The following is a 72,089-nucleotide window of genomic DNA, read 5'->3' as shown; positions in this document are numbered from 1 at the left end:
ACCACTGTATACTTGAATAAAGTTATTTTCAATTCAATTCAATTCTCTGAAATCCTTGGGGCTGAGGAGAATATGCCCCTAGGCTCTTTTCCTAAAATCTTTATCTTAACCCTTTTGTAAACGGGTATAGGCCTAGCCTGTAACCTAAATCAACTTTTACAATTAATAATAAATTCGAGAATAATATAATACAATAAATAATATTTTTCTATTAATAATAAATCTAAATGAATAGGAATCCAAACCGACAATTTTAATTGCCTTTAGTTAGAGATGTTTATGAGAGAGCGAGCGCATTCTCATATTTGAGAATAAATCAAATTTCTATCCTCTCAATTTATTATGAAGGTTAGTATTGTGCAATGGTGACATAGTCCGTCCAACTGACAGTTTTGTAAACCCTCAAACATATAATCTCGAATTAGTAAAGCGGAATTCATTATTTCGATCCAGAAAAACGGAAAATTTCCCGTTTTGAAGGGTAAATCACTTTTCCACATCGAGCAGAGTCTGCGCTAGAGCTGACTCGCGTCGGAGTTTGGGAAAGAGAGAGTCCCTTCTTTTTCCTCGACCGTCATTGATGATGTTAGCACGTTTGTGATTAACAGTTTTCAACATTTTTTCAATTATTAATCAGTCTTTTTTGGGTCAATGTGATCCAAATTTAAATTTTTCAATTTATCTGTGAGGACCCCCGCCGTGTTCGCCATCATTGGGATTTGGTGAATATGTTTAAGAGTATTTAAACCTTTTTCAGAATCAACCTTTTAACTAATCAGACGTCCTCGAAATTTGTAACTGCTATGGGAGTAGGGTATTTTCTAGGATTAATTATTTTAAGCTAAATTGGGATTTTGTGGGGTTTGGGTGGGGGTAGGATGTTATTTTAAGCATGCGAGTGCCATAATTTCATTTCATCAGAGAATCAATGTTTTCATTAGTATTAATTTTTTATTCAAGTAAATCTAAAATTTTGTTTCTATCAAAAATTTTTATTTTATGCATTGTTAACCACACATGAGCTGCCCATACGCCGTAACCCGAACCCATTGTAAAACGACCGCAGTAAAGACAAAGAGTCTAAAGCTAATATATTTTTCACAAAACCTATCTTTTTACTTATTTATTTTAATGTAACGATAACCGTATACAAATGGCATACCACAAAAAGCAACGTGGGGCAGCTAAAAGTGGTGTAGCTTAAATAATTGTGTAGGGTTTTCTTAAATTTGAAATAAGACTAAATCAAAATTTAAAAATGATGGATCAAAACTTAGAGAATAATTGACAATTCGGACAGTAGTAGTGAGATGACGCTTTGCGGAACTAGCTAATAGGCCTAGATTCAGACAGCTCTTTGCTAATGCGAATAATGTTGAAGGGACGGGTGGGTGGAAGGCGCTAGATAGAACTGATTTGCAGTTATCAGCAATTGTTGTTTTTGATGACACGGCGCGCGTACTTTATGACAAATTATGATGGATAAAATAACAAGATGGATGAGATAAAAACCGATATTTATAAACAAGAATGGATGATATTGCAAAAAACGATATTTTATAGCAAGAATGGATGACGTTCAAACGGCGCCATTGACACAAATTGAACAAAAATATCTAAACACAAAAAAATTTTTGAGAACGTTCAAAGTGAATTGAAGAGAGAGTTAAAGTTGAGGGAGAAGAAGTTTGAACACTAAAATTGCTAAAGTTCAATCAACAAATTCTCATCAAGAGGTTTCACAGATTAGTTCTTCGGTTGATGAGATAGTAAATAAAATCTAGAATTAACACATGCAACGGAGATACTGAGAATAAAAGATTAATGTAGGAGATGAGTGGAAAGTACTAAGGTAAAGCCTTAAACGAGGAAGAAATCTAAATCAATTTAGTGAAGAGGAATCAGAAGACACACCCTACTAGTTGAGTCGAAACAAAGTTCAGACCACTGTGAAAAGCGTGAAAAAAATGGAGGGTAGCGTCTTAATCAACAACCGGCTTTGTAAGTATTATGGCGGAACATCTATTTGACCGAGTTGATGAGTGGTAATGAATAGGACTCACCCATATGACAATTGTTTTGAAATTTGGCTGAAAAATTGTGCTACTAATAGTAATCAAGTAACACTGGGAAACAAAACTTTTGTGAGATATTGTAAAATACTTGAAGGGGGAAACATTCTGAGTGGGCTCGGAGAAACATTGACACAAATGGGAGATGTTTGTGAACAATTTAAATAAATGATTTCAAAATAGAGATTCTGGGGCATTTACTAAACAATAAAGATTTTGAAAATTCAAATTGATGGGTAATGTGAGCGATCTTTTTGTGAAGGTAAAACGTTTTTGTCTTTTTTTTTTCGATTTGACAAACTATGTGCTTGGGTAATTTTGACAGTATAGCAACGAAATTGGACAACCAGATGGATACTACCTCTCTCTATCGTTGCGCTGAGAATAGAGAGGGCTTTATTTTGTACCGACATTTGCACAACTAGCCACACATAAGTGCCCTAGTCTGGCAATTCTACAATCCCTTGCTGGTAGGGAAGAACTAGAATCTCTAGTATAAAATCTCTCTCCAGCTGCAGTCGGTGCGATGAAGGGGATAGTGAAATCGCTTTTTAAAAAAGAAAAGTTCATCACAGGATACATACAACACTAATCATGAAAAAGGAAATAGACAAAAAACATTACACAGGGCGGACGAGTTGGAAGTGTGGGGGCCAACACAAAACTTTCATGACAGTAAACCCCAAAGGACAGCCTAGTATAGGCCAAATCATGAGAACAGGGCAGTAAAATACCACAACAATTTTCTCATACCAACAATGGTTAAGGCCCAATCACACTAATGGGAATCATTTTGAAATGGGAAGTCTGGGAAAATTTAATAGGGGATACAACAGACCCCGAGGGTTTCAGATGCACATTGAAGGGGCGGTGGTAGGGGATAGGAAATACAGGGGTGGACCAAATTACCGGGGGACTGACACAACTATAGCGTGAGAAGCAAGGTGTTGCGATGAGAAAAGAGTCTTTAGATGGGCCCAGGGAAATTGAAAATGGTCAAGCATTGACAAACCAACAATGTGTGGTGCGCGAGTGTTGAAATAACTCGAAGCTTAACAGTATATTTTGACGATAAAGAACCAAAAATAAACAACATTGAATTGATAGGCGATAGTCAGTTTTTTGTAGACTATCAAACAAAATTTTTTTTGCAAAATGGATACAGTTAAAAACCCCTGGTGGTAGAACATCAATAGGACTTTGTGTGGGGGTGCAAACGAATTAAACAATTATATGAGCAGGTAAAAATACATTCCATCAACTTTAGTATCTGAAAACCTATATGTAGAGATTTTTCTTGTGTACAAAATGACATTCCTAAAAAATAATTCACGTTGAGCAAATGAAAACTAACATGAAAGATTTAGGTTGAATACCTAATAAAATTGTAATAAGAAATTAACACCATTTTGACTCTACCTCCAATTCCGAAAGTTGCTAAAGACATTGATATCAGAGGAAAGGTTAAAGATTTTAACAGGTTTCATACGTTGACATTAGACAATGGGGATACAATCAAGATTAATCATGTCACTAGAGCGACCACACTTTGTTGATCACAATGAGTATTAGGGGGTGTAATTTAAAATATTTTTGAACAAAACAATCAACTATGGGGTAAAAACATTTGCTGATTTGGTTCATTGGGGGGTGGGGGGGGGGGGGGGTGGGGGGGGGGGGGGGTGGGGGGGGGGGGGGGTGGGGGGGGGGGGGGGTGGGGGGGGGGGGGGGTGGGGGGGGGGGGGAAGGACCTTTAGAGACAAAAATGCCTTTCATGACAGTTGTAGGGTTAAAATGGGGTAGGGTCCAATAAGCGGACCCGGTTTTTTATATTGAATATAATCATCGATACCTAATATTCGATACCTAATATTCGCATATCGTCATAGACTATCAATCGATATAAAAGTAATAACAATCATATGTTATATTAAAATGTGAATTTAATGATGTAACAAATAACCTTTACCATTACCTTCTTTTTTGCATCTGAAGACGACCATGTTAGCTCCTCTGACAGTTACATTTGTTACCTTTCCACAAATATCATATAATGGATTCTTAGGTACTAACCCAACATTCTGAAGCCATAAAAAACATGTTTTATCGTCTTTTAAAGCAATTTCGTGAAGCTTCCTAAGATTGACAGCCATTTTTAATACACAATGTTAACTTACTTATGTGAAAATTTAAAATATTACCTTAATTGTATTATTTGAAAGTGTTTACCGCTGTTCATATAGATTATTTAAGTTAATAGTTCAAAATAATTAATCAGTATCGATTGATTATATCGATGGTTATGATTAAGTAATATCGTTTGCCAATTTCGATATAAAAAACCGGGTCCGCTTATTGGACCGTACCCTTAAAATGCTCTATAGGCCTAACTTCGTCATTTCCACCCCTTGAAATATTAGCCTATATAGTTTTGTTCAGGGCGATAGCAATATGTTAATAATACAAAACTCTTTTTGTCAATCCCACAAATTTCAGATTGACCATAGCCTAAATTTTCAACCTGTTATTTGTGTGCTACTTATACTGTGACCACATAAAAATTCATTTTAAGATTGAAATAATAATTAAAGAAACAGTTAAAAGTTGTTTTAAATCGTTTTAGGTAATGTAGCTAAGTACACTACATATTTTTATAGGATAGGATACTGAATGAAAAAAGCTGAGGCTCAAGTTGAGCTTGTTGGCTGTAATAAAATTGTGATCTTGTTGCATACCTCTCTCTCCAAAGTGATCTACTCGAAATGGGGTCTAAACCTTGGAAATAAACCAACATAACAAAAATCGCCACTCTCAAAAAGACAAACGTAACATATAAATAATCAAACACTGAAGAGGTGTACTACGATGACGATGCCATGTGGAGAACGAGTGCAAGACGCCGCCATGATGTTGGCCGTTATGGATGGACTAATCGACTAGTCGACTACTTGTTTATTCGACTAGTGCCTCAAGTAGTCGACTAGTCGGTTGGTTTGACTAGTCGTAGTTGGACCACTAGGTTGTTAGTAATATGAGTTACATTGTATTTTCAATGTACTGTAGCGTTTTGCTAGAGCTTATACTTGAAACATTGATGAATAGTAATTTAAGTCGACTGACGACTAGTTATTTATATATTAGAGTAAAGATGTAAACTTCAGATACCACAACAGTAGAACGTAAATTAATCTAATAGTTTAATTCAGTATAAATTTAGTCGTTAGTTTTTCCACCTAGCTTAGTTTATAATTCTCCTAATTAAAAGCATAAATTAAGTATGTTAAAGAAAATGCTCAAGTATTGTAACACGGTACTTGTATTTGTCAATTTTAAGTTACAAAATTCCGTCGTACTCACTTTACAGTACGCTACATCATTGGTGTGAATTATATTTTTTTATTTCGTATTAGAATGTAAAACCCATATTTTATTACATTTTTTGGGACAAGTCTACTCCTTCTATCATTTGGTACTTGTTGGGCACTTCAAATATTTGTTTAGATGGGACTGGCGTTTCTAGCAAACAAACGTACTTTTTTGCAAGTAATAAATATCTGAAATTACATTTTTTTAATGTCTTATAGTAAGGGAGAGGGTTTTCGATCCATCAGCTAAAGGTAGTTGTTACAAATAGTGTTGAACTACAAGAGCAAATTACTACTGACGACTAGAAATTAGTAACAGTCGACTTCTTTTCATGTCAAGACAAGAAAAACTAATCAACTAGTTTTCACAAGTCTAGTCGGTGTTTGAATGTACTCGAAGTCGACTAGTCACTATACAAGAATTGGACAGTGGGTTTTTTCTGCATCCACCGCCATTGTGATTTGTAATATAGTTTGTGATTTTCATTTGTATATAGTTTTTGTAAAATGACGCAGTCAATCCGGTTTTACCGGTCATCGACGGAGCTACCAAGTATCAAGTAAGTCGAATTGTCCCTCCTAGTAGGATTAATAAAACATCAGTCGATGAAGCATTAATAGAGTTGATAGCTTTTGACCACTAGTTCCTGCAGATAGTAGAAAATACTGGGTTTAAAATTTTTGTAAAGAAACAACCCAGGCTATCCACTGCCCTCCCGCAAAAACACTCTTGCATAAAATGATCGATGACAAGTATGCCTATGTCTTGTGCTCACTCACTAAACTAAATTGTGAGTGAGGTTGATGTATCTCTGACCACAGGCCACAGACATTAAAGACCGCGGATAGGACAAGAGCTAAGTTGACCGTGATAGTGCATTTTTTTATAAGGCACAATTAGTCATTTGTTATATCCACTGCTGTTGATCATACAGCTGAGAATATTCTTTACTATTATTTGTGTAACTGGCTTTCTATTAAATTTTTGGGCCTCCAAGCCATTTTACTTCGATTGGGGTTAATTTCATTCATTTCGGATAGTTCAGGAGAGACATATTTGGTACGCACTGGAATGACGTTTATTTGGCACATAATTAGGACGTTAATTATGAAAATTTGGTTTTTTGTAATCATTCATTAGTTTGTAATAACATAATTAATAATAACTATAAAAGTAACCTAAATATAATGTAATAAACTGCCCCAGCATTAAATGTTTTTTTTCTGTAGAGCTTTTACCTTTATACCCACCGATTATAATGCAAATCAGCGTTTAGTTTGGAGTGTTAAACACTACAACACTGTGAAAACGTTCTGTATTGGCCACCGCAAGCCATGCCGGGCGGCTGTTATATTTAATCAAACGTAATGCTAAAAGTAACTACTACTAGTTTCTAACAGCACAAAAACTAAAAGTGAAAATGTTATAAAAAATGGAAAGCTATGGCTTTAACTGCTTAAAATTGTTTTTACAATTAAAAAAAATTGTAGGCTCGACCTATTTTTATAACTATATTTTCATTAACTTATCTATAACCTATCAAAACAGGACTTTCGTTTGAAAACACATACACCTAAAATGTTATATTGATAACCCTCCTTATACTTATAATACACTAAAATGCATGAATACATCTTTATGTTTTTTTTATTTATTAACCTCTCTCCTCAATATTATTTATCACCATGATTCAAAATTTGCTTGCTTGTCATGGCAGGCACCACACACGCCTGTCTGTACATGTCGCCAGACATATGCCCCACACTACCTGTTTCTTACTATGGCAGACCTCTGAGTCATTCTACTTTGGATACAATGTTTACCTGCAATGCAGTTTGCTCCATTCCGGAAGCTCATCAGAGGAAGAAAACAAGAAATGAAGAAGGGCAACAGGGTTCACAAAAAGAGCAATCTGCACGTCCCCACAAACCGTCATACAAATAAGCTACAGAGGGTTTAAGGGTGGGAATACTTCACTCCGATTTTCCGGAAACCCTACTCACATCTAACCAAATGGAAACCATTCAGAACTTCATCCTGGAAGCGATCATAGAATAGCAGAAGGGTCCAAATTCTCCAGGTTTCTATGAGATCAACAGTAGACAGAGTCATGGTTTGTGAAAACCAAAATACTATGGAATGGCTGAATGACAGATAATCTAAAGCCTTGGGACGGATTATTAAGTCTGAGAATATTACCAGAGGGAGAAATTCCTCGTGCAAGAATCACGACTGCCTACTTTCCAAGCAGCAGGAACGACTCAACTGAAAAGATCATCAAGTTCTTAAAAGTACAAAATAAAGATCTAACGGTTGGAAAATGCTGCTTACCCTGGCAATCGACTGTGCCACAGCAAACATGCTTGAAAAGGGGTGGGGGCCAGGGATTAGCATGGGAAAATTCAGCTAAAACTGAAGAAGAAGAAGCATCAGGGGAACACTCAGGACCCTAAGAAGATGGGGGAACCTCAGGAAAGTCTGAGACCGTCATCAAAGAACAGTCCACCACTGAAGATATGTGAGAGACCGCAAAGGTATCAGATGAATCTGTAAATACCTTACCAGAGAGGTCTACTCCTAAGTTGGTACGATGCAAAACGAAACATTAACTTGCTCTTTTTTCCTGAAGAAGGGACCCACCTTTGAAGGACCATCGGTAACAGCCAGGGGGAGAGATTACGCTTGAGGCTGCTCTGATCAAAATCAGGCTTAAACAATCAGTTATCCACATTCTTGGTACATACAGATCTCCTAACGGAGATTTTGATTTAGCGCTAGAAACAGTGTCTAATATAATCACTAGTACAAGAATAGACTACTGTCCTCTGGTCATAATGGGGGACATAAACGTTGACATTTTAAATCCTGACAGAAGAAGTACTTTATTAGATGAGACTCTGGCCTCTCATAACAGCAAGAGGGTACAACTTCCAGCGACCAGAATTACCCCAACTACACAATCCTCTATCGACTGGATTTGTTCTAATATTGACACTGAGAAGCTTGACACAAAGGTTATCCATGCTGGCATCTCAGACCATACTGCCCAAAGCTGTGAGGTCAACTTCGCAGTAATACAGGATAATCCACTCAGAATGAGTCGCTGCCTCAGAAGAAAAAATCTTCAAGAGCTCAAATGCATACTTGGGGAAGAGAACTGGTCAAACATTCTGCAAACTGAAGATGCTGACGAAGCTTTTGAAAGATTGAGCTCTACTCTACGACTTGCCATGGATGCAGCATGCCCTCAGAGGAAATTTAAAACACGCCATAAACTAAAACCTAAATATTTTGCTGATCAAGAAGCCAAGACTAAAGGACAGATACCTGATAGCCCTTAGTAAATATGAAATGACAGGATCTATTGATGACAAGGAAGAGTCAATAAGATGTAAAAAAAACTATGACCTACGACTGAAACTCCTCAGAAAACAAGCGGCATCAGACCACATTGCCCGTGCCGACAATAAATCCAAGGCTATGTGGGAAGTTATAAACACAACATGGTCCAAGAAAGGAAAGTCAGTGAACGAAATAAAGCTAGAAGTTAATGGAAAAATCATTGACAACTCTGTAGAAGTAGCAGACCATCTAAACTCTCACTTTTTACACATAGCTGAAAAAACGTTAGAAAAAAATAATGGAATAATAAGAACTTTTTTACCACCTGTACAGCCAACACTTCAACAGCTCATAAACCTTCGAGAAACAAATGAAAATGAAGTCAGAACAATCATTAACAACCTCAAATCAAAAAACTCATCAGGTTTAGATGAGATTTCTTCAAAAATACTCAAATTTTGCCCTGAAGAACTTGCACTGCCCCTCGTCGACATATTCAATAAGTCTTTCAGAAGTGGTAAATTTCCTTCAGCTCTATAACTATCAAAAGTGTATCCAAAATATAAAAATGGAAGCTACTTAGATCCCAGTAATTATAGACCTATCTCTCTTGTATCCACTTTCTCAAAACTGTGCGAAAGAATTGTTCTCAGAAGGCTACTGGACCACTGCGAAAAACATAATCTACTGACAAACTGTCAACATGGCTTTACTAAAGGCAGGTCTACCACCACTGCAATAATAAAAATGGTAGAGTCTCTTATAGATAGTATTGAAGAAGGGAATTTTAACTACTGGAATTTTCCTAGACTTTAGTAAAGCGTTTGACTGTCTTAGCCATGATCTCATCATCCGGAAACTGGAAAACTTAGGAGTAGCAGGAACAGCTAAAAATTGGTTCCAAAGTTACCTTGGAGGACGAAAACAACTGGTTGAGCTAAGCAAAACAGAAAATGGAATATCCAATTATGTAAGATCTAGTCTCCTACCTGTAAACCGAGGTGTCCCCCAAGGATCTGTTCTTGGACCAGTACTCTTCATCCTTTTCACTAACGACTTACCTCAATACATTGGTGATGCATGCTTAACCTTGATGTATGCTGACGACACAACCTTGATGTTTAGTGAAACCTCAACTGAAAATATGGCAATCACATCCTACCTATCCCTCAACATGACCTATCAGTACTGTCATAACAATGACTTAGCAGTAAACACTACCAAAACTGCCCAAATAGCTTTTGGAAGGAGATCTGAATGTGTGCCATGTATACCAGATGTTGCAATGAATGACGAAGTCAAATTTTTGGGCATAACTCTGGATAAAAACTTATCCTGGACTTCTCATGTAGACAAACTCTGTGGGAAGTTAAGTTCCAGCCTCTATGCAATTAAAAACATCAAAGCTTCTACTGATGAAACAACTACAAGAGCTGCTTATTTCGCTTTGTTTGAGGCTCACATAAGATATGGTTTAGTAGCATGGGGAGGAACATCAGCTGGTCAGATTCAAAGGGTTCTCAAAAAACAAAAAACCGCAGTCAGAACACTTGCAGGACTGCAACCACCAAACAGCTGTAGAGAAGCCTTTAGAACCCATAAGATCCTCACTATCGTATCACTATACATTCAAGAAACTGTGATGCACGCAGTAAGAGAGGGCCTACCAAAGCGGGGTGAAGTTCATCAGTACAACCTCAGAGACACTACTTTGTATGACCTTCCAGCCCACCGACTGTCACAGTTCGAAAAGAAGCCTACATACATCGGGAGGAAGCTTCACAACCACCTGCCATCAGAGCTGAGAGACAAAGGAGAGAATGAACTCAAACCAGCACTACACAAATGGCTTGCTGACCGCCCCTTCTACTCCAGAGAAGAATTTTTTCAAAGAGTATTTGACATTTAAATTTTACAATGTAATCTTTTATATCATTACAAAACTTTATAGCCTTTTGTAAAAAAAACACTTGTAGTGTTTACTATGACGCTAATACTGTTCTCAATGAGCATGTTAATAAAGAATTTTTGTCTATTGTCTATTGTCTATTTGTCTATTGTCTATTGTCAATACTAAATAATCAACCTGACAGTTGTTAGTTTTAGTGTATTTTAAATTACAATTCTAGAAGTTTCAAGTTGGATTCTAACTAAGACTTTGATACACAAATAACACTCCAGTTACTTTGTTTCATATTTTAATAAACATTTCAAGTAACAAAAGTTAGAATATATTTACAAAATATTAAATATTATTTATCAACTAGATCTACGTACAGTAAATTCTATATACAGCATTAATAAGTTAAACAGTCTTGAAACCACTCTGAAGGCTACCTCCTAACTTGACATTGAAAAATAATCATCACGATTCATTTTTTATAAAACAATATTTAACAAATTCCTTAAAAATTATACTTTAAAAACATAAATTTTTAAAGGAATTTTATATTCAATTGACTTCAAATATTCTTCACGTACCATTACAAAAGAGGTGCTACATTGATCACATTTATTGATGAGCAGATGATTGTATTAAATTAAATTGTATGTGATGTATTAAGTAGAGTGAATAGTGGTGTCTTAATGCCTAGACCTGCTCCTGTTCTTGAGAAAAGAGCACAGATACAGGCACAGATCGCAATGTTCATAAAGCCAAGAGGACAATTTTACAGCTGAAACTTTTCTACAGGCTGACCAATAAATGAGAGGAGAAGAAAGCAGTGCATCAGGCAGTTGGCGGAGTAACCCTGATTATACCAGTGTACTTTGTGCATCTTTCCTTCTTTATTGGTCAGCCTCTGTAAGTGTTTCAGCTGAAAAAATCACACTGTGTGATGGTCATGTTGCAGCCAAGGCACCAGAACATTGTCCTCTTACCTCTGTACACTGCTGATCTTCAAGTTCGAATAATAATAACATTCTAATAATATAGTAAAATAATCGCCAAATGAGAAGTTAAATGTTGTAGAAATGTGTTTAAAATATGAAAGAAATACCAGGATTTCAAACGATTGCCTCATTGTACGTTATTATTTATGTTATATTATGTTATTAATAGAAAAATATGTTTTAAGAATTGGAATATATTTCTCTTTAAGTTTCAAAATAATCTTAACCCTTTGACTGCTGTACATTGTGCAGCCAGTCGAGCCAGTTGCAATTTTTTCTTAGCCGAACTCGCTCAGAGGGCATAGCACTGGCCAAGGCGCCGCGATAATTTCATTCACGTTTGGTAACCATATATGTTGTATATAATTATTTTGTTGCCTTTGTTAATTATTTTCTAGTGTATTTAGATTTCAGCACTATATAAAAAAATCTTTGAAAATGTATTGCCCTATTTTGGCCAGGATATATATAAGAGTTTATTACACAGTTGTTCTACTATAGGACAATTTTAGAATAGGGTTGTTTTCTAGTTTCTGGTATTCTGAAAAACATGGAACAACACATAAAGCGATGTCGCAACTCCAACACTTGTAGTGGGTTTCATGTCTTGTTTTTGCCCACCAACTCCCCTTTATGACTGTAGTACTTTTTATAGATAGCATGCAACTTATACTGTATTGACTTTCCTACTTATTTTGTTAGATAAGATCCTCCTTATACAGGCCAGTGACCCATGACGATGGACAGAATAAGGCAAGGAAGGATCAGTTTCTCCTTAGAATACTTTTAATTCAAGTTTTAAATTTTTTGTTCTTGCTTCAATTTATGCTTGAAGAAGAGGATAGATTCCAATCCTCGAAATGTGTTTATACCTTTAGTAACATATAGCTATAGCAAATGTCCGAAATCCTGTTATCCTTTCAAATTATCCACCGTCAGTAATAAATTGAAACAAAGAAGTAATGTTGTTGTTTGTATGGTACACGCTCCAAAAGTAAATATTGGTAAGTGCTGTGTTAAAAATGTTATTGTTATAGATTTGTCACTGTGTTGAAACCCAATCTCGTACACCATACAAGGCAGATACTCTCTGTTTCAGTTTAACGCCTCATGGCTGAAGGCGGCTCTCATAATGAGGTGGAAATATCTCAGAACTTTAATTGTGTTTTCGATGTAGAGTGAGCTGGAAAACTTAAAAGTATTATAATTCACTAGCGATTTTATTTATAAGTTGTAATCCTAAATAGATATTAATTAGTATTCATATAGTTTATTGTACATTACGTTGGCTTAATTTTCGATTTTTTTACTGATGAAAATAACTCTTAGCACTCGGATGAAAATAACAGATAGTCCAGCAGATCAGATGGTCACATCATTGCACATGTGCAGGTCGGACACTTAGTTCTGAACCCTTTTGTATGACCACATGTTTTTACTGCTAGTGACATACCAGTTACGTTTATTATTTAAAAAATGTTATTTTCCTATAGAAAAATGTTATTTTCAGCCTAATCTAAACAAAAAATGTTCAAACTGAGAAAAATTATCCAAATTTAACGCAAGACCTAGAAGACTTTACAAGTTGTCAGGAACTTTCTCGAGTTCCCTCCTGCTCCAATGTTATTCCAAGCAGAAACGTTACTTCCCAATAGATTTGAGATTTTAGACTTGGTATACCATCATTATATGGTATTTATAAACAACACATACTGGCCTGATACCATTACTGTCATCTATCCATTTTAAGTTTATTATTTCCAGTTTTTTCGGACAAAAACATTTACATAAAACAAGTAGAGTCTGTTTTAATAGAGGATATTGTCCAATTTTACAAAAAGTTTTACTGATGTAGCTGGCATTCAGTAAAAATTCATGACTTTATGAAACCACTGTTATCTTCATGTTGAATTTTTATTTCCAGTATTTTGAGCAAAAATGAAAAATTGCTTGAGGTGTCAATTCCATCCGATGATATTGTCTGATTGGTAGAAATGCTTCAGATCAGTGAGATTCTGAGGAAGTTCCACCGATCAGAGTTGTCTGAAGAAAAAATGAGAGAGGACAACTATGGCAAGTAAAATCAATTATAAAAATATTACAGAACAATAAACTACACTATTGTACTCAGTACTCACTCGTACATCCCAACAAACAATTCCCTTTGGTGTTGATCAACAATCATATACATATTGGAAAATGGATAGTAGTACACAAAATAAAGAAACACGAACAGTGAAATTGTCAGCGAGTGGGGTGCCTCTGAGAAGTGGGAAGTTAGTCGACTCAGCAGATCTAATACGAGTATGGCAAGTGTGGCGGTCAGCAGACGTCAATGGGGTCAGTGGGGCATGTGGAAGGTGGACAACTGAGTGCCCGCCAGCTTGTCTCTGCCCACCTTCTTACAGTTGACCACCATCACCAATGGATTGTCCACTCGGATACTGGTGAAGCTGTACTTCTGTAACATTAAACAATTTATAGGTAGTTTAAGATTACTTTTATTCTGACATTGAACGCTAATGCTCTAAATTTAATCTAATACTGTGGCAGGAATTTAAAAAATTATTTTTGACAAACTACCTAAAAATGCTATATACATTTTCAAAAATTCCCAAAATGAGTTTTTTGAACTTTCTCCAGGAATAATGTTTTACAAATTATTAATTCAGTAAATGTAGGTAACGAGAGAATTTTCTCATTGATCATTATATGAAACTAGAGATTTGAGCAATCTACAGCAAATGTCGATATGTTTAAGATATATCAATATTACTAATGAAACCAAAGTATGAAATAATTTTAGGATTTGTTGAGCTAAAACAGTTGTATGTAGAATTTCTTTTCTCCAAAACTAGAGATTTTGGTGTCGGAATGATTTATCGTTCAGGCTTATTATGGTGCATCAGTAATGAATGTTTATACCGGGTCTCCCACGAAGAGGTTTAAACCTTTGATTTTATATTACTTGCCCATTTATGCACCCAAGATTTTCAAACTCTACACAATTCATTAAATAGGTTTTAAAATATTCTGAGAAAATTTCAGCTCTCTAGCAATTTTTGAAACAAAATGGTGACATTTTGAAAAACTACTCGCATACTGTAGCAACAATAAAAGAGAACAGTATTTTTTGTTTTGTAAAATTATTTATTGTCTGTTACATTCTAGAGAAATAAAGCATTTCAACCAGAAACTTAGAACAAAGCGTATTAAAAAACCTACAATTTATTACAACAGTCCACAATTATTCGAACTGTAATCCATCCACAGCGACACACTGATAATAGCGCTTAAAAAATGAATCATAAGCTCTTACAAAGACACTCTACGTATCCAGAGAAGTTTCTCTTAAATTGATTGTTTTAATTCCTCATCATTACAGTAGCTACAAGTGTAAACTTGTTCCTTTAAGTAACCCCATAGAAAGAAATCACACACAGTTAAATCTGGGGATCGGGGTGGCCAATCTAAAAAATCATTTCCACGACCAATCCAATGGCCATGAAGGTTGTAATTCAATCAATCGCTTGACAGGATTTGCAAAATGAGGAGCACCATCTTGTTGGAAGGTTGCTTGATCCATTTCTGGAACCGTAAAATGAAGCAAGTCTTGTTCATTTAAAACCTGTTCATACTGATGTGGCCATTCATCAATGGCCTCCAAGATCACAAGAATTGACTATTTGTAAATTGGTTTGTACTTGATTCCTTTTATGTGCCTCTCTATCTAGATAAAAATATATAATTTTTGGTGTGCTTGATCCATATTAGAGATGTAGCCTCGAAAAGTGTTTGATACAAAATATAATTTTAGTTGTTAAACTGCAGATAAGAGCTCTAAGGAGAATGCAGGCAACGTATTTATCTGTAAGACTGACTCACTTTGTCGTTGTAAGTAAAGGAGACATGAGTGACGAACGGCTCTGGTATGGCCACAGAGTCACCGATGATGACTCCCTTGCCAGATGCTATGTTGTACACTGTCACCGCACACACGCTCTTGTCTTTGTCCATGACACAGAACGTGCTGGAACACACAGACAACACACTGATTTATATTTTAAATTCATTGTCTTTTTGAATTGATTTAAATCTAGTAGGCAACTTATTCTAAAATTTTCTTCCAAAATATTGTGGTGAACGCTCAAAGAAAGTCTATGAATTGGAAAGTGCAACATATCTCTATTCTTGTATTGTAATTATGGTTATAGTGATTTGCAAAAAAGAGCTAGAAATTCTGCCTTACAAACAATAAGCATCTCAGCACATAAACTGATGGACAGGTTAACAGATTTAAGTCTTGAAAAATTCCTTTGCATGAAGTTCTTCTTTTGGAAAATGTCATAATCCTTAAATATTTCTGTTGGATTTTGAAAATGTCTGTCAGCCTACCTGAACTTCCCCAAACTTCAATGCCATACCTACATGACTGAAGCAAACACAGTATGATAAATCATGTTTTGTTTTTAATCAACAACATTTCTTAAGATTGACATCTGGAAACAAGCAGAGTTAAGCTTTCTTCTCCAAATTTGAAAATATTCAGTCCATTTTAGATTTGAGTCTATGTGGATTCCAAAAAAACTTTCCAATTTCAAAACTTTAATGCGTTGACCCTGAATTTTGTAGCGGGGAAGATGCACGATTGGCGTGAGATCGGAGGTTCAAAATTAAATGACCCTTGTGAAGCACCCACAAAAGTTCAAAACGTAATGCGTATCATCCGGTATCGGAGGCTGGGACTAGCTAAACGCTAAGCGTACGAATCAGTACAGGAGGCCAAAACAATGAACACTGCTATTAATGAAGTGACAGCCCAAGATCAACTGAAGGTTAGAAATAACTATTGGGCGGGAGAAGGCAGTTGAACAATTAGGTGTACCAATTTCGTAGAGCCAAAGTTCCCATCCGGTCTCGCAGACTGGTGTTGATGTTACAATCGGAATATCTCATATTTTCTTCTTATAGTGTTAATGTCTAATAATACCTACATACTTAACTGTACCAAGCCTAATAATTTTCAAAACACTATTAACAGTGCAGTCTAATTACGACAATCTTTTTAATAAAAACCATAAACACAATCATAATACAAGGTATAAAACTAATTTTCAATATCCCAAACATCATCTGAAAGTGGTGGAAAAGACACCATCCTACATGGGGAAAAATGTTCAATAAATTACCTTTAAGGCTTAAGGAATTAATGTATTCAGGCGCATTCCAAGATAACATTAAGAAGTTGTTACTTAAAATAACATATTATAATTTGAGTTTTTTAAGTTTTTTTTTAATATTAAGCACTGTATTACTGTTTGTTAATCTTGATTTTTCTATTTTTAAGTAGGTCTACAAGTTGGCACATTGCTTTCCTATGATAAGTTAATTAATGTTAGGTTGAATATGTTAACTTACAAAGGCACAGAGTCGTCGTTCCTGACGCTGCAGATGACCTTGCCAAGGACAACAACCTCACAGTTGATGCCGGTCTGGAGAGAAGACAGAGGTTGCAGTCTCAGATTCACAGAGAGTCCATTCGGAGCTGTATACTGGCCTCCCTCGTACGGTCCGAGCTGCTTGGTTTCTATGCTCTGTAAGTGAAACACGCTCCGTCTTCTTTATTTAATAAACAATATTTGCTGGTGATTAGATCGAAATATTCACTAACCCATATCGTAACACACTTTACACAATAAGAGATTTGTTAGTCATAAAACTGTCATGTACTGCTAGATAACAATGTACACAAGTGATGCAGTTGCTTTAGTGAGATTTACTGACGACTGTATCAGGACGTAACAAAGGTACTTTAAAAAATTTACTGTTTTTGAATAATACAGAAATAGTAACAACTTGTGGAATTCACAATTTATTTCATCATTGCTGAGCTTGCTCTGGAAGTCATAGGAAAAAATTCTCAAAATAAAAACTGGTTGATTGCTTAAGCTGCAATTCCATTTTGACACAAAATAAATATGGATTAATGGGTAATATAATGTATGAGTTATTAACTTATAAATAATCATAATGGTGACAATTACTAACCTAGACAAGCGATTTACAGTAATTAAACTTCTAAATTGAGCTTCTTCAATAAATCAATTTGTCTAGTTGTATATTAAACACTTTTTCTAATTAAAAATAAATATTTAAAGACAATTCTAAGTAACTGTAGGTTTGTTCGAAAACTATCTGAACTTACTTTGCTGACTAATTATTTATTGTGTAATTGACTCTCTCAGAACAGTTACGGGGGCTACCAGGAATTCACTACGCTCTGCTCAGCCAATGACTCACAGCGGTCTGTAATACATGTTATTACATGCGCTTGTGTCGCATTTCACTATGACCAGTCCTACATTGACTAGGTTTCATACACTGACAGAATTAACAAAGTTCAAAGGGAAAATTCTTACTACAATAACACTAAAATTGTTCTTGTAGGATACTAATGAGATTATAAAAAAAAGGGGAAGAGTAGTTTAATTTTATTGAAAACTTTACAGTTAGGAGTACGCCGAATTGTTAAACGGAGGACTCCAGTTGTAGCTAAAATATATTTGCAAACACTACAATAGTACAATAGGTACAATAGGAAACACTATTTGAAATTCAATTACTGAATCAAAGTGTCAGAAATAGTCTAGTTGCAAACTTTGAAACAAGAGGGCTGAAATAATCAAAGAACACATAACTTTCTATAATAGGCTAGTCACATAAATTGGGTTTAAAAAGAGTACACCCACAGTCAGCGTCTTTTGTACAGTCCAAGTAAAAAAAAACATTTGTGTGTGATAGTACAAATATTTTACAAAGATCAAAAATTAAATTTATTGCAGTGCAATAAACTGCTGTTAACTTTTATGAATTCCAATGAAATTTCCTTTCTAGCGTCAGCAGAGGTTTTGTAAAAACTACAAACTAATTTTAAAATGTTAGTATTAACCACATCACATGATGATGATGATGACCCGCACTGACCTGTAGGAAGGCCTGTAGTTTCTTGGCCTTGAGACGACCCCGAGACTGCACCAGTTCCATCGTACTGTCCAGGTACTGCAGAAGCTGCTGCTGTTGGCTTGACGGTGTGTCCCATGATGGGTTCAACTCACATGCTCGGGCGTACTCTTCCAGCGCACTTGCATATTCCTCCTCGAACTTCAGCGCCTAAACATGTGTCCACTTATAGTCCGACAATGCAACATTGCACCGAAAAAGACCTTAAACCCTTAAGGGGAGCACTTCGCCCTATCTTCGTAATGTTAACATAGGTACACTTATCTCAAGAACTACTTGAGGTATCTTCATAATTCTTTTTTTTTCATTTAAAGAGGGCTTCTAGGGGAACACGTGGAACCAAAAAAAAAAAATTTTTTTGGCATATACCCTAAAAGTTATATATTTTTGTTTTAAACGCTTGTCAAAAACCTATATAAATATGTGTATATGTATGTATATAAATATTGAACTCAGGGAAATGTGATGTTTTTAGTGGTTCCACATATGTAAAACAGTGCTACAAACATACAAAAAAAATTTCATATTCCTACCACCATTGGTTATTTTTGAGAAAAATGTACTTTTGTATTGAAAACCGCAACTTTCGGAAAACACAAAAAAAAACGGAAAAAATACTGCTTTATTACCTTTTTCAGTACATTCCCAGGTGCATAGCTGGCTGATCTCCCTTCCTGCTCCTCATATTCATCCTCCAGACTTCTTTTTAGTAAGTTTTTCTTCTGTCTAATTTTTTTCTCTATATCTTCTTGAGCTTTCTCGTCCCTGCCTTCCAAATTCGCCGCCGGTCAAGCTTTTTCATTGCTGTAATAAAATGCTGCCCTGGTGACACTCCTATTTCTTGAAATACTTTGCATTTGCCATATGTAGCCATCATTAAAAGCTGTAACAGCTTCAAATAATGCCAAATTTCAAAGTTTTAATCTCCACAAATGTTCTTTTAGGTATGTAGGTCCAAATGACATTGTTGAGGGACTCATTGGGATTTTGAGTTTTTCCCTTAGTACACATTTGCCCAGTAGAGTTGGATTGGCTAGATCTTGAAAAATAGGTTTAATAAATGTCATTAGGTTTTCAGGCAAGTGAAAATGGCTGCCATGATCATAGTTTTCATTGGATTTTACGGCTTTGCGGTACTTACACCAGGTTTTCTTCATCATCTGGACATAGTTCCATGTTGAGGCCTTTCATTAGAAGACATCACATGGAAAAACTCTGCCCAAATGGCTTTTTTCATGTCCTTCAACAGAGTTGTGTGTGCGTCTAATTGCCAATCCGTAGTATTTTGGAGCTGAATAATGGCAGAATCTGTTAGCTTGTTCTTGCCGCCAAGTCGTGAGCCGTCAGGGAGTGTTTTAGTCTTAGCTTTTAGATTTTTAATCTCGATCCCATCCGTTTTCTGGACATGGCCTATGCATTCTATCTTTGTTATGGCAGTATCACCATAGGGCTTGGCTTCGCATACAACTGGAGTACGCCCTTGCTGTCTCCATCACCAAGGTATCAAGGTAACGAGCCTCATACAATGCCTGCGAGCGCTGAAAAATTGCGACTGCTCCAGCAACTTCCATGGCTCCACTAGAACCTTCAAAGTTTGCGATACACAGCCATCACCATGCGTGTTGTTTAGTCTATTAGTGCATCTGCAATATTTAGATAAATCCGATCGTGTCTAGGACCTTACCGGTTGATAAAGATGTCACTGATACCACTCCATTTAGTGAAAAGGTGACCCCCGCTTCTGCCATGAGCCATCAGCAGCTATAGCGAGGTCTCTGCAACCATCATTATCCGATACAGCTTCTTGCACAGCACTTTGCATTGACTTCTTACACACTAACTCAGCAATTGAACCCAAGTAATGCTCATGTTCATGATATCTCAAAGGCGGAGGTGTAAGATTCATAAAAGCGCAAATTTTCTCCGCAGCCCACTCTACCTTTGCCTATGTTACGCATAGCATAAACCAAAACGAAGATTTAGGTCATAAAATGTGTTAGGCCTATCAGACTTTGCTTCATTCTGATTAGTGTTAGGCCTGACTAATTCAGAGTTTGTCACAGTAATAGTGTTTTCACAATCAGAACAGCTGACTATAATTTTTGATGCTAGGCCTACAATGTGTTTTACTTTGTAAACAAGTTGGCCATGGCAATTTTTACACACTGAAACGTTACTAAGAGCCTCATTCAACAATCCTATATTAACTATACAGTTTTCAGACTCATCATTTTCATTCAATTGGTACTGTTTTCAAAAAAGGACTGACCTTCTTAGAAGATGCACTTTGAGGTCTTGGCCTATCCACATTTGGAATATTGGTACCTCGATTGTTACTTGATCCTGAAGAAACTAGGCCTAGGACTAGTTGGAGGGTTATGTTGATTTCCTTTGAAAACGCGTTTCCTTGAAAGCAGGCTTTGAACGTGGCATTAAAAATTCACTACACTTATAACAAAAAATACTCAGAACTCTCCACTAAACTCACAAAAAACCATAATCATTTACGTAATTTTTCACTCTCTAAAACAGAAATGTCAGTAACCAAAACATGTATGCTACCTAGGTTATAAGCAATGGTTATAAAACAGATGTTTTGTTGGTTAGTGTAAGTTGTTGACATAACAAACTGTCACTGCCAACCAAATCATGAACATGACTGCAACGAAGTAGTACTATAACAGCACCATTCAAAGTGTGACTGCTACAGGCCCGAAACTGCCTGCAGGCCTATTTAAAAAAAAATATTTCGGACACTTCTAAGTCATCATAAAAAAAATTTAATACCACCATTGTTATCGGGAAATTCCAAACTTTAAATAAAAAAAAAAAAAAAAAAAATTTGTAATTTTTGAGATTTTTTACGAAGTGCTCCCCTTAAGGCATAGACATGGTTTTAGGACAACAAACCAAATCAAAAACATTGTAAAATATAAATCTCAAGTACAAGGCTGGTGTACACGACCATTGTAAACCTCTGTTTGTGAAGATAGAAATTCAAACTGTAATAAACCTTTATATATTTGATCTTACTTTATATATAATGAGAAACCCACAGTTAATAACACTTGCCTGAGATGTATATAGCTACAACACCAGTAATAAAAATAAGACAATAATTAACTTTCACAGATTGGGTAAGTCAATCAATAGTCACTCTGTCCTTTCACTTAAGATTTACAATAAATTGGAGCATCTCGTTCTTAAATACCATGTAAAAACATTTGAACACAAATTTTACCATTGGTTGTTAACATCTCCGTTTTATACAGTTAAGGAATTTCTCACTATAAATCATTTATGTTTCTAATCTGTTGTAGGTTTTTGTATGTAATTGTATTGGTATAATTTGATATATTGATTGTTAGATTTTATACATTAATTGATTAATTTGTTGTATATTGATTGTAAAATGTTATATATTGAGTGTTAATTTTTATACTTATTGTTAAATTTTATATTTGGTGGGGAATTTTGTAAAATTGTATACATTTTGTTATAATCTTTTTTGCTTTTTACAATTCTTGATGCCTTGGTGTGACTAGTTTTAATGCAGCCTGCTTAAAAAAACAAAAAAGTATTAGAAATCTGCCTCAAACCACTAAGCATAAATAATGTTGCTGTAAGCTACTGTTGGACCTGTGTATGATTTTTATTTTATTTAGTTAGTCGAATAGTACATTGTTACATGTACTTTTGACTTGGCCATCTGGAGGCAAATAGACATTGTCAATACTTGTAGAAGTCTTACAGCAAAAAACTTGATGTGATTTGAATAAAATACCTGTTAGTAACAAGAATGTTCCAGACTATTTGCCTGTAAATCACACTCACCTGTTTCTCTTTATCACATGTTGAGAATATCTATAGCTCTATAAACTCATTAAGTAACAGTAAATGTATGGGTACTTTTAATTTAAACTAAAAAATCCTTAAATTATCTATTTGTTTCATAAGTGAAGTTTTATCTGTAATTATTAATAGCTTTATTGACTGTGGTGTATTTCCAGAAAGTTGGGAATTATCAAAAATAATTCCTGATATAAGAAAGGTAATAAGGATATGTACTCTATGTTTACGCCTATATCTTTGGATCATACTCTGTCAAAGGCCTTCGAGAGGTTAATCAGAGACAAAATTGTAATCTGGAAACCAAGTTTAAACTAAATAAACTGTGAAATTTGGGGGAAATGTTCTGAGAGTTCCGTGATCATGATGTGACGATTTTCAATTGTTTTGTTGATTTTAGCCACCAATTCATCACTCACAAGGCTAGGTCTACCACTGAGATACTCATTGTGAAGACGGGTTTGTCCACGTTTTAAATCAATGCACCACTGCCTCCCTCGGATTTCACTCATTATTCCTTGACCATACATATTACAAATCTGGCAATAAATTTCAATTTTTTTTTGATTTTTCACCAAACAAAAACCTTATCACAAATTGCACTTCACAACTGGTGGGATTTTCAATTGCAGCACACTTTCAACACTCCTCTGTATGCAAAGTATGATAGGCATGATGCACAATCTACCATGGCTGATTGCGTACTGAGTGTAGGAACACTCCTCTGTATGCAAAGTATGATAGGCATGATGCACAATCTACCATGGCTGATTGTGTACTGAGTGTAGGAACACTCCTCTGTATGCAAAGTATGATAGGCATGATGCACAATCTACCATGGCTGATTGTGTACTGAGTGTAGGAACACTCCTCTGTATGCAAAGTATGATAGGCATGATGCACAATCTACCATGGCTGATTGCGTACTGAGTGTAGGAACACTCCTCTGTATGCAAAGTATGATAGGCATGATGCACAATCTACCATGGCTGATTGTGTACTGAGTGTAGGAACACTCCTCTGTATGCAAAGTATGATAGGCATGATGCACAATCTACCATGGCTGATTGCGTACTGAGTGTAGGAACACTCCTCTGTATACAAAGTATGATAGGCATGATGCACAATCTACCATGGCTGATTGTGTACTGAGTGTAGGAACACTCCTCTGTATGCAAAGTATGATAGGCATGATGCACAATCTACCATGGCTGATTGTGTACTGAGTGTAGGAACACTCCTCTGTATGCAAAGTATGATAGGCATGATGCACAATCTACCATGGCTGATTGTGTACTGAGTGTAGGAACACTCCTCTGTATGCAAAGTATGATAGGCATGATGCACAATCTACCATGGCTGATTGTGTACTGAGTGTAGGAACACTCCTCTGTATGCAAAGTATGATAGGCATGATGCACAATCTACCATGGCTGATTGCGTACTGAGTGTAGGAACACTCCTCTGTATGCAAAGTATGATAGGCATGATGCACAATCTACCATGGCTGATTGCGTACTGAGTGTAGGAACACTCCTCTGTATGCAAAGTATGATAGGCATGATGCACAATCTACCATGGCTGATTGTGTACTGAGTGTAGGAACACTCCTCTGTATGCAAAGTATGATAGGCATGATGCACAATCTACCATGGCTGATTGCGTACTGAGTGTAGGAACACTCCTCTGTATGCAAAGTATGATAGGCATGATGCACAATCTACCATGGCTGATTGTGTACTGAGTGTAGGAACACTCCGCTGTATACAAAGTATGATAGGCATGATGCACAATCTACCATGGCTGATTGCGTACTGAGTGTAGGAACACTCCACTGTATACAAAGTATGATAGGCATGATGCACAATCTACCATGGCTGATTGCGTACTGAGTGTAGGAACACTCCACTGTATACAAAGTATGATAGGCATGATGCACAATCTACCATGGCTGATTGCGTACTGAGTGTAGGAACTTCTGACACCAAGATGGACCTCGGAGTATCTAATTTAAACTAGGATCTTGCATAAAAATGTTTTAAATCTAGATTTAAGTAAATAATTAACATGCATAACTACAAAGCTGAAATTTTAACTGTATGAATCTTACCACAGCTTTGTTGTAATGAAGATCAGGATTGTTCTTTCCCACTGCATCTGCTTCCTGAAAACATTGTACTTTAGTAATTTTTGTAGCAGAGGTGTGTAGCATAAGTACCTAACTATAAACACTAGGTACTTACAGTGCAAAGAAATGTTGCCGGTCAGTTTTAACCCTTTCCACTCGGATTTTTTTCACTAGTCTGCCCCCTCAGCTCATATTTATTTTAGCATATTTTCAGTAAAAACCCATTTTTAGCAAACTGGAAGTCAATAAAGTATATACATTATTATATTGTATAATAATTTTTATTTTATTTCTAATTTATATTTTAAAGATATAAAATTTGATAATTACACTAATAAGTTTTATATTTTAGCATGGTATGGTATCGTTCAGAACACTCTGCAGGATGAGGACCAGGATTTTTTGAACAGGTTTTACAATAGTAAAGTGTTTCCTTTCTTCCTCCTGGCACCTTTCTATTGCTACAAACAGCACAGTCTTTAGTTTTTTTTGTTGGATGAGCTGCAAGAAAGTGAGGTTGTTTGTTTAGCCTTTCTTCTTTTTCTACTGATGATGGACGACCCCGCTTCAAACTCATAGGGTTACGGACATGGCCTACAAGTTCAGTGATAAGGATTTCTCTGAAATTCCTGTGTTGAATTGTTTTTTCTCCATGGTTTTGTTTATTCGTGTTGAACAAGAGAAAGCTATTTACTATTCCCACTTCCAACATCCAGAAAAATAGCTTTCTCCACTACTTCAGAGATTTACGGGGAAATTTGTAGGAAGCAATATAGTGGTCTGCTTGGTCCAAGCTACCCATATATTTGTTATACTGACAGATAAACTGTTGGCTTTTGTATGTTTATTTGATTATCCTTGCCTTAATTAAGTAATTCAGCAATAACTTCTGAATCAGAAAGAAAAGAGGTACTTGGTAACGACATATCGAGTCACTAATGCGAACGCGTCTGAAAATTGGTTAGGAAACGTGACTACAATGACAAAGCAAAATAAATCAGCAGCCGACCAATCGTAGTTTCAGCTGTCATTTATTAGTTCCTGAGAATGCCGTGCGATCGCAGCACCAATCGGAAACATCGTAGGCCGCCTAAAAATAAAGAAAAGCTGACGTCACTGCAATGTCGGATGGCGTCCGACATACGAGCGGAACGGCAAAATAGCAATGTCGGACAACGTCCGACATACGAGCGGAAAGGGTTAATAAAGCATAACAGTCAATGTGCAGTTTAAGCTTACTGCCATTGTGCCATGTCATAATTAACTACAGTAATATAAATTAACGAAATAAAATAATTTGGAGTAAAACACTGGGTAAACCAGACGAAGTTCTTGTGTAGTTTACATGTCTTTGATGTCGAAACTATGCAAAGAGTTTGTTTTGAACGTCTTCATCGTCGACTTTCTGTTATCTCTTCATATGGATATGGACTCAACTGTGGGGTACATAGAGAATGCTTTCATCTTCTTCAACATTATTGGAGGCCAAAATATAAAAGAAGAAAGCTTTTACCAGCAGCTCATCAGAATGGACCCCGGTTTTGTCTACCACATACATAGTTTGTTTTTCTAACATTATTTCCTTCAAGATTAAAGATCTTCATTAACCGTTGAACATTTACGAATAATGCGTTCTCTTGATAAAGAGCCTATTGCTTACTGTGTGTTTTACTTTTTTAAAATATTTATGTATGTGAACCTAAATAATAAAATAGATCACCATCATCATAAAGAATTGAGTGATGCAGGTCTTGACGGCGTAGTTTTAACCATTCAACAGATGTTGCAATATACATGTAGTAAAACTTCAAAAAATACGTAACTCAACTCACAAATTTTCACCAGAGGACATTATTGAACCTACTGTCTCAAATACAATTTGATGTTTTTTAGAAAAATCCCAATAAGTCACAAACACAAAGAGGGGTTAAGCTTACCGCACGCTTGTAGGCTGCCATGGCCAACTTGAGAGTTCGGGGGTTCTGCTGGACTGTGAAGAAAGTGGCAAGGTAAGCGTTGCCAAGGACCATCCACGACTCTGGGTCCGAGGCCTCCATCTCCACGGCTTGGCGGGCCAGCTCTAGTCCCTCCTCTACGTTCTTCACCTTCTCCTCACGTGTGGCTACGTTCTCCTGCCTCACCAGGATTGACAAGTTCCGCAAGGACACCATATTCTTTTTCTGGAAAACAACACAGAATGAGAACTGCTGGCTTGCCAAAGTTGTTAACAGGGGAAATTTGGTTTTATATTTGTCTCATAACTTTGAGCTGTTATAAATACATTAAGAAATGTATGCACTTACGTACTTAATTTGTGGGTTAGAGTATCCTTAACATAATGCATTTTGTTTTAAAGCACTGGGACAATACGTTGCTGAATAATAAAAAAAAACTGAAGATATCTGCACACATGAAAAATAGTGTGTGGGATAACAAAAAAATGGCCGCCATTTGTAAATGGCGAACTATAAACAATTAACAACATATTTTTACTTACCTAGCTTAAGAGAATCCACTCTTTAAATGTCAAATTTTTCTGAGATGATCAAACAACGAATGTTGGACCACTTTGTATTGATTGACCCAGTGTTATTATAATTGTTTCACAGAAGCTAGTCTACCACAAATTTTGTGCAATATGAGTGCCAAAAATGCTTAAAGATCACCATACACAAGAACTCTTGAACTCGTTTAAATGGAAAATTTTTCCTCGTCCACTCTACACTCCTGACCTTGCTCCAAGCGTTTTTCACTTGTTCCCGATAATGTAGACCTGGCTAGCAACACAACGTTCTGACAACGATGAGGGGCTCCAGGTACGCGTCACTGAGTGGCTGAGATCACAGGTGACAGAATTCTATGACACAGGTGTACTTCAAAGCTTGTGCACCGCTATGATTAAGTGCCTGAATTTGTATGGTGATTATGTAGAAAAGTAGTATTTTAGTCCCTCTTTCAGCTGTATATAATAAAATGTTTTTCTTGTACTTAATTTTGTAATATTCCAAAATGTTCCTTACTTTCTGAATAGCCCTCGTACACACTATTACCTAACAGCATCTCGGTAGCACATGCTAGTGTCTAGCATGTAGAGCAGTGTTAGTGTTATGTAAAAATTACAAATTAATAGACTGCCAGCTAAAAACATAGAATTTATCTTTCTGGTAGAACGATTTATTCATTAAGAGCAACTGACCTTGTTGAGTGCACCCTGGAAGCAGTTCCTTGCCTCCTTGACGTTGTTTCGCTTCCAGTAGGTCTCGCCCAGCTGATTCCAGGCCTCCACCAACTGAGGATCCAGCTTGACCGCTTTGGCAAGTGCGGTCTCAGCCTCAGGACTGTGAGAAGGTAGCACGTCATGAGCTCGGCCTAACAGGTAGTAATACCTGGCTCTGGCCTCTGACTTCACCTTGGAGCCTGTCACATACCAGACCCTTCAACACTGAACAGTGAAAACATAAGTAATTTGTAAGGAACTAAATCACACAAGAATTGAAATAAGTCAAAAAGGATTTATTTAATTAAGCTGTGGATGATGTATAATGATCAAGCCCCTGAAGAGATGAAAGTTTAAACAGCCTAATTAAAAATATATAATTACAAATTCAATCTAGGATTTTGATCACCTGCATAGGACGCTTGCAGCACTTGCTGCTTCTTGAAAGAAAAAGTGCTACTCATGGTTCTACAAAACTCGAGTACAAGCTAGAAAAAAAAAAAACATTCACAAAAAGGCCAAAGTTTCTTCGAACATATTTTAAAAGCTGTGCTTTGATTTACTACAGATATAATCATTACCAAAAATACTTATTCAAGAAGCTTTTTATTTCAGATAGATAAATTTGTATAACTTCTGTGTGACATCTCAAGGCAAAGAACCGATTATTTTACATCCCGATTGAAGATCAGGCAGGCAAAGGCAGTTCAGAAATTTCTTCTGTGCTACTGAACCACTTATCCTAACCGGTTTTAATGGAAAGGACATATTAGGTTTGTTCTGTGATGGATGCAAATCCCAAAATAAAAATAATTTTGTTTTGACGAGCATGGTACACTTTCTTCAAAAAACAAACACAAAATCTTGTTGTTTTCCCCTGTTCAAGGGCACAGTTTTCTGCCCGCTAGGCCGAAAAAGTCCTTAGAAAGAGGTATGTAATTCTAACAATGCAAGAATACTCATGAAATATCCCTGAAGGAGAGTGAGATCTATTAAACACCAAGGCATTGAGCGAACACTACAAAGATATTGAAGCTATATCTCCTGTTTCCAAACATGTTCAGAGGTACCGGATTACGAGTATGATATTACTAAAGTATGTACTTGCAACTGCGATTTTGAAAAAGTCATAATTCCTAGTACATATTACAGTTGCTAAAGATATTTACAGTTTTGAAAAATATTCTTGTACTACACATAAATTTGAATAATCAAATCTAGATTGTGTTTTGCTTTTAAACTTTTATATAGTCTGTTATTTTTTAAATCTTTTATGGTAATCTGTGATATTGTTGTATAGTTTAATTGCAATACTGAATTAAGTTTATGAATAATTGTAAATTGGTGCTATCACTGTCTGTTTTTGATAAGATTGTACCAGATATTTTAACTGTGATTGATTTTAATTACTTTAAAAAAATAAAGAGATACTAACTGAATAATGAATGCCTATGTGGGTCTATGTATTTTAGTTTTGTATCTATGTACTGTATCTAGTTTTGTATATAGTCTTATAATTAACTGTAGACCTCAATAAAAAATATTTCAATGTACAAGACGTTTTTATTTATCTAATTTTACAGTAAACTCAAAATTTCAAACCGATTTTATATACAAATAAATATTTTTTTTACTTAAAAAGCAATAAATGACGAATCCTATTTTTTTTACTAAATATCCTATTAGATAATTAATTCAATTTACTACTAAACAAACAAAAGTGACTGATTTATCTTAATAAACAAATGTGCGGAAAAGCCTGCAAAACTGGCCAATTTCATCTTGCGCTCAGTAGGCCGCGGCTGGTGGTCAAAGGGTTAAGATAAAGATTTTAGGAAAAGAGCCTAGGGGCATATCTCCTCAGCCCCAAGGATATCAGAGAATTGAATTGAATTGAATTGAAAATAACTTTATTCAAGTATACAGTGGTATATATTGAAAGGCGTCGTTAGAATAACGGTAAAAACTAATAAAACATATTTAAATTTATATATATATATATATATATAATATTGATCAGAGAACAGTAGCCCTCAAATCTTATTGGATTTTGTATAAAAGTCTCAGATTTTGAGGACATAAATACAAGTTAGGGAGTTTCCCTCAGGGAAAAAATCCTCTGAAAATCATCAATTATAAGCTGAGGATTTTAGACAAACTTGGCAGACAAATGAACAACATTTTTCCAAGCATGAATATATAGGTGAGGTATTAAAACAGTTAACTACTGTTTGCTTCTTTCCTCATTATCTCATTGTGTACCCACCCTTTCCATGCCCTCGGTGGCGTAACTAACGCCAATGCAACCAATGCGGTGCATTGGGGCGCAGGCCTTCAGGGGGCGCAGGCCCTAGAAGGGCGCAAAAGTGTTTTTTTTAATTGAAGCTAAATTTGTGGGTAACAAAACATTTGACCACCGAGTTGTATTCGTTATTCTAACAGTACAATAGTATGAACTATTAATACACTATTTAAAAATATTCTCATGATGAGTATATTTGAAATGAAAATATGATAACTAGTCCACTCAAGTCTAGGTTATCTGCGATGTTACTATGCCGGACTGATACGTTCAGTTTGAATGTTGGGACACTACTGAGCCGCGCGCTGTCCCCACAACTCAGTTTTACTCCGTAAAGCCCCGTTTACACTAGCATGTAGCACTTGCGCAAGTAGGACGTGCAAGTTAATGCAAGCTGTACTTGCATGCAAGTCAAGGTTTACACCTACTGCAAGTGGAACTAGCCTCAATTCCAGTCAGTGCAGTGCTACATGTGATGCGGAATGTCGGATGTTATAGAGGACGTTAGGGCTGTAGTGAGAGATGCAGTTAGTGTGTTACGTGATGAGCTTTTTGTAGAAGCAAATGAATTACTATTAAATATAAAGAGAAGAAAAAAAAGGTCATGCTGGGAAAGAAGATGGGTTTCAAGAAGGCTGCAACTAGGAGGATCAAAACTATTAGATGAATTGGCGAGAGAAGACCAAGATAGCTTGGAACAAGATAGATGGAAAACATATTCAAATACGTTGTCCAAATGAATCCGGGTCAGATTACTACAATTATAAAGGAAATTTCAGTACTATACTTCTTGGTGTGGTCGATGATGCCTATTGTTTTACGTACGTTGACATAGGGAGCAATGGCCGAGCATCCGATGGCGGAGTGTTGGCAAATAGTAAGTTGCAACAGGCTATAGATAATAACACATTAAACCTGCCTGAAAACGCTTTGTTCGTTGCAGATGATGCATTTCCTTTAAGGGAATATTTACTTAAACCTTACACTAAAAGGGCAGGGCCCTTAACTTTAAAGCAAAAAGTGTTCAACTACAGACTGTCTAGAGCTCGTCGAATTGTAGAGAATGCTTTTGGATTACTGGCATCAAGATTTCGTATATTTGAAAAGCCTATTCCCTTATCACCTGAAAAGGTTGACAGCATTGTTAAAGCAACGATTGCATTGCATAATTGGCTACGTATTACAAGCCCAGGGGTTTATTTTTTACAGAGGTTGTGTTGACGTTGAAGATATTGAAACTGGTGAAATAATTGAAGGTGACTGGCACAAAAACGTGAGAGCAGAAGGTTTACTGAAAGTTAGAAATTTTGGACACTTACGTAATCCTACAAAAAGGGCGAAGATGGTGAGGGATGAGTTAGCAGATTGGTTCATGGGGGAGAAGGTAGTGTACCATGGCAATTTCAGTTCGTACAAAATCAGGAACATTTAAGTGTTTGACAATCAATTTGGGCTAATTCAGCCAAATTGGCATTTAATGGTACCATCAATACATGTATAATGTAACTGTAACTGTATGTATAATGTGTTTCATTTTGAACATTGATTAAATAAACGTTAATGGAAAAAACCGTTTTACATTATGTTGTTATTTAGGCTTAAGTTACCTTACATTACAAAACTTAATGCCTACCTTATTACCATCTTCATTTGGAATTCCAATTACTTGGCTCTCTCTTGTCTTCACAACTGCTCCTAATATGCATCTAAACCACTTCCTGAAGACTTGCTTTTTGTTATTTTTACTAGCTCGTTTGAATATGTATTCCTCAGGCTTCGCATCTTTTCTTTAGCATCTTTAAACAGTAAAGTTTGGCATATTCATTCCTTTTACAATCTGTAACCAGCCGTCTTCTTTAAGATTTCTATCTTTATATTCCGCCAATTTATAATCCCATAAACAAGGGTATCCCTCATACAGTTCCAAAACAGTTTCAATGTTGTTTATGTTCCATTTATCATACTTTTTTACCTTTTTTCCTTCCTTCTTGACAGTCTCCTTTCCTATCACGGGTTTATCACTTTCATTGTTCTCGTTAGTATCAGCCATGACAACTCAGTAACCACTACAACTATAACAAATATACAAATTAACCTTAAACTCAAATGTACAGAGCACACCGGAACACGACTAAACACTCACTTTACTTGCTTACAAGTCGGAGTGGTCTGCAAGTCACGTGTTTACACAGGCAAGTGGAGCCGGCGTGCAAGTAGAACTGACGCGCAAGTTGTTACTTGCGCCGGTAATATTTGTCAGAACAAATATTACCGGCGCAAGTAAACAATGCATGCAAGTCAGCCCTGCAAGTTTAACTTTTGTGCATGTAGTGTTTACATTTGCAAGTTTTCTTGCAAGTAGGATGCAAGTAAAACTTGCGCAAGCGCTACATGCTAGTGTAAACGGGGGCTTAACTGCTGCGCATCTCAAGGTCATGCGGCATGTAGTAGGCCGCCGCCCCTCCCCTCTCGTGTGCCGGGTGCCTGGGCGAGTCCAAGTCTCGGCGGGGGAGGGGTTGCCGCTGCGCACTCACAGACTAGTCACCCTGTCCTGTCAGTCGGTCCTTGTTAGTACGATTGTGCGGTTCAGTAGTGTGAGTTTTATTACAAAACAATTTTGTCTGTGTATTTGTTATACAATTTAAATCAGTGGACCGTTTTTACCGTATAAATTTGTGCGTTTTTAATGGATTTCGTTATGATTGTTTGTGATTGAACGAAATGGACGGAAACAAAAGACCTAGTGGTGCCGAGTTCCGAAAAAAGGAAAAAACAAGAAGAAGAAAAAGTGAAGAAACTACCAAAGATTGACACGTTTTTTAAAAAACGGCTGATACCTCTCAAAGTCAATCAGGTGACGATGGTGTTGGTGAGAATGAATGTGGGCTTGGGGGTAAAATATCCACGTCAGAAGATATCGTCGAATTGAATGTTCTTGCCGATAACCAAACTTCAGAAGTCCACCAAAATGTGAGTAAGTCTGCTGATTTAAATATTACATATACTGCTCCTTCTACATCAGCAACTGGCGGAAGTATTTCAGTACAAGAAAATACTGATGTCTTTGGTATAATCTGCAATGATGGTGGAGTAGAGAGTACAGACATAGCTCTTTTCTCAGAAGATATTAACAATGATGAATTGAAATCTCGGATTTTGAACTCCGAACCGTGTAGACCTCAAGGGCCATTCCCTAAAGACATTAAAACAAATAGATCCTTTTCGAAAGATTATTATTTTTCCGAAACGAAAACTGGTCAAAAAATTGAGCGCTTTTGGCTTTGTTACTCTCCGTCTTTAAATGGCGTGTATTGTGAACCATGTTGGCTGTTTGCTAACAGACTTGATAAAAACTTTAACAATGCATGGTCTACTGGGAAAATTAATGATTGGAGAAATCTGTCAACAAAAATTAAAGACCACGAATTGAGTAAGTGCCATATTAATGCATGTATCGCATATGGAATAAGAAAAAATAATAGAGATATCAAAACTCTTTTCTATGACAAAGAAGATAAACTGGTTGAAGTAATAAAGAGAATTTTGGATGTTATCATAACAATGTCAACCTGTAATCTAGCTCTTAGAGGTCATCGATCTGAGAGCATAAAAAATGTTAAGAGTGAGTCAGGAAATTTTCTGAATATTATTGATCTCCTTTCTAGATACGACCCTATTTTAAAGAATCACCTGGAAAACGAAGATAGTAGGGTAAAATACTTAAGCCCTTCAATTCAAAACGAGCTTATTCATTTGATATCTCATCAGATTTTGAGTGAAATATTGACTGATGTTCAACAGTCTCCATTTTTTTCTCTCATTTTAGATACTACACAAGATATTTCGAAAATTGATCAGTTATCAATAATCTTAAGTTATGTTTTATACAAACCAGACCTAAATCAGCTTGAGATAATGGAATCCTTTTTAGGCTTTGTGCAAGTACTAGACCAGTCAGCCGAAGGACTAGAGGATCTTGTAGTTAAATTTATAGAAGAAAAGAAAATATCTTTTGATAAGTGCCGAGGTCAAGGATATGATGGCGCTTCTGTCATGAATGGAATTTACACAGGACTGCAGACCAGAATAAAATCAAAGTCTCCTAACGCTGAGTATGTCCATTGTGCTAGTCACAATTTAAATTTAGTTTTAAAACGACAGTGTGAAATCGATTTCAGAGATTTCATCATTCTATGATACAATAAACAGTATTTATGTATTTTTCGGCCAAAGCCTACCAAGATGGCAATGTTTAAAAGAGTTGACCGACTCCTGTGTTATCAAGTTAACCTTGAAAAAACTCTGTCCTACTAGGTGGTCGTCAAGGTACGACGCTTTACTATCAATCAATGTAAATTTTGTCGCTGTGCTGAAGTGTCTATCGAAAATAATTTTGACTTCAAGCAAGAACAATGAAGTCGCAGAAGCAACTGGTCTTATAAAGGAAATGTCTTCTTTTGAGTTTTGTTTTGATGTTAGTGTTTCAAAGTCGAATTTTAGAAAGAATCCAGATCACGTCGAAAACCCTACAGAGGTCCGACGTTAATCTAGACGATGCAAAGAATCTCCTTCAGAAGTGTTTAAATACTGTGAGCCAACTGCGAGGAGAATTTGACGATGTCCTAGATCAAGCCAGGAGGTTAGCTGCTAAGTGGAATATTGATTCGTCAATGACCTCCAAACGTAAAAGAAAAGTAAAGACTTTTTTTTGACGAACTTTCTAGTGACTGAGTTTAGTGATCCTGTTGCATTGCTTTAAAGTTAGGGTATTTGTGCGAGCTGTTGATATTTTCATTTCACAGTTAAACGAAAGGTTTAAATCTATGTTATGTATAAACTGACACGTTCAGTTTTTTAAACCCAGATAATTTGTTACGGTTTTCTGACGAACAACTCGTACAGTCAGCCTCTGACTTTTGTAAAAAATATGAATCTGATGTGACTCATGCTTTAGTTAACGAAAGTCATTTGCTTTAGAAATATAGTCAAAGACGACATCAGAAGTAATAAAATAAGCAAAATCAGCCAGCTGGCTGATTATCTATTGATTGAAAATAAGTTTATTTCATCAAGTGTGCCAAACGTATGTACTGCATTCATAATGTTTCTTACATTACCCGTGACTGTGGCAAGTAGTGAAAGGTCTTTTTCCAAACTAAAAATAATTAAGAACTACTTAAGAAAATTCTATGTCCAATACTAGACTGTGTGACCTTAGTGTAATTAGTATTGAACATGAGAGAGCTCGGTCTTTAGATGTGTAAAAAGGTTAGCTAGGACGGTTCCTAGAAACAAAGAGCCGTAGGGGCTTTGTCAGGGAGTGGGAGTAGGAATTAAAACCCTCAATTAAAATGTCTATGTTTCATGTTTAGCATAAAATTAACATTAAGATAATGTTGGAGCTTCTTACATCATTTATATGTCACTGAATAAATGTAAAATAAATGTAAAAAGTAAAAAGAAGTAGTCTTATTTTATCGTCCTAAAAAGTACAATAATTAATTGAAAGTATGTAATGTGATCCTAGTCTTGTAGTTAGCCCTAATTGAAATGTTTTGTACATAATCTTTGACAATCAAAACATGTAAATGTAAACAAAAGATTCATCATTGGTGTTAACATTTACCAGGTGTTTTGCCAAATTTAACATTAGTGTTTACGTTTACCAATTACCAGGTGATTGAATGATTGATTTAAATTTTACTAAGTTTGAAACTAATATGACCAAGAAATACAAACAGTAAAAAGTCATAACATCATAAGTTTTAATAATCCATTGATTATAAAACATTAAAAAATTAGAAATACCGTCATTTTTGACAGGATGATAACCTAAATAACCTAGTATATCATATATCTTTCTCTAATTGGATAGAGATTGTACAATGCCGTATGTAGCGAAGCAGTATCCAGGAAGACTTGCATTGGGGCGCAATCAAACTAGTTACGCCACTGCATGCCCTCCAGTCTCTAACCCTTGGTCCTCTAATATGAAACCTAATTCTCCTAATATTTAATCTAAATACCCTACAATTACTATTGTTTTATCAAATTCAAAATTAGTGATAACATACACACCATACATTTTGTGTGACTAAATGTTTTCAATGTTACGATTCTCTTCAGAGATACTCGTACACAATCATACAGATTAAAAGTAGATGTTTAAAAATAAACTTACAGTCAAAGTTTTGGAAGCACCTAATAGTTTCTTGTAACTTATCCTGGACTCGTTGATCCTTTAGAGCGGCTTCTTCAATGGTGTGATGCTCAAAATAGTGATCCCTGAATTCGTAGAGTTTCTTGACATCATCCTGAAAAATTAAAAACAGATATTACTAATAATTTTATATAGATTTCAGTTAAGAGAGATGCTTTTTCAACCTCCAATCTTATGCTATAACAACCAGACACATGGTAGGTCCGCAGTGTGCCCAGTAGTTGATTGCGCATTTTTCCTCAACAATTTGTCGCTACAACATCTGTCACTTCCAAGTTCAGGTAGCTAGTTTGCGCTGAGCTGCAGTCACATAAACATGGCCACCTCCATGGATTCTCTCACCATAAGTGAATTGAGGAGTGTTATTCGTTTCCTGCAAGCAAAAGGGATTAGTGCATCAGAAATCCATTGGAGAATATTCCGTGTTACTGAGAAAGTTTAAAGATAGTCGAACTGATATGTACAATAAAAGAGGTCAACAATATAAGTGCTTTGTCTTCGGAATTACTTGAAAGTGTCACGATTTTCTCTTTACTCTATTGTTACAGAACATTTAGGGTACTAAAAGATTTGTAGTCGCCAAGTACCAAAGATGTTGACTGATACCCACAAAACTCGCTGAACGGCTTTAGCTTTGGCATTCCTTGAATTTGATGTTCTGCCATCTTTTATAGGATCATTTTTGATTGAGGACTGGATCAGAGGTCATAGAGATGATTAGTCCTATGCGAGAGATCTAAGGAAAATTAAAAGCCATATTTGGGTTCCTCTACTTGTCAGGCACGATAAAAAGTGATACTAGTTTGAAAGATTGGTGGGCCAGTTAAGGCACTGGTGTTGCAAGATTTCGACTAACCATGTCTCTCAGTAGATTTACATTTTTATTGCGTACTTACAAGTACCCTACAATTTGATTTGAACACTACTGACCATGAAAAAAGAAAAAAAGAGGATAGGTTAACATCTATTAAAGTTTTTTTTGCTAAAAATATGGACAATTACAGTCGTAGAGAATATTACAAAGTTAATTTTGAATTTTTTAAATTTTACATTTAAAAAATCCTAATAATATTATAAATGCGAAAGTGCCTTTGTTTGTTTGTTTTGCTTTCACAATTAAACTATTCAACCGATTGTACTGAAATTTTACATCGACATTCTTAGGGTCACTGCAATGAATACAGGCTATTCTTATTTCAAATATTCTTCTGGATTATGCCCCATTGCTTTCAAAAGCAGTTAAATAATCCCATCTTGGTCTCTAAATCTGCGAACGATTAATTGAAAGAACCTGTTAAATGTAATCAACTGTCCTGTGTAAACTTTGTATTATGAAATCACGACCATATGTTTAATTAATTTAACCACCATTTTCAATTTGTTTACATTTATAGAGTGAAAACCTATTTTACCGTCTTTCATTCGAGTTTTAGCATATGGCACTAGGCTCTGAAGAGCATGCAACAAAATTCTTTGTTTGAAGTTTATTTTTGACGATGGAAGGATTGTGAAGGATACAGGATTTTTCCGGAACATTTGCCATCGTTCAGTAAAACAAGAAATCAATAACACTATGTTTAGAGATCTGTAATCTGATCTCTTCTTCAGGTAATAACTAACCTAATACATAAATACAAACTAGGTTAAAATAAACAAATCATACCGCTCATACTCAACGTTACAACACTTTGTTTTTTAACATATAATAAAGGTAATTCTAAGCAATATATGGGTCAACCTCGATTTTTCTTATATTACAATATAATGTTCCAATAGTCAATTAGAAAAAGGAAATGACTGGAATTTCTTGCCGGGAAAGCAGTTATAGGGAGCAGGCAACCGCCAGACTTCGCGCTGCTTGCTCTTTTAGAAAAAAACTCGAGTAGTTCCAAATTTGAAGCCCAGATCACGTCAGTGCCCCTGATCACTAATAGGTAATTCTAAGCAATATATGACCGTCTGGCGGTTGCCCGCTCCCTATAACTGCTTTCCGGCAAGAAATTCTAGTCATTTCCTTTTCTAATTGACTATTGGAACATTATATTGTAATATGAGAAAAATCGAGGTTGACCCATATATTGCTTAGAATTACCATAAATAAATACATATCACTTAGGTTTTTTTTATTTATCCTTTAATTACAACTTTTAAGATATAAAAACTTCAAAACTGTGATTAGAAATACCTACAATGTAATTTGATTTGACATTTTGGTTTAGTTAGTTTAGATATAAATATCAATGATTCCATTGTGGTAGTGGCCGTTTTATTATACTGCAGCCCTTAAAAAAAAAAAAAAAAAAAAAAAAAAAAAAAAAAAAAAAAAAAAAAAAAAAAAAAAAAAAAAAAAACATAGGCTAGGCCTATATGTACGGTATATGTTAAGTTGGGAGCATTGGTTGAGATTATAATAACATGTTTTAGGAAAATATATTAACAGTTGGGCTAAAACACCCTGAGACTGTAGAGAATTTTATTATCAACCTCATAAATAAATTTCACTAACCTCTAAAACACTCATTTCTTCTTGAAATTTATTGCAGCTACTATCTTCATGCTTTTCTTTTTTGTCCATGGTGCTAGTTCCAGTAAACACAACAGTCCTAGAAAAAAATGTACAGGCTATTTTATCAATATAATACAAAATTAACAGACATCTCTTGAGATCAAAGATAAAAAATATCACTGTCAGTGTCAAATGATTTGAAACAACAAAACCACACAAAATTAAAAAAAAAAATGTTTTAAATGACTTTGTAGGATTCACTTCAATATCTTTTATCTTCAAAGCCTGAACTTACACTCAATTTAAATTAATCCAACGCCGACATAAATAATAGTCTGTATTCAGAATGAATTATAAACAAACAAAGTATCATCAATCTTCAATGTGGGTGGACTAGGGATGAATGGCCGATTCCGATTGACGCCGTACAGATACAATATCGATGTTCTCCACAATCGATATCGCTATTACAGCGCGCGGTGGCTCATAGTGTCTATCTCACAGCATCTTGAACGTGATTTTGCTCACACTGCCACAGCTAATAGTGCATAAGCCCATAGAACTCACAGAATTGGTCAAGTCCTCCAAGCGCCACCACAACTGAACTAACAATGCTTTATTTGTGCAAATACCTGTGTTTCAACTGACCGTCATGTTACTCAATTTTTACATCAATTCTGATGTTTTAAGTGTAATTTAATAGATTTAAACTAATATCATGTTGATACACCTAACTGATTTTGAGGTAATCAGATTTTTAGATTTTTTTATATATCATTATCCTGTTTTTTCCTAAAAGTTATTATAACCATTAGACTTATGTATTTACAATTATGCAGTATGAAATAATGCATTAGAGTAAGAAGACAACTAAATGAAGATGAAAAAAACGTCTTATCTGCATGTTATATAGGCTATTTTAATTGGCTGAGCGTTAGCAAAGCCTGTTACTTTGGTGGCTGGAAACATTTATCTTCTACTGTTTGTTTGTTTGCGTGATATATGAAAAACTAATTAAGGTATAGACTTTAGATTTTGAATGGAGCTTGATTTTATGTATGAAAAAATCAAATTCTATCATCGTGCATCAAGCAGAGGTGGCTGAGAATTAGCGAAGCCTATCTTTCCGCAAGACATCTTGAGAAGAGAAATTGAACTATAGACTTGAAATTTGGCATATTTTGCTACCATTTAGTGTGCTAACAAAATTTGTCTTCTGTCTGTATATTTGTCTTTCTGTCATGATATCTCGATAACGAAATGACCTGTGGTTTTTAAATTTTGCATGAGCCTTCTTTTCTGCAAAGGCAAGATCGAGTTCGATTATAGTCAATGTCCGTCAGGCGTCAGTCAGACAAGGATGAGCATTAGAAAAGCTTATCAGGCAATATGTCGTGCATGAATCCAACTTGGCATGAACCTACAGCTAAGCTTGTTACGCAACATGGCCTGACGTAACCCTAAGGTGAATCTGGGCAAATGGACACACAGGATAGATTGGGCACTCTTTTACTTGAAAATATTAAGTGTCATTAGTTGTTTGCGGTTGGCAATACAGTATTTCAGCTTCTTCTTCTTATTCAAACGTCAAGTCTAACCTCTCTGTTTGTAATAGATGACGCATATATGAATTTCTCTATCACTTTTTATTAAAGCAACACCGTGAAACTAGACTTTTTAAGACACCTACATCCTTTCTAGTAAGTGGTTCTACTTTGACTGTTAGTTTAACATGTGCTAACGGGTATTATAAACATAATTTTTCAATAACGTTACGTTTAATTGTTAATTGTGTGTATAAGGGGTGGTCCAACTACCCCGATTATTTTTTTTAAATAGGCGTAAATGGGCCAGGTGCTTAGATAAACTGGGCCAATTTATGGCCCATTAATCCCAAGTAGGACCCAGTTACCCCTAGTAAACGAACCTGTCTTCAAATGTTCAACAGCTACACTTAAATGATTTTAAAACCAAATAATGTAAGTAACCTACCTTATCATTGCTTTTACGATATTAAAATTTAAATTACTGTTAAGTTTAAAGGTTATTTTGGTTCCAGGTATTACAGTGGTGAGGACATGTTCGCAAAACTCAGAGGGGGCAATCTTACACCTAAGAGGGTTTAGAAAATGCTGTTGAAGAATTGAAGAATAGTAACAAAACACTAGGGGAGCAGCTACTTATTATGACATCCCAAGTTCCACTTTGAAACATCGAATCTTGGGTACACGAACAAAAGGATGTACCGCACAAGATAGTAAAGGAGGGGGTGGTGTTAAATTTTACTTATTTGAAAATTATGAACAAGAAATTTTAAATTGTCTTTAAGTTATAGACAATAATGGATTTGGTTTATCGAGAAGTAAAGTTTTGGATATAGTCCAACTCTATCTAAGAGAAAACAAAATTCGTACACGATTTAAAGACCAACAACCCGGAGCAGATTGGTTAGTAACTCTTTTTAAGAAAGTACAGACTTTCAATTTTTTTTACCACAGAGGATAGAGCATATAAGATGTAACCAAACAAACACATGGGTTATCTATAACTTTTTTACGTTCTAGAAAAACCGACAAAGAACTCCAGTTAGGGGGAAAACCTAGACGAATATTTAATTTTGATGAGACATATTTTTGCCATGACCCATTAAAATCGGTTGGTGCCATAGGTGTCAGCAGTGAGTGGGAAAAAATGGTTACGCATTTGTGGGCAAACTGTGGTTACGCTGCCAAAATATTTATTTTACAGAAAAGATCTATGTGCCTATTATGTGCCGTTCCTTTAAAAACTCACTGTTAACCACTTTTCTTTAGGCTAGGCAAACTTTCTTTACCTCAATTGTATGTTTTCTCAGTTTTGTTACATATCAAGAATCTTGTTTATGCGGAGAAAATTCGAAATGTTCGCCATCTCAGGGAACGAATAGTGAATTGCGTGGCGTCCGTTCCAAGAGGGAAGAGGTAGAATACCGTTTCGACGTGTGCCGTGCCACTAACGGAGCTCACATTGAACTTTACTAAGTTGTTAAAAAATCTTGAAAATGTAAGCTTTCTAATCATGTATAAAACATGTATGTACGTTTTTTACTTTATTAAAATATTTTGTCTTAAAACCCCGGAGTTCTTTTATAGACACCCCGTATATTAAGTTAAATAGATCCAAACATGTTGTAAATGCTTGAAATACTGTTCTGAAGAAATTGGAGGAGGACGCTCTTTATTGATAGTTGCAGGGGAGAAGACAAATCAAAGATTTCTGGCACGAGCTTAGCTCAAGTTAGTGCTTACGCAAACGCTGATCCTCTAAGTTTGTAGTTAAGCGAGTGCCTTCTTGCACGGCTAGTAGTGATATTTTCCGTCTCAGCTGCAATCGAAACCAGTTCGGTGGCCTACAGGACAAAGACCCAGATGGGCCGCGAATTCTGCATTGCTATTGCTATGAATTGCTACGCATGCGAATTCTGCCTGTCTCTTGTCAAGCGCACAAGCACTAATGTAATAGTGCACTAAGATGTTTTAGACACGACCTCTAGGTACGGTAGAGCAACAGAATTTTCTCATAACGTTGTGTAGGGTTGATTCGATATTAATGTTGAATTTAACTACAGTTCTAAGAGAAAAGTGGGGGAAGGTTAACAAAAGATCAATGTATAAGGAGAAGATATTTGTAAAAGATCACAGTGATGTCACAAATTCCAATAAACACCGATGATAAAACTAGACTACCGAATTTTTACAATAACGCACTACATAGAAACTTATAATTAGTTAGTTTAGGTTGAGATTTGGATTCATGGAACGCTCAACAACTGCATTAAATTAAACTATTAGATAATTCTAACTATCCAAAGTATAGCAGTTGTGTGAAGGAATCAATTGATCATATCATCTGCCGATGTGTGAGTTATATTAAAGAACCTGATAATATATATCAGAATAATTTATAAAATAAAATGTGGAAAATTTACCAATTCCAAACGTTATCATCATTACCAACTATGGGAACACGCCTTGGAATTTACAAGAAATGCAAACATAGACATTTGAAATCAGAACCCTAACAAGTATAAGAGTTATAAAATTAATGATCTGTAAATAAAATGTTTCTTTGATAATTATAGTCTAAAGTAGTGTAAAAATGTAACTACTATATAGACATAATATATAAAGTTTGTATACGACGAATTAATCTGGTTTCGTAGCATCTTTGAATATAAGAATATACAGTCATATTATATATTTAAGGGTAATATATAAATATCAGACTAAGAAAGTGAAAAAGCTTGCATTTGTTAACGTCAACCAAATAATTAGAATATTCAATATTTAACCATAGTGATGGGAGATTTTTTCTATAAATTTTAGACATAAAGTTCATATTACTAATGTGTGTTTGTAAACCATAAATCATACCTTTTTATAATGTTGCATGTTGTATTAAATGTTACATACCTCCTATTGTTCCGAACAATATTTATATAGAAGCAAATACATGTTGCTCCTCGGGGCTTTATGAATTCACAAAAGTCCTCTTCTTATAAGTAAACACGAAAAAAAATCAGCACAGTCACAGACCACAGTCACTCACTACCGCCACCGACCGCAACGGCAACACTTCCACTTACGTTACGTTCCTGTCCTAACCTCAATATAGGAGAGATCAAACGTAGTTATTGGGCGATAGATTCGAATGTTGAGTTGTTGTTGTGGATTATAGTATTCTAAACGTTCGTTATTATTATCTTAGTTGATGAAACGAGACGGAATAAAGTTATTCTAGTTAATAGCTTACAGTAATAATTCAAATATTTTTTATTCAATAATTAATTATTATGCAGGTTAAAGTCTAAAATGACTACAAATCAAAAAAGGACCGTTTATGTTGGTAAGTAAGGTGAAGAAAAGAGATTTTCGTATTAAGTTGGGTCTTCAATGAGTTCTTGTTTTGTTGATTACAAACTTTCAGTTGGTCTCAGTAAAATTCAGCCATAGTTACCAACCATAATTTTACTTAGTTTAAAGTTTATTAATTAACAATGGGTGATATGAAAGGAAAGAAGGATTTTAGACAAATGTCATCCTTATATATTACAAAATGGGAAATTATGAAATCCTATTAATTTCATAATTTACAGTTGAAGCCTTCCAGTTCAAATGGAGCTATGTGCCATTTTAAAAACTTTTGGAAAACAACAAAACACTGTTTTTATTCGTATTATAATTATTTTTCTTAATTGAAATTAAGTAAACATGTTTTCTATAAATATATGAACTCTTCTATGTCTTTAAAAATCTTTTATATGTAATGAAAATATTTAAAAAAAAATTTTTTAATTGACATTTTTGGAAAAGAGCTATGTGCCTTATGCCATAGACGTTCTAAAAGAGCTAAGTCCAGGTATTAAAAAAGAACAAGATATCATGGTAGTAAAACATGTTATAATGAAAAAGGTACAATTAATTATAAAAACGTTACAGGGTAAAAAATGAAATATTGTTAACATTATATTGAAATGTCATTGTAATCAGTTAGTTTAAATACAAATTTTTTTCAAAAAAATTTCCTGTTTTCTTCTTTTATATAAGGTAACATTTTTCCTCAAATCTTCTTTTTTGGCGATTGATAAATCTACAGTTTTCTGGTAAGGATTCAAGATTGACTGTTTGTAGAGTCCTTTCATTTACACCAGGGTTGAAAAACGTAGTGATCTATCCATGGTTCAATCTCATTGAACGTCTTTTTTTGTTTTGTACTACTCCTGGTTTCTTTTTTCTATACGGATCCAGGAAGCTGTAGATATACCTAACTTTTTGGTGTTTATGATGGAAGAAGCAGCTTGATCAAAGTCAAGGAACTGTTCAGCCATCTCTACAACTTTGAATGGTCTTTCGTGGCGGGATGTGATTATAGCACGCTTAACATCGTCAGGCGTTTCAGCTTGTACACGCTTCCAACGTTTTTCAATGATTGCAAAATTTCTATCAGCTGGAGAAAAACTATGTCCCACAACAAGAAACTTGTGGTTAATTTGGTCAAATAAGTCCAGGGAAATCAAATACATATACATGAACACCATCATTCTGTTTCTTTATCTGGCCGCAGCAATTATCACTCCAAATTGTTAACTGACGCTTATTAGTCAAGTTCATGTTGTTTTTTATTACTCTGAACAAACAAGACGCCATTTGGTTTCCACCACGAGACGATTGGCCTTCATGCCAAAGGCACATAATACCATCACTGGTGTCAGTCACGTGAATGCCAAAATTGTAGCATGATAACTGACGTGCATAATACATGTCTGAATGTGTTAATTTCGGGATTGGGGAATACTTTTTGAAGATCAATTACAACAGTGCAAGTATTTACTGGTAGGAGAGGCGGAACTGATACTGTCAGACGTCATTGATGTATAAGCTGATTCACTTTTACGATGGTGTTGTTCTTGTTTCAATCTTCGCTTGTCTAACAACAACTGGGTCTTTACTAGTCATTTCGAGTTTTAGGCGGTCACATTTTTTACATGTATCAACACGAGGTTTCCTAAATTTTTAGATTTGGAAAAATCATTCTTAAAAACTATGGAATAGAAATTGTATGAGATTTTAATATTAGGAAAATTTTTCCATAAACGCCTTGTATAGGCGATACAGATTGAGATCTTGGCTCAGGGTATTCCATAATCAGATCGGTTTCTGTTGTAGTGGCTAGGTTTCAGATGGTATTGGATTTAATATGGTCCTTGACCAAATTTCTATCAGCCAGAGTGTATTTTGAAAGTTTTCAATCCTCCCCTGGTATCCTTCACAACAGTATTGCCCATTTTTTTATTTGCCACAAGATTTTGTACTCTTTTGGATGACTTAATTCCAAATATAGCCATAAATGTGTTTTTACATACCCGGATATTGGTGTCCTTTCCATTTGGCACGATGTAACTCACAGTATATTTTGACGTCGGCTTTCTGTTGGGGTATCATATTTACCATGTCGCCGCCTCCTCTGAACTGGGAGAATCTCTATCAGCCCAAGCAAGTATGTGTTCTGTCCGTTCTTGTCAAGCTCATGGATCTCTTTAAATAACTTCATTTTTGTAGTCATCAGATAATTCACTGCATTTTGTACTTGCATTTGCACTTTTCCTGAAAAGTAATAAAATTGCTTAGGAAATAGTATGGTTAAAATGGGTAATAAGATTGACATAAGTTTTTATATAGGATAATGTTAATTAAATTATTATACGAAAAGAATAAAACATTGGTTTTTGGATTCAGTTCAGAATTTTATCTACGGCTTAACGATTTATGAGTTTTACCTTAGGCCTACTCTAATCTTAAAATATAGGCTACCGTTATCCGTAGTTTGTAGTAGTGGGGCTAAATGAGATACGGGATAACAGCAGCCATACTGTTAAATTATACACTATTATTTTACTTTACACAAAAATTCAAGTAGCCTACCTACTCCTGGATTTTAGAAATAAATTCCGTAAAAATATAACTTATGTTAGGTTATGTTGCTAAAAATTATTGTAGTATTTATTCATTAACTATAACTACAAACAACAAAAACTTACTCAAAATAATATAATATTGTTTAAGTTTACAATCAAATTAATTGAAAAAACAACTTTAGCTTACTAATTAACCTACCTGTGTAAAAGGTGGATCTTTTGCAGACACTTCTTTGTAACCTTTTCTCTTTGCTTCGAATAATGTATGGCTTTTTCCACTTATTCTTGCTTTCCGTTGTTTAATTTTAAAAGATTCATTATCCTTAGGAGTTTCACTAAACGCTTTAAACTTTTTGATTATCCATATTACAGCATAATACAATATACTTGTTATTTATTACACAACTCACAGTACTCACAGCTGCTTTAAAATGGTTGCCCGGCACTTAGCTCCAATAGCACTGAAGGCCAGCTGGAGTTGCCACCGGCACACCATCTGTGATCATTGATTGCAACTAACAGAAACATAGTTGGCACATAGCTCCTTTAGATATGGAATCACGTTGGAACATAGACTACTTTAATTTAGAAAAAACTATTTTTGGAAAATTTTGGCACTTAGCTCCATTTGAACGGAAAGGCTTCAGTTATCAATGTATTTTGCTCATCGGAAACTAAACTATGTGGTTTCGGGTGGTGAAAATCTCAGATAACAATTGTTACCAAATGGCCAATATGATCTGAGCTTGAGAAAGTACTGGTCAGAAATGACTGGCAGGGTGGCCCTCCAACCAGGAAACTCCTTGTAAAACCAGAAAAATCTCAGAAATAAGTTTTCTGTGTTCAACAACTTAAAATGAAGAAAGAAATCGAGGAGTAACTTGACAGCTCCATGAATCAGGAATTGATTAGTACAGTACCAAATATTGCATTTTACATGACATGATCTATAAATGATGATTAATGACATGTAGGTGATGGTGTCCATGGAAAGCTGGGTATTATTACAACGTGTGATCGACGTTGTGTTCGCAAGCCCTGTCTAATGCGTGTTAATCCAGGGAGACTTAAATAAAATCGGGTACTTTGGAATTATACCGCACACCAGTATGAAGAACACGAAAATATAAATTTATAGAAACAAACATGATAGAACGAAAAAACAACTCTTTAATTACAAAATTACAAACTTACAAGCATTTCCAGGTATTGTGATCGGTATTGTTGTCGCTGTTATCTTATCTTTCTCGAGAATCCCGATTACGGCAGGCCGCGCAGCATCACATGATTTACACGGTACATAATTGCCTTTCCATTACAATTCAATTTATATTTCTGATCAGCCCCTCTAGAATTTGATATTTTACTGATAGGTACTATCTCGAGGGATGTTTTTCTTTCGTCGACATCAGCGCGGGGCAGCACCGGAGGCACTCGCATTTTGGGTGGCGGAGTGTGATCAAGAATAAAAACAAGTTTTGAGTGTTTTTTCAATGAAGAGTTTAGTTTTAGTTTGGTAATGTTTGTTTTTATTGAATTTTTGTGTTTGGAGAAATGTAGAGCTAAAACACGGAAGTACAACAAAGCGACGCACCAGCTGAACGGGCGGCGAGACTCTGCAATCACGTTATCTACTAGACCGCTCGATTTTGACCTCTGTCTGAGGATGGGGAGGGGTTTGCGATAAGACAATTCCTGTTTTATATTGACGAAATATTGTTCTACGCTAATCTAGTAATCAGTAGAAGCAAAATGTCAAATAACGATTCATGTATGGGGGTGGTCGGTATAATCCCAAAGTACCTAAAATCGTACACAATAATGGTTAAATAATAAATTACTGTAACAAGAAGGATCTCGTACATTACAACTTTAAAAACATAAAGTTAACACTAACATTACAAAACAACTATGGCCTATACTTAGAAATAAAAAAAACCTTACAATATTTATAACTTGCCTAGCTTGATATCAATGAGTAACAGCTTTTGTGAAATGGAGGAAATAATTCTCCCCATGGCTTACCAGGAGCCACACTTACATGTTGAAGCTACTTAAACAAATCTTGTCACTTGTGAGAAATATCTCACATATTTTCCTCATTCATTGCCATTTTCAAAGTCTCAAAATATTAGTAACTTGCTGTTTATTGTTTACATTAAAATTACTATAACTAATAACTTGAAATCGTATTCTAAGTTAAATGCATTGTAACATTCCAAGTATTCCTGTGTACGAAAAATCAAACCATTCGATAAAAACAACCGAATAACGAGTGTAGGCCGCTTATTAAAGTCTACCCTTTAACCCTTTATATGCCAGCTTATTTTCTAAAAGTATCAGCCAAAAAGCATCTAAGCATTTATCAACCTCAGCAAGGTTTCATACAAACTATTCTATTTATTTTTTATTTTATCACCACTAGCCTACTGATATAGGAGGAGCCTAAAAAGTAGATGGTGGAGGATATGATTTTAAAAATGTAGTAGTAAATATATATATATATATGATTCTCCGAACCTCTCCAAATTCCTTTCAAATAGTGTAGTATTCTTAAGTTTTTTTTCCCCCAAAAAGATAAACAAAGTTCAATAGAGTTCAGATTGATGTTTCTTTGGTAATTTTTGTTGCTGTACCAAACCAACCCTGTGTACAGACAAAATCGTGTACTACAGACCTCTGCCCCATGGCAGTGGTTTTGGCAATTGTTTGTTCTCTTTATTTTTCAGAATTTTATACATACTTATTTTTGAAACGATCATATAAAGGAAAAGTATTAGGTACATACCATGAATCGTTACTAAGAATGAATTTCGCACATACACCCCCTAGTGATGAAATTTGCTAGGCCGCTGGAGTTTCTTGGTTTTTCCTGCAAATACCTTTTGTTACCTCATCGTCATGGCACTTTTCGTAAGGTTTAAATATAGTATTACAGTTGTTTATATTTGGTTTGAAAGTGGAGTAGAGAACCGTGACTACTCCCCCACAGTAGCAACAAATGATATTTAGTTACATCGGAAAACTCATGATGTGTGTGTCTGTCGGTCGCCGCGCCGTTTCAATCTTATGGTTGAGGGGTATTATCGATTGAGAGGGCATTGACAGGTGTTTCTTTGCAACGGTCTTCATCTTTCACCTTCTACTTCTTACTGACTGTTATCGACAATATGGCGAAGTATGATCATCTATAGGAGGGTTAGCTTTTGACGTCATTATAGCAGTCTCCTCCATCTCCTCTCCTTCGGTGGTGACCATCTTTAAATCCGGTTTGCCTTCATCTCTCTTCAAGTCCTCTTCATCTTCCTTGGGTTGTGGAAGCCTCGGAGATGCAGAAATCAAATCTTCAATCACCTCGCTCTGGTCCTTCCAAAATAACGTCCTCTTCAACTACCACCTAGTCTCCTGCCTCATCATACACATGGAAATCCTCTTGAAATAGTTGACCTACTCAGTACCTGAGCAAAGTTTTTGTATCTTCGGGGATTGATGGATTTCTCGTGCCTCTCGATGATAAAAGTTCAACATAGTGGAAAAAGCGCTCATAATTGTTTTATCATGTTTTGTGTCTAGGGCAGTTATTATGTGTGTTACATAGCACCCAGATGTCCCAGTCAAACAGTATTTCCTTCTTTGTAGTGTCACTTTCTAGAAAACGAGGATCACTCACATTTCTTCCATTCTGGGATGTTCCAAGTATCTTGATCAGATAAACACGGTGATAAATTCCCAGTGCCCTTTTTGTTACTCTCTTAAGTGTGAGGAAACAGAATCTATTCCTTAGAAATTCAGATTCTTTATTGTACATGTTCAAGGAGAATAGAACAAAAGTCAAAATATGTGTTTATGTTACAGGAAAAGTGTAGTAATCAGTGTTTGTAAATTACTCTTCATGTCTTCTTTAGTTAAGGACTTCTTTCTATGTATAGAAAGATCTGACTTCAAACTATGTTGTCACTTTCCTACAAAAGCACTATCCATTTTCTTTCTTGAGGTTGTCGGGCATATTGTTGTAAAACAAAGCTCCTTTATAACTGGGAATTTTCATAAAACCTTAAAAAGTGAATGGCAATACAAAATTAGTTGTGGGGAAAAGAGATTTACTTGTTTAAATGCCACCTTCACTCATTCGTAGCCTCCTCTTTTCCAATTTCTGAGGAAGTACGAATCTATGGTATAGTAGCATAGAAAATTAACTCCTCCTTTGTAGTTAAATAAACAGTTGTATATACACGTTAATCACATCACCGTTTAATTACTGTCCCAGAAATAGGCACTCTAGGTCCTTTGAACTTGTTTGTAGCTTTGGTCTGAGTTTGGGGTTAATATATTATTAAAGTAACTCAACTTTCATATTCCAAGGAGTACTCTGAGGCAGTGATCCACTGTGCTCAAATAAGAGTGTCTCAGTGTACTCCTTACTACACTCATAGATGAAATTATTACAACTGACATTGTTAGAAATTTCGGCAAACCAAAAGCCTAAAGTGTAAATAAATCTTGAATTTTCTTATCCATAGTTTTAAAAATCCCGGATTTAAAATAATCAAATCAATCCTTTAAAAAAAAACCAACTGTCATACTTGAGAAAAAAAGACAAATGTATATAGTATTTAATATACTTCGTGCCACTGTGTCCCAGTCTCCCCTAAGCTGAATTATTACATCGGTCATATTGTGTAACACACAGTCATTCTGTCTTTATACAGTGTAGTCAAAATTAAAAAGAACTCTTAAGACAGTTTTAATAATGTGAAATTGTAAGTCATATGGAATTCTTCTGACCTTCTTGGAACTCATCTGATACAGAAAATATCATAATTACTTTCTTCCCAAACGATAACATCAATTAAATGCCAAATTTTATCCAATATTGTGTCTTTCTTAATGTAGTAAATAACTATAACCTAATACAATAAAATATATCCGTTAGGATTTTACCTTTTGTCAACTACATTGTTGAGCACATTTACTACAATTGTTAAATGCAAATAAACAAGTTTCAATATTCCGAAAATATATTTTCAGGAGGATTGGCCGAGGAAGTTGATGAGAAAGTTCTCCATGCTGCCTTTATCCCATTTGGAGATGTTGTTGATGTTCAGATCCCTCTTGATTATGAAACAGAGAAGCATAGAGGTTTCGCTTTTGTGGAGTTCGAGGTGGCAGAAGATGCAGCTGCAGCCATCGATAATATGGTAAACCAAGGCTCTTGTCATTAGTGTATATCTATTATCATTTATCCAAAGAGTTGAGGTAGTACAGTATAACCTTAGTAATTCAAAACAATGTGGACTATAAGTTGTCGAGTTATTCAGATTGAGTAAGAGGAAGTAGTAAAAGCTCTTCACTTTTATAATTTCAGGTCATACTTTGTTAACATATCCCTCATTCTTAATACATAAAATATTAATATTAAATTTGACATATTGCTAATTCAGTATTAACCCTTTGCACGCCATAAGCGAGTTATTTCGCATGCATAAAAGTCCGTACAGCGCCCATAGCGAGTTATATTGTGAACTACATTTTACAACATTAGATAGTTTAATAGTTGTCGAATTTGCCACTAGATGGCAGAGAAAGTCACTTTTGCTGTCTAGTGCATTAGCTAACGTGCCAACTGAACGTTTGAGGAGTATCGAGCGGTAACAGCTGTTTCTTTCTATTCATGTTTGTTTCCCGTACTTCTCGAAACACACCAAAGCGATTATACTCGCCGCCATTTCGTGAAGCGCTGATATTTCGTGAAGTTCTATCTCTAGTGTTCCTGCTCACTGACAGTTTATGTTTTTACAGTTTTATTAGTTTATATTACGTTTAGTGCTTGTGTGCTGTAGCTGATAATAATGTTTTCATTATGTTATCACCGGCCACACTACTTGAAACAGTGGTCGGTTAATTCCCAAGTATTGTGTAACCTTGTAATATTTCTAGATATTGTTTGGTGGAATAAATCATTTATTCATTTTTTTTAACTATAAAAATTATTACTGTAGTAATAACTATTATTTATTATTTTGACGTAACTTGTGAATATATTGCCATAATTTTATTATGGCTAACGCAGACGATCCGGCCTTTGATGATTTCGTTCTTGGGGTTACATACTTTGGACGATTATTCGTAAAAAAAACAGAAAACAGTTCGTAAGATATTTTTTTACTGTTTTCCAAAATGTGTATTTATTTACTTATCACACATCATATCTACTTCATGTACCAGTATACGTTTGTAAAAATTATACAGTTTTATCAAAATAACGTTTTCATTCATTTCATACCTACTGGTCCTTAAAATAGAAAAATATCTATATTTCGTTTTAAAAAATGCCCATAAAAGCATTTCATGGTTCTTTATTCTTTAAATCAATTACTTAAACAAATAAAAAAATGGCTTTACAGTTTTCAAAAAATTTAAATATACAGTAATTTGGCGCTAGGGCAAAACATATACGTAATTACTTGGCGTGCAAAGGGTTAACCCTTTAAATGCCAACGTCCGATTTTACCAGACGTTTGGTAAAAAAATCACTAAAAATCGAACACTTTATATTTTTAAACTAATATTACATTAAATTGTTTGTGAAGAACTGTTCTTTTTAAAATAAATTGTTATAGTACACTTCCGATCAATTGATTTTAATGAAAATCAATCTAGAAAACTCACATATAAACATTTTTGGTTGACATGGCTACCGGAAACAATGTGATATTATTTGCATAAATGTTGTATATATAACTCACTCATTATTGAAGATAATGATACACATTTTTCAAGATTTATAGACAATTGAATACCCTTTCCAGTGATATGGACAAAGAAAAGCATTTGATTTTTTTGGTAAGGATAATTAGGTTGAAAAATGAAATTTAAATAAATTCTGGAATTTTTTGAATTAAGTCCATTTTTGATATTCGTAAATTTAAATTTTATGGTAACTTTGTTACTTTATATTAATTAGCCAGAGTTTTTGAAGAAAATGTACAAAAACAGAATGTTTTTATTTCATTAAATTAAATAATGAAATGTAATTAAATAATGAAATGTAATTAAATAATGTTAAACCGCTTATTAAATAATCAAACTGTGAATTTTTTACTGAAACTGTGCAAAATGCCTTCAAAAGGGTTGGCACTTTTAGGTGCACCTACTAGAAAAAAATCTGGCACTTTTCAGTACACCCACTCAATAAATACTTGGCACTCTTAATAATGGAGTCAAGCATGATAAAGTTAAACCTTATGAAAAAAATCTCTTGATAAACGTCAGTTTCCCACGTAAAACTCGAAGTCTTGAAGCTTTATTATGAAGGCGAAAGGAAAAGAATGTACACTGCTGATGTGGCCTGTTCTAAATACTGCAGCACCCATCAATGTATCGTACATTGTCTCTGTGAGTAGTCCTTTCTATTTGTGGATCGATTTCTTAGTCATCATCAGTCATATTTTGTCTCAACCCTCCCTTGATCTTTGATGGCAGTGACTATTACTTCCTCTCAGAATGGTTCACTTAAGAACCTTCCATCCTTCATCATCGTTGTGTGAAGTATTTTGACATTCACACTGAGAGATTAACAAATACACCACTGTTCAAAAAACATCACTTTCTTTTTAAAATTTGTTGATTTAGGGAAAAAGGTTTAGTATACCACTTTAAAAATATACAAGTCTTGATCCATGGATGTTTTTTGTTCATTTAGCTCACTGACTTTTTTACATATTTGAAAGCACTTTGACAATCAGTAACAGTTTCAGCCGATGCTTCTCTGTAGAATTAGCATAAACGAGGATTGTGACATGTTCCTTACTAAGCTTATGCCCTAGTGTACTTTATTCTCTTTCCAATACCAGTAGTTTTCTTGGCAACTCTTTCACAGTTGTTTTACCGGTTTTATCAGTATTGTATACAAGTTTAGAATCTTAATCAATTTTATCTTTTTTAAATTGATAACCAAAAACTATTGGCAGTTTTACTCCTGTTACATCTAACTTTCAAATGCCTGGATTTAAAATTTCAGAGTCTTTACTTCCTTTGAAATTAGTCACTCCCATGTTTTTGGTAACATTAGTGCCTTTTCACACCAAATTGATCCTGAAATAGGCTGTCCTATCGAACGTTGCAGAAACCATGTGAAAACCATGTTCTCAAGCTGTTTACTAACTTTTTCAAAACTTTTCTAGATTAACATCTATAAAAATCTTTGTATAGCTGGTTTTAACGTCACTAATCGTAGCCACTCCCACGCAGAATTCTATCAGTTGCTTTCCAGGAAAGCCTTTTTTTAACTGATTTATAATTTCCACTTCATCACTCAGTAAAACAACAAACGTTTATATTTTTAACTAATTTCGAACACAGTAAGGTGACATACAAAACAGTGTGAACTCTATGATAGAACGTCAGCGGCGACTAGTATTGCAGGTTGAAGGGGTTAATGATGACTCATTTCTTCTATATACAGGGTGAGTTTTTTAAAGTGATCCAATAGCTAACTTTTTAATTACACGACTTAGCACCACACTTTAAATTTGGAACTTGCTCAATTTTAAGTTTCACTCAGGGATACACTTTCAAATTTTTTGAAGATGGCCGCCATTTTCCAATATGGCGGTCAACTTTAAAATCTCTTATGGAACACCCTGTATTTTATGTTGTTTTTAGATTCTACTCAACAAAATAATACATTTTTGCTTTTGAGAGTTTTTCAATATCTCTAACGGTTCAGGAGCTACGTGGACTGGAAGTTTTCATAATTTTTGCCAATATGGCGGCCAACTTTAAAATATTTTATGGAACACCCTGTATTTTATGTTGTTTTTATATTCTACACTACAAAATAAGACATTTTTGCATTTTAGAGTTTTTCTATATCTCTAATGGTTCAGGAGCTACGTGGACTGCAAGTTTTTATCATCAGTCCGAAAAAATCCGAAAACTTCTGTTCTGTCTTCTGGGTGTTCCATAAGAGATTTTAAAGTTGACCGCCATATTGGAAAATGGCGGCCATCTTCAAAAAATTTGAAAGTGTATCCCTGAGTGAAACTTAAAATTGAGCAAGTTCCAAATTTAAAGTGTGGTGCTAAGTCGTGTAATTAAAAAGTTAGCTATTGGATCACTTTAAAAAACTCACCCTGTATATGGCACATGGATGCGCCAGCTTGCTGTCTCAACACCTAGGTTGCCATAGTAACGGCACTTACGCAGTGCACTGCTCCTCTATGCCACGCCTGTTCACACTCGTGCTTATTATTATTTTTTGGTTTTACAGCTTTTATTATTTTGCATAGATTTGATTTGGCTATTTCGAGTTCTGTTGTATTATTATTTTAATTTAACTCGTTGACATTTTAAGATAAAGTAAAATCGTATTGGTTTCTGTTCCCAAGGTAATCTTACGGAATACATTTGTTTCTAATGTAGACTAGGTATGGTTCGTTATTCAAAGTAACCTATTTATGACATCGAAATTACTAAGTTTAGTATAAAATCTTTCTCAAATCTAGTAAAAATAAATGTTTATGATCACTACCTGGTTTTTATTTGAGAGTATGAGATCTGTTCTTTTATTACAAACTAGTGTATTGTTGTGCTATAAAATATAAGTTTAATTCATCTAATATTTTGTTGTATCCAAGCAGTAGTGAGTTTGTGTTCAGAATCATCTTTACTACTATTCATATCCACTGTCATAAGTATATTATTTCCAATGTATAATAACAAATATAACCCGTTATATGTGTAATTCTTATGAGTTTGGTCGTTAATGCTGTGGGTTTTCATTGTTTATAAAATATATATTCTCCAGTTTATCCATTATTATTGTTTCCATATTGTGATTTTGGTAAGTCAACCATTAACCCAAGTTCTGTTCTAAATGTTTGCTGTAAGGGCAAATCGTATTTACTGTAGATAGCCATAAAACGTAGAATTGTCGTGTTGACAGAATGACAGCGAGTTGTATGGACGCACCATCAGAGTGAACCTCGCCAAACCTCAGCGTATCAAAGAAGGTTCATCACGACCAGTCTGGTCAGAGGATACTTGGCTGCAGGAACATGCCGGCGAGACACTTGAGACAGAAGCGGACACCAAAACTACTGCTGTGGTGAGTCCCCGATTGTGATCGTACAGCTTAACTACATTGACACGAGGTTCAATCACTACAATGAAAAATCACAACTACCAATATTGATAACATTTGATTTTGCAAGGCCTATCAGTAGCAAGGCTATCATCTTTTTTAGACACATCACAAAAATAAATTTGTTTATTATTAATAACAGTTAGACGTGTGATTTTAATATAAATTTATCTTGTGTTGCGTAGTGTGTAAAATAAAGACACCGAGTGTTAAAAGAAGTAGGAGAGGATAGGAAAGATAGTATGAGTGCTAATATACGCAATGATGTGGATCCCATTTTAATTTATTCTACTCCAACACATGGGACAGGTCATATTTATTCACTCACTAATCTTCCCGCAATAACACTTTATACTGATGTGTGATGACTTTTACAGCTAACAATTGGATTATTGTTCCTTTTTATTATTGTGGTAACTAAAGGTTATTGACAAAATGTTAACACCTGTTAGTATCAGAAGGAAGATGCCAGTGAACTCATTCAGCTCTTGAACAAAGTTTAATTTAATCCTTTGAGTCCCAATGTCTGCTTATCTGAGTTTAGGATATTTTATAAATATTTTATTATTTATGAATAAAATAATTCTCTTGCTGTCATAATCTACTAATATAGTTAAAACAAAATTGTATTTATAATATTTAGAAGAAAGCTGTGGTTATAGTCAGTGAATGAGCTTATTACTTATAAGGTAACAAATGAGTTACAAGTTTTACAGTACTACAAATTGTTTCTGCCAGCATCAATCAAGAAAGAAAAAGGAATTTTGTTTGTAACAGACACAAACAAGGCATACACCCTCCATAATTACTAAATCACTCTTTCGATATTGTACAAAAATTAAAGCTTTTCAAGCAAAATTGCTTTCACCATTGATTATATCAATCAATCAACATTTTTATTGCCATAAAATAAAGATCATTGACAAAGTCTCATTACAGCTTTCATTATAAATATAGCCAAGTCAGTTATAAATCTTATATTATCAATATTGTATGTGACGTAAACATAAACCACAATATTTAACAGCCAGTGGCATTGGGAATTAAAAAAAAAATGTTTTGTAATTGGAAGAACTCGTCCAGTGCATAAAATGGGTTATCTAACAGCTGTAACATTTATTTATTGTTCCTTTGGACTAAGGGTAACAAATGGCTGTATACCGTCAGGGCAATAACAGAATGGCTTTTAATAGCTTTGCTCAATCTATTAAAATTAATAGATGCAGCATTTTTATCCCTGGTATTGTGGGAGTGTTTTATACTGCTAGGCTTTACTAATTGAGGATTTTTAAAGATATATTTCATAAGATCATAGAGATACAGGTTTATTATGGTCTGAATTTTACAAATAGTAAAAAGAGGTTTACAATGTTCAAGTGGCTGTGAGTTAGTAATAATTCTTTTAGACCTTTTTTAAAGGATAAGAATGTTATTAATTTTACTTGCATTGCCCCACACTAAAAGTCCATATCTTATAATGGATTGAAAAATGGCAAAATAAGCAGTTTTCACATAATTTGTATTAACATAGAGTGTACGCTGTCTGAGAAGATAAATTACTCTAGACAACTAGTTAAAAGATAATTAATATGGGCATCCAAATATAAATTTCTATATATCCTTTCATTAGAAATAAAGTTACATTCGTTTATTATTTTTATTCTCTTAATCAGTTTTGGACTTAACATCTGTAAATATCTGACTAGCCTGTAAAAATAAATCACTTTTTCTACTGTTTGCATAAAAAACATAAAAAATAACATAACAAACAAATATGTTAAAAAATATTAATTATGTTTTTTTTCTAAATAATTGTTTGCAAATTAATTATTTGCTGAAATTGTTTAAAATTTTGTACGTAGGCTAATAATTAGGTATAGATTGAAGAAAATATGTCCCCACATGTAAAATATTTTTTTAATGTACCAAAAGTTTGAATAAACTCAAAATTGACAGTTAATTCCAAAAAAATTCAAACTTCAGTAAATTTAGAAGATTACAAATTTTTTACTATTGGTTACATACTAATGTAGCACAAATAACTCACTACATGTCAAAAGAAAAATTATTAATTTATCTCAAGAAACAAATGTACTGTAAGCTTAGATTTAAATAAAAACATCTAAAACATGCCTACTTCACTGTGACACTTCTTGGTAGGCAGGGGCACCAAACGGTTGGCACTTAAAAGATTAAATTATATTTCATAGCTACAATTCTCCACTTGTATATCTTATTAAACACATTGAATTGAAAGAAGTAGATGTAAATGTAAAGGGAGATACTTGTCCAATTTTCGTGTAATGTTATACATAATAGTTATAACTTTGTGTAGTGTGTTACAGTACACTGCTTCAGTGAGTCTGATGTTATCTCCTGTAGGTTTTAAGCTTTATTTTGTTTATTTTTTTCAGGAGGAAGACACATCTGTCAAGAAACATAAAAATCCACAGGTATATTTTGACATCAGCATTGGCAAAGTAAATGTTGGAAGAATCATTATGATGCTTCGTTCTGATGTGGTCCCCAAAACAGCAGAGAACTTCAGATGCCTTTGTACTCATGAGAAGGGTTATGGATATCAAGGAAGCACATTTCATAGGATTATACCGAACTTTGTATCCTTTTAAACTTGTCTTTAGTGAATTAATTTGAAAATTTAGGCTTGGTACATGACGGATGCGTGTGTCACCTGTTACTAGTATGAGCGTAGTTCAAAGATAAGTTCTATTAGTGATTAGAATTCACTCAGAGGAAATTTCTCTTTTTAAACCGTATGACTTAAAATTAAACAATAGTATCTGCTGGCTAACTGTTTCAAATGCTTTTAAGGGATCAAAATTTAGCCGTAATGGAAACCAAACACGTTCTTAAATAAAAGATAGAACCTCTTGATAATTTCTTTCTGAAGTCAAACTATTGTCGATTATTGTACTTCAATATATTCTGTATGTTTAACAATATGGGCACAGTATATTTTAAAGACCTTCAATATTTTTAGACAAGATAGTTTTGTTTGAAGGTTTGGATATGTAGCAGTGGGTTTTACAATTAAAGTGGTTGAGTTGTCACATTCTCCACTGTGAATAATTTTCAAACATAAAAAACTACTTTTTAGTTGCTGAGCAAAGAACATTGAACATTTTTGTTTATTCATAACTTTTGGTGGGAGGAAATATGATTTTTTCATTTCATTATACTGTATAAAAGTATTAAAATAAAGCTTTCACAACTATTTGCTAAAAGAAATTGTGTACTTTCAATGATGAACAATTCTTTCATTAATGTGCAGCAAGAGAGTTAAAAAGAATATTTGTTATACAAAACAAGACATTGAGGATAATATCCAATCTTAGGAACATTAAATCATAAAAAGATGCCTTTAAAGATTTTGGAATTCTAACTCTGCCTTCTTTGTACATTTTAAAAACAATTGTTTTCTCGTTATAAATGTACGCTGACAACGGGCAGGGATGTGCATTCACATAATACTAGATTTAATGGACATATCAGCATAGACTGAACCTATATGAAAATCTTCCCTCTTATTCTGGAGGATGTCTTTTTAATGTTTTGCTAGAGAACATTAAGAATGAACCAAATTCTTTATTGTTAAATGTAAATTAAATTAACTTTTAACGAATATTATGTATTATGATGTGGATGAATTTATAGACTATTTCCAAAATTCAAATTGAACTTCTATTAAATTTTTAGTTTTAATTAATTCGTAATTTTTTATATTCAAGCAATAAATTTATTAAAACATTAATAAAAACCTCTGGAGGGTGTATTGCTCTAAGAAACTAAACTTTATTTACTTGCTTTTATATTATAATAATATATTATTAACTGTTATAAAAATTTGAAATTCCAAGGTGTTTGTAACATTGCTACCAACAATATTGTTGTAAAGGCAATAAAAAATTTATTTATTATTGTATAGGTTAGATAAAGAAATTGTGATTAGGAATAAATATCACCCTAAATATAGATATTTCATATACTAAAACAATTGGTATTAACGGTTTTTCCTTAATTTTAAATCCATAAATCCAAGAGTAATCTTATATATAATAATATGAATCCTGAGCAATAAGTAGATGTGCCAAGGAGGAGACTTCACCAACCACAACGGCACTGGTGGCCGATCCATCTACGGCAAGAAGTTTGACGATGAGAACTTCACACTGAAGCACACAGGCCCAGGGATACTGTCCATGGCAAACTCTGGGCCTAACAGTAATGGATCTCAGTTCTTCCTGTGTACAAACCGCACCGAGTGGTGAGCAAACTGATATTCGGTAGATTATAGCTTGAGATGTAAGACCTAACAGTAATGTGTCTCAGTTCTTTCATTATACTTATGAGGGTCGGTTGATAAGTCCATGCAAAGGTCAAGAGATAACACTACTGGTAGGTACTGAGGTTATTTTCAGTTGTTAGCATCTCTTGGAAGAAAGCACAAGTTTCAGCCTGAGTGGTCCATTTCTTTGTGTTTGACATCCGTTTGAATCGTGGAGTCAAGTCATTTAAAAAAAAAAAAATAGACGAAAAATTTGTGTGTTGATCAAACATTACTTTATGAAATGCAAAACGCCTCAGGAGACTAAACAGAAGCTTGGTACATATTGTGGTGACTGTTCACCTTCTATAAGAACAGTTTATAAATGGTTTCAACATCACGGACTGGCTAATATGAGTACAAAAGACGTTGAATGTTTTGGACACCCTGTTGAGGTCACAACTCCAGAAATCATTGAAAATATCCATGAAACGGTGATGGATGATAGAAGAGTGAAGTTGTGTGAGATTGCTAGTGCTGTGAGCAACTCAAGTGAACGGGTACATAATATTTTGCACCAATATTTGGACATGAGAAGACTGTGCGCAAGGAGGGTGCCATGATTGCTCACGAGACCAAAGAGCAATCTAAGCAATGGGTTACCAAGTGGGAATCTGCACCAAGAAAGGTAAAGACTGTTTTTTTCTATCGGGAAGGCTATGGCAACCGTCTTTAGAGATGCACATGGAATAATCTTCATTGACTATCTAGAAAAGGGTAAAAACCATTACTACTGAGTATTATTCATTGTTATTGGATCCTTTGGAAACTGAGTTGCAACAAAAACGACCATGACTCTCCCACAAAAAGTCCTTTTCCATCATGACAATGCTCCAGTTCATGCTTCATCAGTTGCGGTTACAAAACTATTGGATTTAGGGTTCCAAATTACGCCACATCCCCCTATTCTCTACACTTGGCTCCGTAAGACTATTATTTGTTCTTAAAAAAATAAGCACTTTTTATTTTTGCATGGACTTATCAAACGACTCACGTACTTTTACTCTGGTACTTAAATTAGCAGATGACCTAAAAACAAAACTGTTCTTTCACAGGTTTTTTTGTTCCACTAAGAACCATTAAATTAGGGAGACAAAGCAATCCCCTTTGCCTAGTTACCAATTAACTTATAAAGGAATGAAGTTTCAAATATAGACTAAGGTCTTGTCGGGTGATGCCCTTCTAATACATTTTGTTTGGTATTATTAACATAAGACAGGACATAGCCTGTGTTTCATTACACAGCAGGGAGGATTTCACCCGTGTACATTCTTATGGTTAACATTTGAACCTCTTAGAACTATTATTTACAGATGGGCCATCCCTTTAACATATTCAAGTTGACACTTAGCATACAATATGATACTTATTCTCTTTTTTTCACTTCATTCGGTGTTCGTTTCACTCTAGACGTTTACTAAGTACGTATATGTCACTCTAGTTTAATCTCAATAAATTGAGTTATTGACATTTTGTTCTTTTTCACAGGTTGGACAACAAGCACGTTGTATTCGGACATGTTATGAGTGGGTTAGATGTTATTAAGAAGATGGAGGTTAGTAGTTTTATTATATCTGTTTTTATTTGTTGCTACACACATTGCGTACGTGGAGATGCACATAACTTCACACGTATATGTAAAAACTGTTATTCCTAGTACATAACTGCATCATCTTGAACAAGAAACATAAACAATAATTTTGTAATTTCTGCAATCTATTGCTCAAGGAGACAGTCATCAACCGTCGGTTGTCAGTAGAGGAAATGGGGGAAAACAAATGACTTAAAAAGACAAGTTGTATACGATGGGGTAAAATCTTTATTGGGTTGGTAAAAAGATATTCCAGATATGCTTTTGGTGAATTGATTTCAAATGTTTTGAGGCATTTGCTTTATCAAGTTCCAGTTCTTTTGTGAATTAAAGTCAACATATTAATCAACAACTTTAGATAGACCACTTTCTTAAATCTGGATGCAATTAACGTATATAATCAAAATAAAAACAAAGATTTGTTAGTTTTTATTTGGTTAATAATATTAAGCAATTTATATACATAAATGTTTTGGGGTGATATTTATTGCATGCATCTTCTTTAAATATTACTCCTATATTATAAAACATAACAAAAAGACTAAAAAAAGGTAAAGATCATTTGCATACTGATGCCATAACAACTATATAGTTCTTTGTGTATAATAGTTGACATGTGTAGATCCAAAGCAAGTTGTTACACCACGTTGATAGTATATTCTAAAGCTCCGGAAATCTGTATAAAATATGTTGTCTTGTGATCGTTTTAGTGTAGTACAAGTAGAAAATTCTTTACGTTTTTTACTGTAAATAATTTATTTGAGAATTTTTTATAAACAAAAAGTACAACTTATTCTGATTAGTTCAAATATTCTGGAAAATATTACACGTTAAAATATAGAGAGATGAATTAATCTTCATTTAAGTTAACGAATATAATTTCTCTTGTGTAATTGAACATTCTTGTATGTTTCAGAAATGTGGTACCAAGTCCGGTCTTCCCACGGAGAAGGTCATCATATCAGCTTGTGGGGAACTAGTTTAAGAAGCAATAAGTCCTATGTACAGTTTTTATACTATAATTTTACATGTGTTTTAAATACAGCCCTTAATACTTAGTATCTCATGAGTTTACTTACCTGTCTGTGAAATACAGTGGAGTCCCAACGAAAAGAATCTCAAGGGTGTGAGATAAATTCTTACACAAGGAAGTTGTTAAAAAAGTGGTTTGTTGTATTGAGGTAAAATGTAGCCAATATTCACAGAGGTTATTGAAGCTAATCAAGAACCTATTCTTAAGACCAAGATGTAATAAAATGAACTTGAGTTTTCTCCCTCTAAGAACAACGTTAAGTTACCTCATGCCCTTATTTTTAAGCCTTTTTATGGGATATGTCTAATTTGAAAGATATAATTAACATGCATCCAAATGCTTTTTAGTTTTTTTTCCATTTTTTAAGGATTGTCCTGAAAAAAGTCTTAAACTTAGTAGTACTTCATCATTTGAATATTATTAAAGTATACACTAAAAAAAAAAACAACTAAAAATCATTTGGATATATATTAATTATATCTTTTAAAATGAGACATCTCCCAAATTCTATGACTAAAAATAAGGGTGTAAAACTCCATGAACTTTAACGTTGTTCTTATGGGAGGAAAACTTAAAATCATTTTACTTTAGCCAGCTCTTAGGGAATTCCTCAGCTTTCAACCTCTGTTTTACCTTGTCTTTGCATCTTTTTGTACCTTGGACCTCATCTTTCTCTTTATTTTTTATGACTATAACTAACGAGAAATGAGTTGTGTACATTTCATTAGCAATGTGGGATTTCTTCTTGTTTGAATATTGTCTTCAAGAACTTGTAACACTTTACACTCAAGTTGCATTGTAAGAGATTTCCTTGTGATTTTGTCAGCCATCGCCACAAATTGCAGTCAAATGCAGTTAAAACATGTCAGTGATACACTCTCAAATTGTTAAGGGGAATGGTACATATTACCAACACACATGAAAGGAACTTACTCTTGACTGGATTATGATTAGAGGAGGAAGGGGTGCTGGATACAAGTATTACTGTTTTCATTTGAGAGTCATTCTTCTTAGTCACTAATCCATACATTTCCTGAAGAAATGGTCTACACCAGTATAGGAAACATGGAGAATTCGTTAGAGGTTACATTGTGCATTGAATATTCATATTTTATATTCTGTCCTCAAATCACAAAAAAGTGTTGTTTCGAAGGTACAAATAAAAATAATTTTTGATTTGTTAGTATTTTCGAGTGTAACATACACCTGAAGGGGATTAAACAACTTATTAAATCAGAATATGTTTCATAAAATGTAGAGAATTACATATTTTGAAAAGTAAATGGTTCTAGAATAATCATTTTGAATTTTAACTCTCAGGTACATGTCTAAAGTTTTGGTGTACAACTTATTCTATTTTTGATGACTTTGACGAGTCCATTACCTTAAATTTATTTGTGCTTGCTTAACATGTAGAAACATAGTGTTCTAATTTTGTAACATAACTATGGAAAATGTTTGAAATCTTGTTATTTTTTCATTAACATGTTTGCCTGGACATTTTGAAAGATTCGTTGATTCCAAGATTAAACCATCATGGCTGATCATAGTTTAGTTCTCATTGTTCTCGATCTAGTACCTAGAACTTTAACTCTCTAATATGGCAGTTGCTAATTAGAGAGTTAAGTAACCACAATAATTTAAGGTTATCTTAATAATAGTCACCAACAAAATTCTTAAAATGATGTGCCACATAATCTAACATCTTGGATTTTTTAATTAGATTGTTCCAGAATTACTGAGGGATAAAGAAACACTTTTTATAGATAGATCACATGTTTATGTCTAGAACTTGTTTTGTAACTAAGAAAAATATTAAGTGTTCAATGCTTAACACGCTCATGCTAACTGTTATCAACAGTAGTACATAACCCTACACTAAAACGTGATTTGCACATCTGTTAGTTCACAATGCAACTGCAACTATTTTAAGCTCTAGAATTAAAACAATTGTATTTGAGGCAGTCGTACGTAATTAATGAGTTGCCTGTCCAAATGTACTACCGGTTTGTTCTAAGTTACTCATTTGCAGCAAAGTAATACTCCTGGTCTCTAGTTGACATTACAGCACCAATTTCCCATCTAATCAGTTGAATATTTTGTCATATAAACAAATATTATTAGTTCAATACAAAATGATTCTCTTTCACAACATTATTAGTAATTAGTTAGCTTATAAATGTACGCTAAAGGAGCTCAGTTAAAGCATCTTTCTGATGATTGGCACCAAGTTATACATTTATAGAGGCCAAGTAAAACAAACTCTCCTCGAGCAAATGTTATTCTTCTTATTCTTGTCTTTACATTTTCTGTTCGTCCTGGGTATGACGTTAAACTGCCTCTTCCATCCCATTTCTTAACCTCATTCCTACTCTTCCCCCAACTCAACTGTTCCACTTTGTCACCCACTGGAAGTGCTCTGGTCCTAACCACGGAGACTCACGCTGCCAAGGTGTCAGTGCAGATACGGATCTAAGAACAGTCTTGTCAGTCCTTCATCAGGAAGTGAGCAGAGATGTCAAGAGTTTCTACTGCCAAGGGGGAGCAGAGTTGTGCATGTATTCTTGTCTTGGTACAAGCCCTGAGGTCCATTTACTGAGGGGTTGGCTGTTCCTAGTGTTTAGCCTGCACCACTACATACTTGGTGCTGTTAACACCAAATAGCGCCCATGACAAACCATAGACAATGGAGGGGGTGAGAAGCCAATGGGTACAAGTGATGTTTTTATAGTTCGGAGAAAAATTAATTCAAGTTAAAGTGTATGGAGTTGTTGGGAAAAGGTTTCGATGACAACATTTCTACAGTTAGGTTTTACGTATTGTAACTTAGAACAGACACACCAATACTTGTTACCTACCCCAATCTTCGTGGCTGATGTCTTGGCTGAACTTTCAGTGATCTGTAGAGGTTATGGAAGACTAATGGAATACATTGCTGGAGCACGTTTGCATGAAAGCTGTTGTTGGAGATGAGGACCCTTTTCCTTAGTTTTCATGTTATACTTACTGAAAGGAATGACAGAAAAGTTACCTTGTTAAAGAGTATATCGGGATGTGACTTTTTAAAGTTGAGTCACTTTTCCTTATGCATTTACTGCCTTCACATAGTGTTACCCTAAAAGGTTTAAATAGAAAGTCTTGTTCTTCCATGTTTGCCAACATAAAACTGTGGATGATTTAGCTACAATGTGGATCTAATTGTGAGAGACGTATATGCCAGTTCCAGAATTAATGTGGCCCTTTCAATGATGTAAAGATTTTGTCACGATAGTTGTACGAATGCCCAGACATCAAGTATTGTAAATCACTTAATGTTGATGACAACATACAAGAAACCCCATTCAAACTCTCAAAGAGGATACCTACGTCTCCACTAAGAAGAGGGTCTCTACTAAGTTGGAACACACTGAAGCATCCAATCATCCCAACAGTGAGAAGGATATGGGTTAGTCTCAATGAATTATTTCCAGAAGAAAACAAATATTTGTACATCTTGATATAGTTCGACTCTATGCTTGTAATCAGTATTGTTTGGTGAAAGACATTAGTAATACCAAGAGGGAAATATAGGAATCAACAAAGAATCTCAAGTTATTAATTTACAAGCTTGTAATTGTAGATGGGGGATGATTTAGTGTGCTAACAGAACGTGAAGAAGAAGTAAAAAGGTACAAGATGCATACTAACACAGGATTCTTGGAGGTCAACAAACTTGGACTGTCTGCTCAGTTACCGAACCTACAATTAGGCAGGGTGAAGTACAGTTTTGCAAGAGATGGAGGTGGAGGTTTATGAAATAAAACTATCAATAGATTCTTGTATACCAAACATGATCTACCTCAAGACAAGGACAAGCCCCTGTAAGACATGAGGTGGCCTGAAAAGGCATTTAAGAAAGCACAAGGTAGTGAGTGCGAATCCTTTCAAAGAAAGGAGGGCATCTATATTACAGTTATAACAAAGTATGGAGCAAAAACAGCACTCAATGACTTAGCAAATAGAAGATACCCACAATTGGAGGAAATTTTAAAGAAGGCTCAAAGTACATAGTCAAGTAAATGACATTCCTGTAAGTTGTGTAACAAGCAAGGGTAGAAAGAACAGAGAAGAATTACTGTACGGACGTAAATTCGAAACAACTTTCGCATGTTCTTAAGGAACTAACCTGTGAAGTTAAAGAGGCAGGTAGTAAGAAGCGCAGCAGTTGTGACTGCAAAATCATTAGATCGCCAAGATGTGAAAAAGAATCTAGAAATATCTTTCTCAAATATGAACCGAGCTGTTCCTAAAACATAAAACTGCAAAAACTTCAAAAAAAGGAAAATTCTGTAGAAATGAGAAGAAAGTTTAAAAATTAACAGAATTTATAATACTATAAGTAACAAATGAAATAGCTAAAATGAGTTCTCGGGAAGTAGTAATTGTATACTTGTGATAGGAAAAGTCAATATGTCCTATGCCGAAATCCTTCATGTAGTCAAAACAGGAATGGACTTAATACAGGAGCACAAATTATTTCAATGCGTGAATTCGAGACCAATAAACTGGAAATACGTCTTAATGGAAAGTCCTTGGTGAAAGAAAATGCTTTTAAGTCAGATTGTGGATAAGACAGGAGCTGAGGTTAGACACAAATCAACATTTCAACAGTGCATCTTAAGGATGTCAGAAAAGAGAGTAGCAGCAGATGCTACAGAAATTGGTAATAGAGCATTGCACAGATAATTAATAAGGATTGGATCTTAGCAAAACATGCTTCAAATGTAAACAAGAAGGACACAGCGAAACATTGTTCAATAAAGTCTGAATCCTTACTTGTTTGGAGAGGTAGAGGACCTTAAATTTCAGAACGTGGAAATCAATTAATTATCAATAAAAGCGATAATGTGCAATTAAAATAGATCTGCTACAGCCTAAGATTTGATTCAAAATTACGTCATTAAATCTGGTGTATCAGTTGTTATCTGGGCTTGTTGATAGAGTCCACTGCCTAACTATGGAAGCGGCTTCATCTTTGGTTGAAGTGACAGGAAAAATGGAAGTTGGACAGGATTTATATGGTTGGAGATAAATGATGTGGTGATCTGTGGATGTTATATTTCACTAAACGACTCCAGGGGAATACAATTGCTATATTGGTGACTTACAGTAGAGAATGGGGCTGCACATTGGTAAAAGCATTGCAATAAATGGTGACTTCAATGCAAAATCTCCACTATGGAGGTTCTCAAACAACAACAAACCGAAGAGGTAAACTGTCTTCGAGTGGACAGCATGTGGCTCACTTTTTGTCCATAAATGTGTGCTGAGCCAACTGCTTTTCACAGGAGCAAGCTTTTCATTCACAGGTTTTACGCTGAGTAATGCTAGACCAGCTGGAAGAATTGAGGGATGACGAGTCCTGAATGAAGAGGAAGGTATAAGTGATCATTAATACAGAATTTTTGAAGTACACCTGAAAAAAGGAACAACCCGTAAACAGCAGGAAAGAAGCAACTGGATGGAAAGTCTGGAAAGATCAGTTTGATACAGACCTGGGTGACATCGTATATTGTCCTTAGATATCCGTAATGCCGATACATGAGAAGTGCTTGTGATAAGACCTTCCACAAAAATTAAAAAGTAGTGGAAGAAAACCAGCCTATTTGTGGACAGAAACCATTGCAAACCTTAGGCGTTTGTGTCTATGAAGGAAAAGAGCTGTGGTTAGGACCAATAAGAGGTATAATGTCATGAATGAGGAGCGAATGCATATGCACGAGGAGTATGTTATCAGTCACAGGAACCTTAAGAAAGCAATAACTAAAGAGAAAATGGCGTATGGGGTAAGTACGGGCTAGGCAAGAAAGTCATGAAAAATTTCAACTTGGCAAGTGGTGATCAACTTTCTTCTGCAGAGCAGGTTCAATTAGTCTAAGAACTCTTTCCAGTTTATCCACTCGAAAAAGGACCTGAAGGACTGAGTCTTGGGGAGTTTCGTAATTTTAGTAGTGCAGAAAATTTGTGCCAATCAAGGAAATTGAAGCTGCAGGACCAGATCGTCTTTCACCAAAGTTAGTTAAGAACTTTGGAAAAGTTGTATTAAAGGGTGTACAAAGGCGATGAATCTCTTTTTGTGTAAAAGAGAATTTCCTTGTCCATGTAAAAGTGGCTCATCGGGTGCTTCTGGAAATCTAGCTAAGAGGGACAGGATATGGGCTCTTATAGACATCTTTGTCTACTTAATGTCTTAGGAAAGCTTGTAGAACGCCTTATACTGAGAGAAGTAATGCAAGGAGCACCAGGATTCTCAAAATCTCAATTTGGTTTCCAAAAATGCCAATGGTAGGTGCAATATTGAATTATGAAAAACAGCAGAGAAAATATGAAGGATCCTGCAACTGAGACCAATAGAGAGGAATAATAGAAGTCTTGACCAGAATATGAACACTTGTATCTGCTCCGTCTTATTCAGAGCTACATATCTGACAGTTGGATATATGTGGCGGATACCAGAGTAGAGGTGTACCTCAGCAAGTCCATACCTCTGGAATACACAATGATCAGATTTTGTTGACCTGGATTACAGTTTTTGCATATGCTGACGACTTTGCAGTACTTGTATAATCAAAATCTGAGGAAGGTCTTGAATTACTAGTAGAATGAGCGCTAGAGCGAATAAGTTCAAATATTACAAAAACGAAACTGAATTTGGCCCCGGAAAAAAACAAAGCAGTGATCCTTTCCAATCAGAGGAGAGTCCCAAAGATTACCAGTAGACTGGAAGATATGGAAATCAAAACCAAAGAAGGTGTTAAGTACCTTGAATTGTGATCTCAAAAGACAAAGGCAGGAACACCTGAAAAAAGGAGTGGCAGATAAATCTGAACAAACAGCTTAGTTTATCCTAAACATTAGAAGGTCAAAAGCCAGTATAAGAGAGACAATAGGATCCGTTGTGTACTCCATGTGTAGGGGCAACGCAGTAGAAAGCCAGACTAAAGCTTCGAAATCCCAAATATTGTTTTAAAACTTCTTGACTATCTTCCGCACTAATATTAACTTTACAATTAATTTTTCATATGCGTAATAATAATTTTACCTTTTTCACCATTACGCTTCCCTTTCCTCTCAATATAAGCTTTACCCTCATTCTGTTGTTTTTGCGCGATGTTCCTTTTTCATTAATCTTCGTGTTTTCTTCCGTCCAAGATGATTTACTCTTTGCGGGGGTGGTTCACCATCTAGAACCAAATACATTAGATAAAGTAGTTTATTTATTTGAGTGTAACATGAAACAATTAGCATCTTAATCTTGTTCTGTTTCATAATTTGAATCTGCATTGTTGTCATTTTTAAATGAGCGATGTAATGTAAACCTTATTAAAACTTGAATTGAAGTTTTGTAGATAGTTTATAACTTTTTTATAAAATTTGGTGAAACAGGAATTATACAAAAATACTTTTGAAACACTACCTAAAAGGTTACACTTTCCTCATCTAGGAAAAGATTACATGGCTAGGTTGAAAATCATCGACATCTAAATCATTAAATTTCTGTGATTGATTTGTATTCCTCACCAATTAAATTGCTCTGAAATTGAAACATTACATCCCGACTATTAATAGAGAAACATACAATAAATAACAGTACTTCAATAAGTTAACATTAAAAACAAAATGATTGACTAAGCAAAAACGTGAAATGTGCAAGTAACGTCCAATGAGTTTGGAGCACAAGGGTTACATCTGTCACATGGACCCATTGACATCCAAAAAAACAAAAAGATTTAACTAGACATCAAATCAAAATGTCTTTATTTTCTAGTGTTTCTCTGATAAATCAGTTTTTCAGAACAACTATATTAACATAATTGGGAATTTAATGCATTAACATTTTTTAACATTAACTTTAAAGGTAGTTCATGACAATGTGTTGATGTCATCGGGAAGCTCGTTTTAAAAGTTTGGGGCCAAATTATGAATAACTTCTTACCAAATTCTAAGCGTAACCTTAGGAAAGTGAGGCCTCCCACCATGGCGAGACCTACGCTGAGACACTTCGTGAAGGGAAATGAGCCTCCCGTAAAGGTAGTTAACGTATCATGCAGCAAGTTAACATCCTGCATACACCATCTACGGGCAGCATATTAACTGTTTCCCGGTATGGAGATTAATGGTCGAACCTTCTCAAGCATAAAATAAAGTGAATGGCTGAGTTTTGAAGCCTCTAGATTACATCCATATCCTCTCTAGAAATACTATTGCCACATTCAGAGGTGATCCACCGTCCGCGCTCCGTCTCGGGTGTCGTATATCAGACGCCTAGAACGGAGGTAGTCCTCGATGAGCCGCAACAGATATTTTGGAATGCGGAAGGTGTCACGAAGCGCATCTAACATATCGACCCATCTCGCCGAGTTGAAGGCATTCTTGACATCAAGCGTAACAAGAAGCACTACTCGGCGGGAGAAATGGTTGTGGCTTGGCTCTCTCAACTGCTTTCTGTACTTCCGTGATCGCGTCGATTGTTGATCGTCCCTTTCTGAAGCCGTACTGACGAGGGCAAAGGTCCCCGACAGCTACCACGGCAGAAATCATGCGGAACGAATCAACTTTTCAAAAAGTTT

The 72,089-nt window shown here is 35.0% G+C and overlaps 2 protein-coding genes across 3 annotated transcripts; one reads left to right on the top strand and one right to left on the bottom strand.

Annotated features, from left to right (window-relative positions):
* Window positions 1–13,145: 13,145 nt before the first annotated feature.
* On the bottom strand, window positions 13,146–39,303 carry LOC124357938 (tetratricopeptide repeat protein 5-like). Of its 2 annotated transcripts, XM_046810064.1 has the most exons (10): window positions 39,210–39,303; window positions 38,915–39,011; window positions 36,370–36,502; window positions 27,866–28,086; window positions 26,607–26,849; window positions 24,652–24,705; window positions 18,657–18,842; window positions 17,091–17,266; window positions 15,558–15,702; window positions 13,146–14,133 (listed from the first exon to the last, which is right to left on the bottom strand). In XM_046810064.1, the coding sequence occupies exons 2-10, from the start codon at window positions 38,981–38,983 to the stop codon at window positions 14,014–14,016; spliced, it is 1,347 nt and encodes a 448-aa protein (XP_046666020.1). In that variant the 5' UTR covers window positions 38,984–39,011; window positions 39,210–39,303; the 3' UTR covers window positions 13,146–14,013. The 2 variants fall into 2 exon arrangements, with proteins under 2 accessions (XP_046666020.1, XP_046666019.1); XM_046810063.1 differs by having other exon boundaries at window positions 38,915–39,279.
* A 4,205-nt stretch (window positions 39,304–43,508) lies between these two features.
* LOC124357936 (peptidyl-prolyl cis-trans isomerase E) lies at window positions 43,509–63,508 on the top strand. The gene is made up of 7 exons (XM_046810062.1): window positions 43,509–43,798; window positions 51,396–51,565; window positions 56,314–56,475; window positions 58,926–59,129; window positions 60,615–60,796; window positions 62,345–62,411; window positions 63,364–63,508. Exons 1-7 carry the CDS (start codon window positions 43,765–43,767, stop codon window positions 63,430–63,432), a joined length of 888 nt encoding a protein of 295 aa, XP_046666018.1. The 5' UTR covers window positions 43,509–43,764; the 3' UTR covers window positions 63,433–63,508.
* Window positions 63,509–72,089: the final 8,581 nt, after the last annotated feature.

This window comes from Homalodisca vitripennis, chromosome 3 (assembly GCF_021130785.1).
Source record: "Homalodisca vitripennis isolate AUS2020 chromosome 3, UT_GWSS_2.1, whole genome shotgun sequence".
Taxonomy (NCBI): domain Eukaryota; kingdom Metazoa; phylum Arthropoda; class Insecta; order Hemiptera; family Cicadellidae; genus Homalodisca; species Homalodisca vitripennis.
Note: the sequence above shows the minus strand (reverse complement) of the source record. Positions and strands in the feature narration are given on the sequence as shown.

Excerpts from the sequence above, each read along its gene's own strand:
- LOC124357938 (XM_046810064.1), bottom strand. The coding sequence starts at position 38,983 with ATGGACAAAAAAGAAAAGCATGAAGATAGTAGCTGCAATAAATTTCAA. Across the intron at positions 36,503-38,914 it reads AAGAAATGAGTGTTTTAGAG|GATGATGTCAAGAAACTCTA; the intron begins GTTAGTGAAATT and ends TTAATTTTTCAG. Across the intron at positions 14,134-15,557 it reads CCTTTACTTACAACGACAAA|AAGTACAGCTTCACCAGTAT; the intron begins GTGAGTCAGTCT and ends TTAATGTTACAG.
- LOC124357936 (XM_046810062.1), top strand. The coding sequence starts at position 43,765 with ATGACTACAAATCAAAAAAGGACCGTTTATGTTG. Across the intron at positions 43,799-51,395 it reads AAAAAGGACCGTTTATGTTG|GAGGATTGGCCGAGGAAGTT; the intron begins GTAAGTAAGGTG and ends ATATATTTTCAG. Across the intron at positions 59,130-60,614 it reads ATAGGATTATACCGAACTTT|ATGTGCCAAGGAGGAGACTT; the intron begins GTATCCTTTTAA and ends AGCAATAAGTAG.